The sequence below is a fragment of the Schistocerca piceifrons genome, chromosome 4 (genome assembly GCF_021461385.2).
Source record: "Schistocerca piceifrons isolate TAMUIC-IGC-003096 chromosome 4, iqSchPice1.1, whole genome shotgun sequence".
In the NCBI taxonomy this organism is placed as follows: Eukaryota; Metazoa; Arthropoda; class Insecta; order Orthoptera; family Acrididae; genus Schistocerca; species Schistocerca piceifrons.
This window is the reverse complement of record NC_060141.1, coordinates 335,030,180-335,102,268: the sequence shown is the minus strand read 5'-3', so window position 1 is coordinate 335,102,268 and position 72,089 is coordinate 335,030,180.

The window sequence follows — 72,089 nt, the reverse complement described above, 5'->3', positions numbered from 1 at the left end:
TTTCCCAAGATGAGTTATTTGGCTACCGAATGTAACATACTTTTTTTAATTTTTATAATTACAAGAATAGCCCCAGGAATGGGTTAAAATGCAGGGTGGACGGATTTAAACAAAAAGATCTGCTGATGACATTTATTGACGCAAGTAGTTTGGGTGATAACGCTTGTTTTCTGCCTTAATACACCTCTCTGTGAAATTTGTATCTAGACTAGTCCTTGTACGCTAAGGCCGACGGCAAAAACAGGAAATTGGCGGAACATGAGTATATTAAAATATGTATTATGAGAGGGCCGCTAGGTATGTGAGCTTCTGTTGTTGTTGTTATGGTCTTCAGTGCCAAACCTAGTTTGATGCAGCTCTCCATGCCACTCTGTCCTGTGGAAGCCTCTTCATCACCGAGTAACTACAGCAACCTACAGCCTTCTGAACCAGCTTAGTGTATTCATCTCTTGGTCTCCCTATACGGTTTTTACCCTCCACGACACCCTCCAGTACAATGGTGATCCCTTGATGTCCCAGAACGTGTCCTACCAACTGATCTCTTCTTCTCGTAAAGTTGTGCCACAGATTACTCTTCAACCCAATTACATTCAGTACCTCCTCATTAGTTACGTGATCTATCCATCTAATCTTCAGCTTCCTTCTGTAGCACCACATTTCAAAAGTTTCTATTCTCTTCTTGTCTAAACTGCTTTCACTTCCATACGTTGCTACACTCTACACAAATACATTCAGAAAGGACTTCCTGACACTTAAATCTATACTCGATGTTAACAAATTTCTCTTCTTGAGAAACGCTTTCCTTGCCATAGGTAGTCTACGTTTTATATCCTCTCTACTTCGACCATCGTCACTTATTTTGCTCCTTTAAGTGTATCATTTTCTAATCTAATTCCCTCAGCATCAGCTGATTTAATTCCACTACATTTCATTATAGTCGTTTTGCTTTTGTTGATGTTCATCTTACACCCCCCTTTCAAGACACTGTCCATTCCGTTCGACTGTTTCTCCTACTCCTTTGCTGTCTCTGACAGAATTACAGTGTCATCGGCTAACCTCAAGGTTTTCATGTCTTCTCCCTGAATTTTAATTCCTACCCCAATTTTTTTTTTTATTTCCTTTACTGCTTGTTCAGAGTAGATTGAATAACGTCGATGATAGGCTACAACGATGTCTCACTCCCCTGTCAACCATTGCTTCCCTTTTGTGCCCCTCAACTGCCGTTTGGTCTGTACAATTTGAAAATAGCCTTTCGCTCCCGTATTTTAATAAACACATTCGAATACACCCATTGTAATTTATGTGGTGTCTGTTCTTCCTGACATGCCCAACAGTACAAAAGCCACACGGAATCCGCAGCTGTGACACATATCATGTAAATTGAAGGTGGCGAGGGTAGTAAGGAAAGTAGAGGTTAGGCACTAATGATATCAGCTCGATCGGGACTTTATGCGGAGTCAGCGGCGACGAGTGAAAATGTGTGACGGACCGGTACTCGAATGCGGGATCTCCTGCTAACTAGGCAATTGCGTTAACCACTGCGCCACTCAGACACGGTGTTTGTTGCAAATTCGAACTAAATCGGTACGCTGTCTGGCTGATCCACAGCCAGACCCACTCCGATACAATGACATTATTACCTCCTCCCCTTTCCTTTCCCTTCTCCTTCCTCCACCCTCAGTTTACATGATATCGAGCACAGCTGCTGATAACACGTCGTTTCTGTTCTTTCAGACATGTCCAGAAGAACAGACACCACGTATTCATGTAACCGATTCGTCTCAATGAGCAAAGAATCCCCAATCTTCAGTGCGGATGCACATTTACCTTCGACCTCCAGCGGAAGTCCAAAATTAGCCAGCTTGCATGATATGGAAGTGAGTATTGACACGTGGATGGGAGTGTGTGTCAGTCAGGGATCCTGCTGAGATAGTCCACGCCATTGCGATAAGCAGTGTCCGGGTTCGAGTCCCGGTCTGGTACACGTTTTTACTCTTCGTCTCTGATTCTGCATAAGGTTCCGATGCAGCTGACATCATGAGTTGCTTCCCCTTACTTTCCTTTCTGCCCCCTCCACCTTCAATTTACGTATCATTTTAGATAAGCATTAGAACAGCTCTGCAAACATCAGTACATCTAATTCGTTTTGGTGCAGACACATACGGCTAATAGTAAGTCTGCCTACAAACATCTCACAACTGTAAGAAAAACACAAACGTGTTTTAAATTTTGTGAGCAACAACGAGTTCGCCGCGCTGGATTAGCCTAGCGGTCTAGGGCACTGCAGTCATGGACTGTGTAGCTAGTCCCGGCGGAGGTGCGAGTCCTTCCTCGAGCATGGGTGTGTGTATTTGTCCTTAGGATACTTTAGGTTAAGTAGTGTGTAAGCCCAGGGACTGATGACCTAATCAGTTAAGTCCCATAATATTTCACACACATTTGAACACAAAAACGAATTCCAACACTGTTACTAATTACCGAGAGAGCATGAAAGGTGGCTACACTGAGCCACTGCGCCAGAGATTGCGCCAAAGAGTATTATTAAGCCGCCTCCACAGTGCTTGTTGAGAGCTCGTAGAAATCAGTGCCTGTTAAGAACTCGTAGCAGACAGTGCTTGTTGAGAGTTCGTAGTAGGCAGTACATGGGCAGAGCTCGTAGTAGTCAGTGCCTGATAAGAACTCGTAGAAGTCAGTGCGTGGGCAGAGCTCGTAGAAGACAGTTCGTGTTGAGATGTGCGAGTGGGCAAGGCTTGTCGAGAGGTTGTAGTAAGGAGTGTTTGTTCCATGTTTTATCCAGTTATTTGATGGGAGAGATAGCAGATGTTATTCTAATGAAGATATTGTAATGTTCAGAGTGCATTTCGTCAATATATATGAAGGTAAAAACCACTATGTTCTTTTATTATTTGTGTGTCTGAAATAATGCGTCATTACAGGTTCAGTCAACAAAGCATCTGGCTTGTGTTCTTGTATTAGAGTGAATTCTGGTTTTCTTGCGTAATTACAGTTTTTCTAATTTTCTTTTATCACATCAGTATAATTGGTATTTAAAAATTCTTGTCTTGTTGGAGAAGAACCGTGCCAGATGTGTACGTTGAGTCACACTCCCACATACAGAACAGTTACTCTTGTGCTTATTGGTTTTGTAGGTTTTCTAGTTGCTGGGGACTTAATTAATTAACTGTGTTTACGAAAATTTTCTTTCATTGTTTGTTGCAGTCAGATTGCGTAATAATTCTAGTCAGGGCCAACCGTTTACGAGACTTGCGTAATCGGACTTACAGCTACTAAAAACTAAAAAATATTTTCAATCATATTTAATTAATCCCCCATGCACGTGGCGACCCTGCCAGGATCGTCCCTTGGATTCTTCTGATTGTAAAAATAATAGATGGTAGTATTGTTGTAGTAATTTGTAGTTAGTAATTGTAGTCTATTTTGCATGTGTAGATTTGGTAATTGTCATTCTTCTAATGGTATTTTTTTTCTCAGAATTTGATTTGTTGTCTTGTTTACGCGTTTGACAATCTAGTGCAATTATTTCAATTGTTCGTTAATCGTGTTTGAAGAAAAAATTTCGTGTGAATGGTATTGTTAGAGATAAAGAGTCATTGTGTGTAATTTTCGTACAGTGACGAATTTTTTATGTTTTGTAAATGATTACGCGGTCAATGAAACAGGCAAAAATGATGAATAGTCAGAATAACGAAATTGTTGACATGGCGAACTCGCCAACACAGGACAACAGTATGATGAATAATGGTGTTGTAAACAATTTAATAAGCAGGGAAAATAGTCCGGAAGCAGTTCAAAATTTTTCTCAATCGAAAAATTCTCAGATTGCGTGGTTAACGACAGAAGAAATGGAGCAGTTAATGAGTGCAATATTAAATTTGGGATCTGAATTAAGAGCAGTGATAAGAGGGTTTGGCTCACAAATAGGAACAAGTAAAACCGAGATGGAAACAATGGAAACACAGTTAGGCTCACGAACAGGGACATGTTTTAAAAACATGAAAGATGAATCAAAGAAAGAAATTAGAGAAGAAGTACAACCGATTTTGAATGCTCACAATAATAGTTTAATTTCAACAGAAATCAGACAAGAGGAACAGGACAGAGAACGGGAAGAAAAAGATCGCGTGATAGTACAAAAATTTTCAGAGTTAAATTTACAACGTGCACACGATAAGAAAGAAATATTTGAAAGAATCGAGGAATCCGTACCGAATGACAGAATAAATAATCTAACACAACAATATGAACAGTTAACTACCAAATGTGCCAATACTGAAACCCGAGTCGCGACACTTATGGAAGACGTAAATAAACAGAAAGAAGAAATAGGTGATTTAGCGGAAAGAGTTGAGGAGATATCAGATAAATTGACAAATCTTAGTTTACATGGGGACAGAGATTCGGATGATACAGCTCCATTACTATTCGCAGAAACCGAAGAGTACCAGAACATAAACAAGCATGTTGAAAATCAGGGAAAATTTAATGAACGCGTGAAAAGGGAAGTTGAGGCATTACGAAAGTAAGTCAAACAGATCGAAGGCGAAATTGTAGGAAAAGACAGCAAAAGAAATTTGGAATCACAGATATCAGAGGGGTTTGAAGAAAATAATTTGTTTCATTTACGTGAGGCAACAAGAGAGCGCCAGGCGCGCGAACTTTACAATAATCGACATTCGGACTGGGACAGACGCGGTAGGTCTTTGTCGCCACGAGGCGAAAACTTTGACTATAAACACCTTTTGAATGTTCGGAAATTTAAGATCTTCCGCAACTCTAAGAATGACATACATCCATGTGCATGGTTAGATCAATTTATGTACGCACTTCCGCCAGATGTGCCACAAAGACACAAACTTGAAATTATGTGCAGCTATTAATGTCCTCAGGGGATTCACTACTCTAAGTGAATATGTGCCGTAGCGAGCATAGGGCCCCGAGCTGTAGTGGTGCTATTTCTCTTTTAGTTTTCTGCACCGCTGCCTACTCTTTTACTATTCTTTGCATCTGTCAAACCAACTCTTCGACTATCAATCTATCTAGTGAGTAAGTAAACAATAACCGGATATGACTGTTTTACCCAAAAGTGACTTTGGAATTTACCGTTTGGACTTACTGTATCTTCAGCAGCATTCATTCGTAGCTTAAATGAAATTTTACCTGTTTATCTTCGTGACAACATTACTTCATATGTTGACGATATTCTTATTGCTAAACGTCTTGGAGTGAGCACAACAAAATTTGGATTCATTATTACGTATTTTTGCAAGAGTTGGCATTACAGTGAACTTAGAAAAATCTGAATTTGGTCGTTCTCAGGTGAAATTTCTCGGTCACATTATTTCTACAGAGGGTATTCTTCTTGATCCAGAAAAATTAGACGCTATTCGTAACTATGCTGTTCCTACCACGAAACGTGATGTTCGTAGCTTCCTTGGTGTCTGTAATTTTCTTAGACGCTTTGTTAGATTGGACGATTTGGCCACACGTCGTTTATGTGAACTATCTGGAAAGAAATCTAATTGGTGTTGGGATGAGGAAGCTCAGTCAGAATTTGAACAGCTTCGTGATGCTTTAGTTGCTGCTCCACTTCTTTCACATCCGGATTTATCTAAAGAATTTTGTTTGGCGACGGACTCATCATACAAGGGCCTAGGTGCACACTTATTTCAAGAGATAGAAGAAGACGGCGTTGTAGTACAGAAAACTATTGCATTTGGAAGTCGTCTTCTTTCTAAATCAGAAAAGAATTATTCGATTACGGAACTTGAAGCTTTGGCTGTTGTTTGGGCTTTCACAAAATTTCGCACATTTTTGTTTATCAGACATACTAAGGTTTACACCGATCATCGAGCTCTGGAATTTCTTATGTCGACGAAATTAACTCATGGCAGATTGTCACGATGGGCGTTGTACCTACAGGAATTTGATTTTAGTATTGTTTACATACAGGGTTCCTCAAATATTGTTGCTGATGCTTTATCACGTGCACCTGTGGGTTTGAAACAAAGTGCTGAAGAGGATTGCATAGAAAACAATTATTGTTTGATGTATATTCAAGGTGTTGCGTTTGAGAACTTTATTTCGTCTTCGCTCCAGGACATCGCTAAGGAGCAAAATAAGGATCCAATCTGGAAGGACATTAAGGAGAAGTGGAGGAGAAAGGAAAGCGTAGCGATTAGACAGCATTATTTTGTTCGCAATGACATTCTTTTTAAACGAAAATCGGTCGACAACTCCGTTTGGTTAGTTTGTATTCCTGATGAGTGAGTCAATAAATTGATTTGGTATACGCATTTCAGTTATGCACACTTTGGGCCCAGAAAATGCTTTCACAAATTACGAGAAAATTGTTATTTCAGTAATATGGAAAAACGTATTCGATCTGTTCTGGCCAAATACAAATTATGTCAAAAGGCTAAGCCGCCAACAGTTTCTCACAGACCACCGTTGTTTCCTATCATTCCAGCGAAATTAAAGGAGATAGCTGCAGTCGATTTGTTCGGTCCAGTGGTTCGTTCTACTAATGGTTTTGCGTACATTTTCGTAGCAGTGGAGTTGACATCAAAATATGTGTGTTTTACACCTTTACGCAAAGCAACAGCTCATTCAGTATCTAATGCTTTCATCAAACATTTTCTTAAAGAAGTTGGTCATGCTGATAAGGTTATATCAGATAATGGATCACAGTTTCGTTCTAAAATTTGGCTTCGTACTCTACAGCGTCGTAAAATTAAACCAATTTTCATTTCACTTTTTCACCCTCAATCTAACGCTTCAGAGAGATGGATGAAGGAAATCAATAAATTGTGTCGACTTTATTGTCATCAGAATCACAGGACTTGGGATCAGTATCTTCATATTTTTCAAAACATTCTGAATGAACTCCCTAATGATTCAACTTCTTTACCGCCTTTACTGACATTAAAAAACAGAGCACCGACAAATCGCATATCTGAAATCGTTCCTTTTCTGCCTTCACGGAAACTGCGGCATTCTGAAGTTGTCAACCTGGTTCAAATGGTTCAAATGGCTCTGAGCACTATGGGACTCAACTGCTGTGGTCATAAGTCCCCTAGAACTTAGAACTACTTAAACCTACCTAACCTAAGGACAGCACACAACACCCAGCCATCACGAGGCAGAAAAAATCCCTGACCCCGCCGGGAATCGAACCCGGGAACCCGGGCGTGGGAAGCGAGAACGCTACCGCACGACCACGAGATGCGGGCTGTCAACCTGGCTCTACGAAATATTGCATATGCGGCTGCTAGAAGAGAGAAATCAGGTAAGCGTCCTGGTCGTTCAAAAATCTTGTCAGTTGGTCAAAAAGTGTTAATTAAGTCTCATCGTTTATCTCACAAAGGAAAAGGCTTGTGTCGCAAATTTTTTCTGCTTTATAACGGTCCATATAGAATTCGTAAAATTATTCATGTTAACACTGTTGAAGTAGAAACTCTTAAATCACGACGCTCTAAAGGAACACATCATATATCTAACGTAAAAATTTTTGTGGAATGACATACTTTTGAAAAATTTTTATGAAATGACATACTTTTGAAAAACTAACAGCTACATGTAAACATGCGGAGAGTACAAGGATACCGCGCTGTGTTTTGGCGGCGGCACATACTCAACGCAACAGTCAAGTCTGCGCGCCGCACAAGGCAGTCGTTGACCGCGAACAATTGCTTCCTACGTCACGAGCCTACAGCTGATCGAGCGCTCAGTGCGAATGCACTGACAGCCGTAAACAAATACACAGTCTAAGTTCTCCGATTAAATTCAGTATAAAGCTATAATGACTTGATGAATTCTGTTATTAACATTCAGTATTTTTCAGGATACGGTTCTATAAAATATTTAAGACCTTCAGGAAAATTCTGTGCGTGTCCGACGTTAAGACGACCTGCTATCGAGAAATTTTCAGGAAGAATGTAATTTCGAAGAAGGAACTAATAAACTAAAAAAGGTAACTATTAATTGAGTTTATTTTTCAGGTAACATATTTCCACTTAGGTACGTACTTTAGACGTAATTTGCTGCTCGCGATTACGTGATTCATACTTTGTGCTAATTTCATGTTCTATGAATTTACGTGTGAAGCGACGTGCTTGCGTACGTTAACTGATTTTGACAATGATTATTAATGAACTGGGTTGTAACTTGTGTATATTATGCATCGCTTGGCTGCACTGTTTTTTCACTGATGTCATAGTTTTAAATTATGTGCCTGCTGTGCTTATTTATTTAAATTATAATTGTCACCTGATTTATTGTGCTGATGTGGTTAGGTATGTAAGTTATACTTTGTGATTTATCTGCTTGCGCCTTCATGTTTACTTATTAGGATGACATACGAACATTTATTTGCTTATGCTGATATGATGCTAATGACCTGTTTATTATGTTAGATAACACATGTTTACTGCTATGCGTATGGATTGCATATTTATACATTTCTGTTTGTTGTCATAACTACTCTTTAATTTAGTGTATAGAAATGCTGATATACTGTGTACAAACATAGAGTTTAGGTCACACTATTGTATTAATTATAGATTGTTTGCTTGGCAGAGCCTCGTTGTAAGAATTGTGCTGCATCCACTTGTTGACATTCTGTTCACTACTGGTATATTTACTCGCTATTGCTTGTTTTGCTTACGCTCAGTGCCTTATATTTTTAAGATAAGAAAATTAACTGCTATAATTCGACGAACGACATTAGTACAAGAAACTTCATAGAAGTCACACGAGCTGAGGTTTTATGGAAGCTGTATAAATTTATGCTAATAGGAAGGAAGCTAACGACATGACAAACCATTACTAGGTTTAGACCATTGACAGTTATTACACTGCATTTTTCGTGAGCAATTGAAATAGGAAGTGACACTTGACACAAGAAATACTCCACATGTTTGCTTCTGCCATAATTCTTGAAGTGGTGTACACACTGTGAAATATTGTGATCATTCACAATCCGTAATCGTACTTAATTACTGAGAGTTATTCGAACTAAGTCTGTTAGAGATCATGTATGCATTTCTTTGTTTATAATTCATAATCAGCAGAAGATTTGGGTCAGATGGATTACACAGAGGTTGTGTGTTGACAATGTGTCTTCAGATTGTATGGGATGATGAACTGAAGTTTGCACTATGATTTTATCTGTACTTGTTCGAGGAGACTGACTACAGGAAAGAGTTGTGTTGGAAGTGAGATGATATTGGCAATAAGGTTCATATTTATCGACGTATTGAAGAGGTATTATTGAGGTATTATTGAGATTATGTGATGCTGATGCTTATTGGAGTTTTGGTGTATAAGAGGTAAAGTAAGTGAGATGCATATTTTTTTTTGTTGGTCTTATGGAACAAGGAGGATGAAGATAGCAGACTAGAACACTAAAGTAGAAGGAAGATAGTCTATACACACACTTTGTTAAATCACTAAGCAGTATATACTTTTTTTTGAAGAGAGGAAGTATTTGCATATCTTGGCTCACTGACAGTTGCTCAACAACAGTACATTTGATCTGGCTTGGCAAACATTGGTCTTGACATGATGACTATGACGTTGACCTAACTATTATTGACTGTTATACATTGCTGCCATTACTACTTGATACACATGATGCACATCAGATTTTGACACAATTACATTTACACAGTTAACACCATTCAATTACGCAGTACTACTTAATGTGGATGAAAGATGAATGAGTGTGTTTTGTGTGTTTTCCTTTCCTAATCCTACCCACCTATCTCCTGAATATTATTGTATTTGTTTGTAGTGGCTTGCACTGACACCCATAAATATTATAGGTTTACTGATATTTGAGTATTTGTAATAGTTAATATGACAATTATCTGAAATCTTTTGTGTGTTTATTAGAATTTATATGTTTAGTGTAAAAGCATTTGTATGTGTATTGAAACTATTGTTCATGCCTGAACTGTCTGATTAGTGATGGTAAATATTATGAACTGTTACCTGCACTTTTCAACGTAATGTATGACACTTAGGAATGACTAATTTCTGCTGATGAACTGAGTGATCAGTGATAGTGAATATTATGGACTGTTACTTGTACTTTTTTTAAGTGATTGGTGCCACTAGGACATCTTTAGTTTCTGCTGATGAACAGTGTTATTAGTGATAGTGAATATCATGGACTGCTCTCTGGACCTGCTCATCATTGCTAGGTGCAATTGATGGACTACTTGTATGGAAATGAAGTCACTTCTTGCTGTCTGCACCTACTCAACATTGCTGGGTGCCTCTGATGGATTGCTTCTACTGAACTAATGTGACTTGTTGCTGGGTGTACCTGCTAAACTTTACTGGGTGCCACTGATGGACTGCTTCTACTGAAATGAAGTCACTTGTTGCTGTCTGCACCTGCTCAACATTGCTGGGTGCAACTGATGGACTGCTTCTACTGAAATGATTTCACTTGTTGGTGTCTGCACCTGCTCAACATTGCTGGGTGCAACTGATGGACTGCTTCTACTGAAATGATGTCACTTGTTGCTGTCTGCACCTGCTCAACATTGCTGGGTGCAACTGATGGATTGCTTCTACTGAAATGATGTCACTTGTTGGTGTCTGCACCTGCTCAACATTGCTGGGTGCAACTGATGAACTGTTTATACTGAAATGAAGTCACTTGTTGCTGTCTGCACCTACTCAGCATTGCTGGGTGCCACTAATGGAACTGCTTCTACTGAAATGAAGTCACTTGTTGCTGTCTGCACCTACTCAACATTGCTGGGTGCAACTGATGGACTGCTTCTACTGAAATGATGTCACTTGTTGGTGTCTGCACCTGCTCAACTTTACTAGGTGCAACTGATGGACTACTTGTATGGAAATGAAATCACTTCATGCTGTCTGCACCTGTCCCACAATGCTGGGTGCCACTGATGGACTGCTTCTACTAAAATGAAGTCACTTGTTGCTGTCTGCACCTGCTCAACATTGCTGGGTGCAACTGATGGACTGCTTCTACTGAAATGATGTCACTTGTTGGTGTCTGCACCTGCTCAACATTGCTGGGTGCAACTGATGGACTGCTTCTACTGAAATGATGTCACTTATTGGTGTCTGCACCTGCTCATCATTGCTAGGTGCAACTGATGGACTGCTTCTACTGAAATGATGTCACTTGTTGCTGTCTGCACCTACTCAGCATTGCTGGGTGCAACTGATGGACTGCTTCTACTGAAATGATGTCACTTCTTGGTGTCTGCACCGGCTCAACATTGCTGGGTGCAACTGATGAACTGTTTCTACTGAAATGAAGTCACTTGTTGTTGTCTGCACCTGCTCAACATTGCTGGGTGCAACTGATGGACTGTTTCTGCTGAAATGATGTTACTTGTTGGTGTTTGCACCTGTTGACCATTGCTGGGCTAGAATTATCAACTATTTGTTTTTGAATAATTAAAAGTATTTTATGTGAACATTTGTATAAACTGATTTTTTGTGTATTGTGTAAACTATTACGTAAAGCCACATTTATGAAAAGAATTTGTATTGCCTACTGTATTTTATATATTAGGTTATTGAAAGGTCAGTGCAAAGCCAAAATTTTAACTAATTATGTGATATTTAGGTATTAATATTATCTTTTATTTTTGTCTGTATTTTTCTGGACGAATTTGGTGGTATTTTCACCACCAATGCTGGCAAAAATACCATCAAATTCTGGCCTGTGGAGGAGGGGCATATGAAAGGTGGCTACACTGAGCCACTGCGCCAGAGATTGCGCCAAAGAGTATTATTAAGCCGCCTCCACAGTGCTTGTTGAGAGCTCGTAGAAGTCAGTGCCTGTTAAGAACTCGTAGCAGACAGTGCTTGTTGAGAGTTCGTAGTAGGCAGTGCGTGGGCAGAGCTCGTAGTAGTCAGTGCCTGATAAGAACTCGTAGAAGTCAGTGCGTGGGCAGAGCTCGTAGAAGACAGTTCGTGTTGAGATGTGCGAGTGGGCAAGGCTTGTCGAGAGGTTGTAGTAAGGAGTGTTTGTTCCATGTTTTATCCAGTTATTTGATGGGAGAGATAGCAGATGTTATTCTAATGAAGATATTGTAATGTTCAGAGTGCATTTCGTCAATATATATGAAGGTAAAAACCACTATGTTCTTTTATTATTTGTGTGTCTGAAATAATGCGTCATTACAGGTTCAGTCAACAAAGCATCTGGCTTGTGTTCTTGTATTAGAGTGAATTCTGGTTTTCTTGCGTAATTATAGTTTTTCTAATTTTCTTTTATCACGTCAGTAAAATTGGTATTTAAAAGTTCTTGTCTTGTTGGAGAAGAACCGTGCCAGATGTGTACGTTGAGTCACACTCCCACATACAGAACAGTTACTCTTGTGCTTATTGGTTTTGTAGGTTTTCTAGTTGCTGGGGACTTAATTAATTAACTGTGTTTACGAAAATTTTCTTTCATTGTTTGTTGCAGTCAGATTGCGTAATAATTCTAGTCAGGGCCAACCGTTTACGAGACTTGCGTAATCGGACTTACAGCTACTAAAAACTAAAAAATATTTTCAATCATATTTAATTAATCCCCCATGCAAGCATACCAGTCGGCCTTCTTCAGACTACCAAACTTACATGAGAAGTCAAGGAGACCAACTCTCCGTTAGAAGTACCGAGCCTGGTAGCGCAGTGGTAGTCCCATTGGGGAGGACGACGGTTCAAATTCGCGCATGGCCGTCCAGGTATAGATTTACCATGCTTTTCCTGCATCGGTCGAGGCAAATGCCGGGATGATTCCTTTGAAATGGCAAGGCCGAATTCCTTCACAATCTTTTCAACAATCTGAGCTTGTGCTCCGTAGCTAATGACCTCCATGTCGACCGGATGTTAATCTCTAACCTTTCTTCCTTTCTTCTGCGACAAGTGAACTTTGCTCTAGGGCGTGTGAGAGAGAATCATGTGTCAGCCGGCACGATCTGCAAGGTCAGTAATTCATAAGAAGTGCCAGCCACTAATAGGAGGCCGTTTCCTTCTCTCTTTTTACGATTCTTTTTAATACTTATTTATATTTAGTGCTCGGTCTCTTCTCTCTAACTTACGCTACCATTTCTCTCTTATAACCAATTACTTTAATTATTGCTGTATTTCTCTCATTCTCCTTCTTTTGCCGCGTAGTGGCCGCGCGGCTAGAGGCGCCATGTCACGGATTGCGCGGTCCCTCCCGCCGGAGGTTCGAGTCCTCCCTCGGGCTTGGGTGTGTGTGTCGTTCTTAGCATTAGGTAGTTTAAGTAGTGTGTAAATCTAGGGACTGATTACCTCAGCAGTTTGCTCCCTCGGAAAATCACACACATTTGAACATTTTTGTCTGTTCTGATTTTCTGAGACAGTATTTGGATCGCAGTTTTTGGTCTCTTCTAATCATCCCCTTCCCGTGTAGCCCCCTCAACCGTCCCACAGGGCGGGTAGGACTCCATACTGCTCCCAAAAACCTTCCTGCACCAGTATTCCCAGCTTATATGTGGTCGCTTTCGAAATTCTGCAGTGTCGTTGATCTGCAAGTGGCACCAAAGGTAATGGCTGATACAGCGCAACTGTCACAGATCTTTTCGTACCTGCACTTGTTCCTCTTGTGTCCACCAATACCAGCTGTCATGTTTGCGAAGGCTCTAAAGTACTCTTAGATCTTTATATTCTATTCTTGATTTTTTTTCAGGACCTCAAATTTTTATCTCATTTGACATTAAAAAAGGCTCTTTCTGTGTCTATGAAAGCAATGGAGCAACTTAGCTCCCTTTCCAGTCGCTCCTCTCAGCTAACTGCTTCTCTGGATCTCCTGTTGCTACGAAATTCAAACTGTTCTTCTGAGAATAGAGCTTCAAATTTCTTTTCTGTGGATTAAAACTATTGCGATTTTTATTTTAGATGCACGAACAACTGAACGTAGAGTTCTGTAGTTTTCATATTTTATGTCGTTTGTCTGCTTCGGAACGGGTACGATAATACTTTTCTCAAACCCCGTGGACGGCTTTCCCTGTTCATTTTAGTTTTTTCTGATTTAACACGTTCAGCTAGAATGTTGTCTATTCTAGGAGCTTTGCTGTATCTCACTTTCTTCAGCGGTAACTCAAACTCAGGTCACAGGTTCCAGAGTATTTGTCTCTACTTCTGTTTCTTGCTCAACAATACTATCAGGCAGTCCTCTCCTGTATAGTTTTCTATGCACCCTTTCCATGTACTTGTAATTTCATAATCATTATGCGACATATCGCCATTTTCATCCATAAATGTTCTGTTTCTTGTGTCCCCAAAGGAATATTTTACTGACTTATAAGCTTTGTCTATCTTTCCCTTTTCTCCATCCAGAGATCCTTACGGTTTTTTCTCTGGTTTGCCTTGCCTTTATACTGATTTCATTGATCAGACTGCTGTCTTGGAAGCAAAATAATGCTTGATGGACGACACAAGGAGGATATAAGAAGGAGACGGTAGATAACCGAAAAGAGATGATCCCTGGTAGTTGGCAACACTGCCGTTAGTTTTCAGCTACGAAGCGCAAACGACTTCTGGCGAAAACAATAGTCGAATATAGAGGTGCGGTAACACCGAAGCCTTGCCACAGAGACGTGCGTTAAATTGCATTAATTTGTTAGTTGAGGAATACGCACGAAGCAAGCTTGCCAAGCCTTCTGCAACTGTCAGGGATCATCTCTCGCTGACTCTCTTGTAACACAGGCCCCCCAAAAAATACTAGCATTAAACATGAACTCTCAATTTGTGGAAGAAAATTAGGTGAATATAAGTTTGTATAGTAGTGGGTCATAGTTCATAGTTTCTGAGGAAACTGAACTAGAAAATATTCGATGCTTTTGAGGTGGGATATCGAAAAAATGAAAACTAAGTAGTCTGGTCAGATAAGAAATAAGGAGATTCTACACAGAAGCGGAGAAGAAGGAAAAAGTGGGATCCATTGATACAAGGAAGGACAAGATGATAACGGAAGGTCTAGTCATAGGGGGAGCCGTAAGCATACAAAATTGTAGTGAAGACAGGGACTGGAATACACATAAGAAATAATTGAGAAAGACTGGTACAAGTACAAGTATGAGATAGAGACGGCTACAGAGAGGAAGTAGAGGTGGACATCAAACCGGTCAGAAGACTGATGAGCCAATCTCCCCCCCCCCTCCCCTCTGCCTCCCCCCAAAATAGATATTCTGTATTTTAAGCGTTGTAGCGTATTCATAAAAGTTTATCAAATTTATATAAACTGTGTGCGTGCTTTACTAATTACATAGCTGAATTACTCAACTATCGATAGCTCGACAATTCTGTGTGTTTGTTAAATATAGAGATTATTTTATTGGGACACACCACAGCTGAAGACCCCGAGCACACAAAATTATAAATTAATGTCTCTTCCATGTCAGTGCTGCTCGAGGTCAGCAGAACATGTACTGGCGACGGGATGGACTGGTTTATTGGAAGTATAAGAACCCTAAAACAAGATGGTTGGACGAGTGCTTGACCCCTGCTCTTTCTTGAAGGATTCCACTGTTGTAATTACTCTGCCACCTCATTCGATGTTAGAGTACGAAACACTGTCGCTCAATCTACGATCTATTGAGATCAGTCTGATTGTTAAATAAACTATTCTTCAACTTGTGAACTTCGATTGAATCTCATGGCTATAAGGGGCCCGCAGTCACTACGGAGTATCCAACAAATGGCTGAGCACAAGTAAATTCGTAATGGGTTTGCGGCCCATACTGGACAAGCAGTAATCAAGGGATCGCGCTGGAAGCCTCACAGACCTAAACAGTCATCAACGGAATGATACCATGGTGTACACACAGTATGCTATAGAACAGAAGAGACTGCCTCAGTATAAATACCTCCCACTTACTGACCAACAGTAGAGAACAAATGAACGAACGGCTCTAATAGCGAAACAAATGAGGTGATAAAGCAGAAGTATTTTGTACGTAGATTATCTGTGTCGAATAAAATTGTGGTTATCATTCTGTAAACATATAAGAGACAGTGTTACAAATAAACACATAACTTGACCTCTACTGAAATGACGTTTGTCAATATTGAAGAAGCCACTTGTGCTTCAACAATACACGAAAACGGATTTCAGATGAATTTGTGGGTGCTGCTACCATACTGTCGACAGCCCATCCCTTTCCCATCTGAAATTTTTGTTGTGTTTTTTTTTTTTTTAGATTCATTTAACTCCTTTCACAGTAATTATCTTCTCCAACGACATATGTGGCCTCTTGTGCACAATAATTGTAAGGATTATGTGTCCAGTATTCATGTTTCTGAAGTGTGACGGTTTTTCTACCATGTTAATCTGCCTGTATTAAAATAACTTGGTTTCTTACGCGAGCTGGTTGTATGAGTGATACGTTACTTCGCAGCTCCAAACTGTTTTCGGTACGGTGTGGTATTATTAAAATCGTTCAGTGGTAGCTAGAATTTAGAAGACGACAAGACGAGGGATATTGTCTTCATTAATTAACGCCCTCCTTGCTGTACTTTTCTGTTTATTATTTTCTTTGGCCGTGATGTAACTCGATAATTTTAGACACAATTTCTATGGAACTGCAGCGTTTGCTATGTTCTGATTGTGAAAAACAGTTTCAAACGTGTTTATTGAATGTTAACGTTTTTATCGTTTTCAGTCGGTAGAGCATCATCAAAGACCATTTGAAGCAACAGCTACATGGACTATACTGAATGGTGTCAGTCATGATCAGAGGTCTAGGTCTACCCTAAAGGACACTCACATCGCTTCTTTCTAATAACCGAAAATTATTATCACTTCGTGCATGTAATTTTAGCTCAGTACTCATATTCCAGCGACAACTGTCTTTCTATTACAAGTACCATTAAAATACAGAAGAAAGACACCAACACCACTGCTGCTTCCATCAACGTTCGTCTCCGCCTCTGCTTTAATTGTCTACAAGGGCTCTTAAGAAACTGTGTTACACGTGTTGTCTCACGCTAAGAGCGTTGCATACCAAGAGTAGCAAGTACCGTGTTTCCTGGAGACAGAGTTTTGTTGTGGTAGGTTAACAGGTGTATCACAGAATGGGAGTGAAACGGCGCGACAGCTGGTGACGTACTCCAAAATTTAAGTACAAGGAGCAGTACGATTCTTGCATCCAAAACTTCTAAATTGCAGACATATTCGGACGGTATATGGATCAAATGCAATATCACGTTCAGCTGTAGAGAAATGGTGCCCACAATGTGAGCAAGGACGCACAAAAGTGGATGATGGTGATCGGGAAGAAAGACCCTTGAAAATGATTACAGGCGGTAATGTCCAGGCAATTGAATAATTGTGCAGAGCTATGGCAGACTTTCCAACAAAAAGAAAGTCCACACAGCGGCTCTCGAATGGCTCCGTGACCAGGGAGCAGACGTGACGATTAATAGAACGTTCCACTCGTTGTTTACACTGATTTCGTGATTATGTTGAAAAATACTGTCATTTATTTGTATCGCTTTGAAATGTAGTGCAACTTTTAATGAACATTACTTGGGCTGCCCTAATAACGTGTAGCTTTTTTTATTAAGTCCTCTTGTACACTGCAATCTACACTCCTGGAAATGGAAAAAAGAACACATTGACACCGGTGTGTCAGACCCACCATACTTGCTCCGGACACTGCGAGAGGGCTGTACAAGCAATGATCACACGCACGGTACAGCGGACACACCAGGAACCGCGGTGTTGGCCGTCGAATGGCGCTAGCTGCGCAGCATTTGTGCACCGCCGCCGTCAGTGTCAGCCAGTTTGCCGTGGCATACGGAGCTCCATCGCAGTCTTTAACACTGGTAGCATGCCGCGACAGCGTGGACGTGAACCGTATGTGCAGTTGACGGACTTTGAGCGAGGGCGTATAGTGGGCATGCGGGAGGCCGGGTGGACGTACCACCGAATTGCTCAACACGTGGGGCGTGAGGTCTCCACAGTACATCGATGTTGTCGCCAGTGGTCGGCGGAAGGTGCACGTGCCCGTCGACCTGGGACCGGACCGCAGCGACGCACGGATGCACGCCAAGACCGTAGGATCCTACGCAGTGCCGTAGGGGACCGCACCGCCACTTCCCAGCAAATTAGGGACACTGTTGCTCCTGGGGTATCGGCGAGGACCATTCGCAACCGTCTCCATGAAGCTGGGCTACGGTCCCGCACACCGTTAGGCCGTCTTCCGCTCACGCCCCAACATCGTGCAGCCCGCCTCCAGTGGTGTCGCGACAGGCGTGAATGGAGGGACGAATGGAGACGTGTCGTCTTCAGCGATGAGAGTCGCTTCTGCCTTGGTGCCAATGATGGTCGTATGCGTGTTTGGCGCCGTGCAGGTGAGCGCCACAATCAGGACTGCATACGACCGAGGCACACAGGGCCAACACCCGGCATCATGGTGTGGGGAGCGATCTCCTACACTGGCCGTACACCACTGGTGATCGTCGAGGGGACACTGAATAGTGCACGGTACATCCAAACCGTCATCGAACCCATCGTTCTACCATTCCTAGACCGGCAAGGGAACTTGCTGTTCCAACAGGACAATGCACGTCCGCATGTATCCCGTGCCACCCAACGTGCTCTAGAAGGTGTAAGTCAACTACCCTGGCCAGCAAGATCTCCGGATCTGTCCCCCATTGAGCATGTTTGGGACTGGATAAAGCGTCGTCTCACGCGGTCTGCACGTCCAGCACGAACGCTGGTCCAACTGAGGCGCCAGGTGGAAATGGCATGGCAAGCCGTTCCACAGGACTATATCCAGCATCTCTACGATCGTCTCCATGGGAGAATAGCAGCCTGCATTGCTGCGAAAGGTGGATATACACTGTACTAGTGCCGACATTGTGCATGCTCTGTTGCCTGTGTCTATGTGCCTGTGGTTCTGTCAGTGTGATCATGTGATGTATCTGACCCCAGGAATGTGTCAATAAAGTTTCCCCTTCCTGGGACAATGAATTCACGGTGTTCTTATTTCAATTTCCAGGAGTGTAGATTCACTCATGTATTACGCATTTAAACCGATGTTGGACCCGACGGATTGATATCTGTACTGATTAATACAACATCCTCCCATAATAAGTATTCATACCTCACATCTATGGTCACAAAGTTTTTGTCATCAGACAACCGGTTTCGGTACATAATGACCATCTTCAGATCTGTTTTATAAAAACATATCCTAATATACTGAAGCCACAGCGGCATCGTCTAATGTTAAACACAAAATCAGCGCTAGCATCGTCAAATATTTATACATATTAGTAAATACAAGAGTCGTCTTCTCAGCAGCGCTACTGTTCTAAACAAACTCAGTGCTGCTGACAAGATGACTCTTGTTATTACTATTATGTACACATATTGGACGACGCTGGCGCTGATTTTGTGTTTAGAATCAGACGATGCCGCTATGGCTCCGCTATATTTGGACATGTTTTCATAAAACAGGTAGTCTGATGACAAAAAATTTGTTTACATAGCCGAAAAGTTAAGGAAATTTCTTCTATATTCGGGTCACTGTTCAATTCGCGAGCATATCACAGCTTGTGGAAGTATTCATTCGTTTAAGGAAATACTTCAATATACGTATCAACCTTTTGACGATTTTCGTAAAACTTATGACACATTTTAATAATGCTGACGTATAAAGTTTCTTGTTTAAGGTAGAACATCCACTTGGGTTTTGGTTCTTTTCCTCCACATGAGCACCTTCGTTGTGGCACTCTGTTTTAGTTACATACTACGGCTATTGTTTTCAGTGTTCCCTCTAACGCGTTGACTTTTTATATATACTAAGATATCCACTTATCTAGCTAGCATGTATGACATGTTGAACTTCTGCTTGTCATAAGAAATGGTTCAAATGGCTCTAAGCACTATCATCTGAGGTCACCAGTCCCCTGGAACGTAGAACTACTTAAACCTAACTAACCTAAAGACATTACACACATCCATGCCCGAGGTCGGATTCGAACCCGCGACCGTAGCGGTCGCACTGTTCCAGACAGAAGCGCCTAGAACCGCTCGGCCACACCAGCCGGCCTTGCCATAAGAATTTCTTGTAGCGCACGAGCGTTGTCATTCGAAATACTAGTCCTACCACAATGTCATACAGCCGGTGTAGATAAAGGGTCTACAACTTAGAATTTATTTTAAGCTTTCTGGTTATGACTCTTGCACTTACTTCAGGTAACGTTCCTCCGCGTGCTTTGAGTGTCTTTATCCATCGCATAGACGGATAAGAGACGGGAAAGTACGTTTTCTGACTATAATATTAATTCGAAAAGAATTTGTTTTGTCCCTTTCAATTTTATTTTTAGGTAGGATTTTGTGAACTAAATCTAGCGATTTGAATGTGTTACTGGTCAAATTCCAAACATTTCTCCATAATAATTAATATTTTTCTGCCTACGAATCAATTAAACTCACCAAAGTCAACATATTTCTTGTACTCTTCCTTGGTCTGGATGGTCACATATTTAAGTATGTTCTAAACCTAACCCTACCTTTCCGGAAACGTCTGAAGCAGTTATTAATTCGTATTGACTTGCATAATACAGTAAACTACAGAACATCCTATTACTGACTTAGGCTGAGCAAACCGTTCATCTAATTATCGTTGTAAATGGAAATTTATTCTGCAATCTACTAGCCAGTGAAACAGATAACAGTGCAATGATTTCCACAACATCAACGATAAAGTACCGTTTCGCATTATACAGACTGAAATCTACACCGACACAATACATTCACGTTGTATTTTCTAGTTACTGTTTCCTTTTATAATTCAGTAAATCACGTTTTGATTCTTCCACCTGTTGTTATTATTGTTGTTGTTATTACTGTTATTGCTGTTGTCGTCTTCGCCATAGTCGTCGTCGTCGTCCTCAGACCGAAGACTGGTTCGGCACAGCTCTTCGCCCTAGCCTATCCCTTAGTCTCTGCATAACTACTGCAACCCACATATATTCCAAACAGTTTACCATAATCAAGCCTTGATATTCTTCTTCAAGTTATACGCACAGACTTCCCTCCATAATTAAACTGACGGTTCCATAATGCCTCAGGATGCGTTCTAACAACCAGTACCTTCTTTTAGTCAAATTGCGCCATAAATTTTTGCTACCCTATATGATTCAGTATCAGTGCTTGAGCTATTCGATCTATCCATTTAATCTTCAGCAGTCTTCTCTAGCACCAGATTGCAAAAGTTTTCGTCCCCTTCTTATCTGAAGTGCTTATCGTCAGCTTTCGATTCCATTCGAGTATAAAATCTAGACACATGCAATCCGAAGAGAATCCGTAGCACTAAAGTATCAGGTTTCGACCCATGCTGAAACACCTCTCCATCTCGACAGTGCATAGGATGTTCGGATGTATGCTGTTCATGTGTTCCACGAATTGTTCCATAGCTTCTGCGCCGTGTGACCAGACCATAAATGTATCGTCAGCATAACAACAAAATAAGGATGGACAAAGGACTGACGAATTTAATGCAAGTTCCTCAAAGTTCATCATAAAAAAGTTGGCCAATGATGGAGATAACGGAGAGCTCATCGCCATACTGTCCGTCATTTCATAAAATTTACTACCATACAAGAGGATGGTAGTCGTCATCACATGCTGGAACAACTTTATAGATTCAGGAAGAAAAGTTACGCCACCATTTTCAAACTGTCCTCCACAGGTTGTATGGCAGTAAATTTTATGAAATTACACACAGCTCACAGTAAACGAACTTGGTACCAGCATGAGCACCAGGATGAATTTACAGACTCCCCTAGTCACCAACCTCCGCTGATTAAAACCCAACCCAATGGAGATTCTGTGGGACCACTTCGACCAGACTCTTTCCGCGTGCATACTCAGCCGAGAAACCTAGAGCAGGGGGCCACTACACTGAAGTCGGTATCGTTCCACATCTCTGTCGGTACCTTCCAGAACTTCACTGACTCTCTTCCTGCACGTTTCACAACGATCTGCGCTGCAAAAAGTTGTTATTCAGGCTTTTGACCGGTGGCAACATTAAAGTGAGTGGACAGTGCATTTAGCAGCAAAAGCTGACCAATGTACGACTGCCGCCAGAAAACTGCTGCAGCCCAGTCACCACTATGAGGTGCTTCAATTAATCATCCCATCACTATGCTACTGTGCCGTTCGTAATCTGGCACCCTGCCATGATGGGCAGCATAGTGGACAATGGCAAGTGTGACGAATTGGGGCGGCAGTGCACACATCATGCGTTATTGAGTTCGATGTTCCAGGGAAATTTGAACAACCGATACCAAGCACGAGCTTAGGATATTTCACATTCCGTATTTCAGCCAGATAAAACCCTCCAATTGCGGCGAGGGATGCACAGGTCTTCATTCACATTAAGGGCACCAGTATTATTGGTTTGGTTGGTCAGCTATTTTATCGCCACAGTCCTCCAAAAGCCATCGTGTATGCTTTCTTGACTCTCGTACATACTGCGAAAAGCAAGACTTCCCACGAACATTCCAGTTCCTGTTTGGTTCTGCACAGACCTTCCCTTGCTAAAGTGAGATTGCACCCCAAATATATTTCTCGAGGATCATGAATTGGTTTCCAATGGAAATCATTTCATTATTGTCTCGTGCCTTATTTGTGATATAAATTTAATTTCAATCAGAGGCTACCTGGTGTTAATACTTGGTGTATTATTCCACAGAGGCTATTGTTCTTACAGACAGACACTTGATACTGAATTTAAAAGTTACAAGGACAAGACACAATTTCATAACATAAATTGAGGTTAATACCTCTCTCTTCAATACCATTTAGACTCAGGATGCTTTTTCAAGAGCAATGTTCATAAATTAGCCTCGTATATGAACCATCTGCTCTGGGTTTAGACAATAAGGTCGACTAGGGCGCCATAAACATTGACTTCGGTATAAGCGCGCTTTCCAGTCTTCACAGCAATAAATATATCGCTGTCCAGGCTGTGAGTGCGGCAGTGAGAAAAATACGCAGCACAGCAAGAATTTACGATCAAGTTAACTGCGTGTTGCGTCACAGCGTCTTGTATTTCTCCCAGCTCTCTGCAGGCCAGCTACTGCAGAGAATTACGAAATGTGTAGGTGGCTAAGTGGAAGCAGAACCTTAATTTCTTGCGAAGGTTTCTTGTGTTATAATTTTATTTTGTTTCAATATGCTGTTTCATTCACAAGAACTTCTGGCCTACCAACAAATAGGTTAAATGTTAAATGTAATATTTAGTCTGTTTAAGCATTTTAAGATTGCCACAACAACTTACTAAGGGACACATCTTGTATAATGCAATTTTATACTTCTTCACAACAGATTTTAACTTGCTGTTAGTTCTTCCTTTTCATTCTGAGTCTCCCCAGAGTTCTTCTGCTGGGTCAAATATCTTTGAATCCAAATGCAGACCCTCTGTCGGGTTCTCGACTCTTATCCCTGGAAAAATGAACTGTGCTCTGCCCAGTCCAACATCAAATAAATAAGCATGATTTGCAAGGAACCAACACTCGTGATAATGAATTTAAGTGTTATTTATGACTTTTCTAAGCCTTACAGCGAGACAACGAAATAGATCTGTATTTCAGGTCCAAAAGGAAGCGTAAAATGTATTGTCAGCCTTTGATGGAAATCTTCAGATACAGTTTACCCCACTTCTGCGTTCCTGCTTACACAAAACGACATATTTTGATTCTCTAACACTTTCTGTTATTGCAGATACGACTAAAAGAAGATGACGCCTTCTAAGCAATGGTTTCACAGTCCTATTAACGCAGTAAAGCTCAAATATCTGAGTGAGCAACTATGATTTAGTTAACCGGCAGTTGCTTTCCTAACACAGATGCATGACTTTTTCTGTATGCCTTTAAGGCGAAATTGTGTTCATAAACTGTATTTCAGACGAAGCCCGTCAATGCTTAGGACACTAAAACGATATTCGTTAAACTCAAGAAAATTGAAACGTAGTGTCGGAAAAATCATGAGTATCTATGTATCATACGGTCACGATATTCTCTTCTTTGGTCATAACACGCAGAGTAAAGATTATTTATTTCCTTTGTTATTTCTTACGACCAACCATCTCTTTATTTTTTATCACTAAATGTAGGCGATTTCAAAGCCCTAAATACTTCATCAGACATTAAACGTGACATTCTACGTGTCACACATACGAGAACGTATCAGGTACGGCTACACGCCTACACGTAGTAGAATAACATCCTTGATCGCCCAGGACAACCAACCATAGTTCCATCGTAGCTCGGATATGAAGCTAGGGCCACACGAAATATGCAGCAGCTTATGCGTCAAAAGGTTTTTTTAACAAAAAAACTAAAAATTCTAGTATGAAATATGTTTGGAACTAATTCAACATATAATATAATGATACATACATGAAAAAGCTGAATTAATATTACAGGGCAGAGAACAAGCTTCGAAAATAAAAGAAACATTCAACAACTTCACAACTAGTTGTTGATACGGAAAATATACGCTAAAAAGACTAATAGTCAATATCGAACGTAAGAAACGCTAGAAGAGGCATAGAATTATAACCAGCAGTTTCTTCTTCACGTGTCAAATTTAACTTCCACACTGTATTGTCGTCCCGATTAACAGAACTTATTCTTCTGTTGCAAGGATATATTTTTTTGTATTAAAGGTAATTTTTGTAGTACTGAAGGAATAATTTTCCCCAGGGTCAATTTTCTTTGTTTAAATATTGTTTTAAATTATTTTCGACATTCATCAGATCGTAAATTCCTAAAATTTGATAACTAGTTGTTCATACAGCTATCTTCAGATCTGAAAGAACAAGCAAAAACAGATAATTGCTTTAGGCATTATGAAATTTTTAGATTGAATGTTATTTTCAATCTAAAGAATTTTATAAATTTGGTAATAATTTTTTGAAAAAAAATAGTTATTTTAAAGAATCTAAGAGATCACTTTCCTCCAATGTTGAATATGTCAGGCGTTACTGTTCGTTATGTTGTCCCTTTCGTTTCGTTCATTTTCCACGATATTGCTTTCCTGAGACGAGAGATAAATCATGATTCAAAATTAAGAAACTATACTGCTATCACTCGTCCAGCATTGCACGGAGATGCGTCGTTCAAAACGGGCATATATTACCAAAGGCTCTTGAGAACACATTTCCTTGTTGACAGCTCCGTCTCATGCGCTTGGGGACACCAAGCAGTATCATGCATTTTTAATAAGTTTCAGTTTCAGTTTAGTACTGTGACAGAATCACAGTTTTTTTCGTCTGAAAAAAAGACAAAATATAAGTGTCTTCTGTAGATGTAATTTATAGTAATTCCAATCTGCATTCGTAAACTGATGGTATTCTTCATTATGTGTTCCCCGTTAGCACAAGTATAAACTGTTACATCACTTTCAATAAACCAGAGTAACAAATAATATGTTCTCTATATATGCTGTACGCTCTAAGTAAACGTGATTAAATGTAGAAAACAACACAAAAATGTAACTTGGTAAAACATTGTTGAAACAATAATACCTAGCAATAAGGCCACTTGCACGTCGTGCAGTCGAGTGAAATAGCCTTCCAGTAGGCCTTTGAAGATCCGCATTGTGAATAGTTTATTTACGAAACTGAAGTTCTTCTGCAATGATTACCGGGTGGATATCAGGAAACACTCGCAGATGCATGAAATCCTCAAAATCGATCAAGCAAAGACGTGACAGATGAATGAGTAGAGCAGAGAATAGGTGGTGTTTGACGTACAGAGAAGAATCCTGACAATTTCATAACACGACACATGTCCACAATACATAGTGGTCTCTCCTCTAACGTGTACAGCTCGTAGATTTTCAGAAAATCTCCACAGACCTTGGCACATACTACTAATGACTCTCTGCAAGCGGAATTTCTATGTCGTTGTACTTAATTTGGAGGCTCTGAGTACCTGTAAAGTGTCACACAATTAAAAATTTCCCATTGTGTGTAGTTTTCTCTGAAACTACTACAACTGTGCGGTCTATGTAGTTGTACATAATTTAGAGGCTCTGAGTACCTGAAAATTGTCACACAATTAAAAATTTCCCATAATGTGTGGTTTTCTAAGAAAATACTACAACTTTGCGGTTGGAAACCTCTTTAGTATTAACACGGAAGCCAATAAAATCAGCATCTTTATGCACGAAGAGACGAAAAGTAACTGCAATGGCACTTGTTCCAACTGGAATTCTGTACCTCAGTATGATTCTTGGTGATCCTAAGCAAATATAGTTAATTCGTTGATCTTTTATTGAATATGTCTTAATGGCCATAGGGAAAGTGGACCTCTCCACTCGTTAAACCGTAATTCCAGTTCTAGTTCAAAGTCTCTAACTCAAGTTTCATCAGTAGTAAAAATTTAGTATAAGAGTGGTTCACCTACAACATCGACTGTTTCAGAACGCTGCGCTATCCAAACGTTTCTTCTTCGGTCCAACATTCACGCAGTGAGGGGATCGCTGAGCCAAATTTTAATTGCTCCAGAAAGAATTCGTCAGAATTAGTAATTTCAACATTTGTTGAACTCCCATGGTCTCAGAAAATTCTGGTTACGGAGCACCAAAATATTTTTTGAGAGCGTTTGTCACAAGTTTTATACTGCGCCTATCTCGTGAACTTCCCAGCCCTCTCATTCTTGGACCATCTTATATATCTAGATGACCTCCTAAAGACCGAATAGATCACTAATGAAACAAAGTAAAGTCTTATGGCATTGCTGATAATGTTTTCTTCCTCCACACAAAGTGGATCAATTCATCATGCTGTGTGAGAATTTGTTTTAAGTGTACCTATTTTGTAGGTTACTATAGTAGAGGTGTATATGCTGGGATGTTTTGTTTGCGTTGTATGGTGAAAAAAGAGAGAGAGTTAACCGCTGAAATCCGCTGATGGTACACAACCTAAGCCTCCGGAACAGCACCAATGGGAGCGCCGGAAATTAAGGTCCCTATCCGACGGGCAGATCACCATCAACAGTTACACATGACATCAATATATGAGACATTGCCAACAGGTTTTCAATTTAATGCAGGGCATTGCAGAAAAGTCTGTCTTTCTCTTTCTTGGCCAAATTGGTGGTGGTATAGTTTCTTCCAACAACAGAATTCGGAAAGGCTATCTCCAAGCTGGGGTGCGTTAGCGACCTCAGCTTCCGAAAAGTGTCTTTCAGTTAAAGCTTTGTGGATTTACGTGGCGTTTTAGACACGAACGAAGTATCTGTGACAGAATAGGCTACTCCCTTTTTTCCTTCGTCCTTCAACTACAAGTTACGTGAGTTCGAATACTGTTTCACTAAGCAATCTCCAGTGTTGCAAACTTGTGCATTATTTAGAAAATAGTTTCGGTAGAATGGATCAAGTTTTTACAGTAAATATTTACATGCTGCACATGGCAGGCTAGGAGTTGAAAAAAAAGAGGGAAAGCCCAATGCCGCAAAGTTTTGGAAACCAGTGTCATGGGCAATATGTTTCATTTTTAATTAATTTAATGAAATGTTGATCATTACAAGCAAAACAAAATGATTTCAATCGAGATTACACGAGGGATATTCTTTATTCAAGGCCCAATATGTCGCGAAATTGAAACCACTGTCTAGGCGCTCAGTCCGGAACCGCGCGACTGCTACGGTCGCACGTTCGAATCCTGCCTCGGGCATGGATGTGTGTGATGTCCTTAGGTTAGTTAGGTTTAAGTAGTTCTAAGTTCTAAGGGACTGATGACCACAGACGTTATGTCCCATAGTGCTCAGAGCCATTTGAACCATTTTTTTGAAACCACTGTGAAAATCTGATGAAACTTTGTGCAGATGTGTTGACCAGATCTCCCGACCGCACAGTGAGCCCATGAAGGTGCCTAGAGTAACAGAGTCGCCCACAAAGAGTGAAGTGCACGCTGTCACTCCATGTCTCCATGTAGAGGGGTTCTGCCCGATTTCTGCCCATATAACGTAACTTTCATGTGTTCAGCAAAGTTCTTCTTCATGAGAGTGCTCGGTCGGCACCCTGCAGCTGCAACAGGGAGAGTGTCTTGGATGAAAAAGTGCTTACTTGGCTCTCTCTGATTTTCAGGCAGGGCTGCATTTTGGCACTTACGACAAGCCGCAGACCGTCATAGAGAACTGATCAGAAACGCAGACTTCTGCCTTCTATGACGAGGTTATTGGAAAGTTGATACAATGCGGACACATGACTACCCATCCTAATGATAACGATCACAGCCAATCAGTTTAGGGTTGATCGAGGCTTCGACACCGCTAAGGGAATCTTTTTCAGAAGAACAAGGAGTTACTTGGATCACATTGCTTCAGACACTAAAATCCATTAGAACTGTATGATTAAAGCAAGTACAGATAAAAGTCAGACCAAACCTATGTCTAAGTTGGAGGGGCGATTATGTAGAGAAGTATCTGCAATCTGTAGCTAAATTTTACAAATAAACATTTTTGATTTTCACTGTGGTTTCCACTTCGTGACCGATCGGACATTGAAGAAAAAATAGCCCTCGTAATATGGAAGGTTTTTTTCTGGGCGCCATAGGTATCATTGCCGAAGAATAAATATGTAACGAAGAAAAACAAATAAAGAATGGTTGCGAATTTCAGGCACAGTGTCCATGTGTAATTAGTGAGTAATACATACTCAGATCATTATTAGAATGATTTTATTCGGAATTGCATTTGAGCAGAATAGTTTAGTTATTTCACAGAGCGATGAAGGAGAATTTTGCGGGACTGTAGCACTATCAAGAGTTGATTCTTCATCCACATGGTCTGCAATGTTAACGTCAAGCTGTAAAGATGTTGGCAGAGGGTGGGCGGTGGTGGGCATGTGATGCCATCTGTTCCAGCACTATGTATAGTCTTCCTTAAGCTACCAAAAGGAATCCTATTTTACCATCGTGTGTCTTCGTATATAATGTATATAATATTTACAAAGTACACTCGAGACTTTTCGGGGAGGTGGGTGGGGAGACGAGTTTCTGGAGAGGATCTTCTAAGATACATTTCCTCAGGTTTTTTATCTGTCTTCCCTATTGGTTAGTTATTTTTCGTTTTGTTTTGGAGTCGAACTTACTTTATCCCAGAGCTGTGCCAAGAAATTGGAGAGCTCGTGTGAGCCAGAACGCTTTGTCTTTAAGCAGTCAACCGCACTGTCGGTAATCAAGTATTGAAAGTATCAACTACCAGCTCCACACAATGCCTCGCAAACTAGTCTGGCAAAATTAACCCATTAAATCGTATGCAGCCTCGAAAGAGGTGACCTTTAGTTACCACTAATCAGCAAATGTTTTTGAAACATTGCTCATTGGGAATCACGCATAGGTGGTACTGCCGAAGCATGCATAGGATGTGGATGAATTTAAGATTCGAATTGGTCACATCTGTACACAGTTAAGACAACGTTGTCTTTCGATTTCAACCGTTACTCGTCGAATGCATCGATTGGTAGCTGGGCGAGTAATTATCGGATCACAAACCCATAAGTTCAGTGTTCGAGCCTCGTCACTTATAGCTAGTAGTAGGGAGATGGGAGTGGGCTGCCTCGGTGCAATTTTGATGCCAAATTGATATGAAAATTAATTAAACTGATCAATTAATCACCCATATCCCCACTCACTCCTGATCACCCAAGACCTGACCACGCCCAAGCCCACCCCCGGATGACGTCACGAGTTTTCTCAGCTGCACATGTTCCCAGCCCCGTCCTTCCCCTCCCTACCCCCTCCCACACCCCTCACCTACACTATTGGTGGGAATTTCGAATTTTGGCGGGAAATTAAAATTGGCGGTATCTTTTATGGGGCTCGAGCCATGGTCCTCCTGGGTGGAAAGCCCAAGTGTACCTCACCCCCTCCTCCACCTAACACAATTAAACCACCAGAGGCGCTTGGAATCGATGGGAAATTAAAAATGGCTGTGCCCTTTCTGGGACTTTAACCCTGATTCTACTGGATGGAAAACCCAAGTGCACACCATAACTCGTGGAAACTGTCCAGATGTGGGAGAGGAAAGTTAGGTTAGTGTACTTTATTTATGCAAAGATCGATCCTGATTACATAATCAATCACAAAGATTGGGCCAACTTAACACAACTACATGCATAGTGCTACACAAGGACAGCATAAAAACGCAATACAGCTCAAAAACTGATGATACCATACAATTGGTGTTATCCTGCTGGGAAAAAATTTCGCAATGCCACTCGAAACTAGCGACAGACACCTTCAGACTTTACCCTACACCTACAAACTGGCGGAAAAAAGGCAGGGGTGTAAGGTTCAGGCTTTATTCTCTTTGTTGGGAAATACTTTCAACTGAAAAGATGCTGGTGTTGGACAGAGAAGAGTTTAAAAGGTGTATTACCTGTAAACTTACAGTATCGATCGCTGTTTGACATCAGAGTTCGCTACAGATGCCTGCGCAAAAACCATCATGCAGCCCAGGTAATCATAGCCAATACATGCTCCCACAACTGATGGAACAAAATGCATCGCATTTCCAACTACACTTCGTAATTGACGTGAAAAAATCAGCACTCATAATGAATGGCTCATAATGCAGCACATGTACTGGGGGGTAAATCGTCATCCCAAAAGACTGCAGAGTGCAAAGGGGCTGGTAGTTGAACATGCATTCAACTCGATGTACAATCACAAACTGCAAAAAACCGAAGCCTTCTCACTTCTCTAGCACCTCCCCCTCACCCCTGTACAAGGCTGTGCCGAGTATCTCGCGCCTCCGCTATCACCCTCTAAGGCTGTTGCCCTCACCCGGCTTTCAACCATCTGGCCACCACCTTAAGGCGAAGCTCCTACGCCTGCACCTAGTCAACTAAACAAAGGGAGATAAAAAGACAGCCTCGCATTCGGGAGGACGACGGTTCAATCCCGCGTCCGGCCATCCTGATTTAGGTTTTCCGTGATTTCCCTAAATCGCTCCCGGCAAATGCCGGGATGATTCCTTTCAAAGGGCCCGGCCGACTTCCTTCCCCATCCTTCCCTAATCCGATGAGACCGATGACCTCGCTGTCTGGTCTCCTCCCCCTAAACAACCCAACCCAACCCTAAAAAGACAGCCGTCTGAATTGCAACTTGTTTTTCTAAAATATAGTGACAAAGCCCCCACACACCGCAGATGCACCCCCGCTGCCGCTCCCTTTGCGTCACTTGTGATACGTGGCATGCCCTCAGACAGCGGACCTACACAACTTAAAAGGGAAATTAAGTACCGGCCGGTGTGGCCGAGAGGTTCTAGGCACTATAGTCTGGAACCGCGCGGCCGCTAGGTCGCGGGTTCGAATCCTGCCACGGGCATGGATGTGTGTGATATCCTTAGGTTAGTTAGGTTTAAGTAGTTCTAAGTTCTAGGGGACTGATGACCTCAGAAGTTAAGTCCCATAGTACTCAGAGCCATTTTTGAAATTAAGTAGCATAACCCGACCCATCCGGAGAATGGTTCAGCTGGTCCACAAAACTCGGCTTTCCACTATATGGTCGCCATACTAAGGCTACACTCCTGTGCCAACACAGTAAGAGATAAAAGGGTGATTGCCTCACGAGCAACTTATTCATCTAAATTCTAAAATATAGCAACAGAGCCAACACACAAAGCCCCCCCCACACCCTCTTCCCCCTCCCAGACAGAGAGTGACTGAGTCCGGCGACCGCCACAGCAGACACGCTCCCTGACCTCTCGCATGCAACAGCCTGTCGTTTGGCAATGGAGAACAATTCTATTTGACGTCAATCCATCTATAATCAAGCATCCATTAAAAAAAAAGGAAAACACATTTGTGGCCACAATAAATGTCCTCTTTCCATGAAAATAGGTAAAGTTCTTTCTCTGATAGTTTTATGAGCAAAATCGGTATAGTGTTTACGTTCGACTGCAGTTGCATCTCATTATTTTGTGACGTGGAGCAAAGTGTAGTGCCACCGATCACAAACGGTCAGCAGAGACATATCCATCCTGTGTAAAATCAAGAAAAATTTAAAAATCGACTATTTTGATGCGAGAACTACCTATCATCGCAAAATGTCCAAGTTATTTAAAAACCATCATCAGAGTAAAGAAAAAGCGAGAATTTAAAATCCAAAGAAAAAATTTATATTAAGTAATTTCTTCCAGCTTGTTGAACAAATTACACGATGTGAGAGCGTCCATCGCATTCAGTGTCTGTAAATAAACTGTCATACACGTGTGTATTACAAGCATTTCAGACAATCTTTCAAACCATTGGCACATATGTCGGAAAAAAACACATTCATTTTACGTGTGACCACAAGAAGCTGTTTTGTACACGATCACAGGGCTCCTTTTACCAGTGCGATGTTATATCATACTAGCGTTTACGAAACAAATAGTGAGATCCTGTCTCGCCCTGTGTGGGTGGGAGACTGAAATTTAATTTCATTAAAATATATCGCTGCAACGAAAAAACGAAGAAACGCTTGTCAAGAATCATTCCGTGGTGCCCTAGCCATCTCTTCCACCAATCAGGCGGCACGTCATTGATATCAGTTTGATAAGCTAATTAATTAAATTGATTAGATTAACTTTGTATGGCGAGTAATTTTTTTTCAGCAGTTGGATTACACTCGCCAAGTAGGACAACGGGGATTGCATGGAGAGAACACAATGTTCTTTTTCGAGTAACACTATTGAGAAATGACATCTGAAGCTGACCACAGAGGGATTCTAGACACACAACATACATTTTGTGTAAGGACCACGATATTTAAAAACACAATCATAATGTCTATGTTACCAACAGCCTGCATAAAAAGCGGTCTTAATCTACAGGCACTCAAGGTCGCTGATAGTTTTACACTTTCAGGCAGAAATGCTGTCCGAAGTCCTGTCAGCAATTTGGAATCAATTCGATTCATTCAACCACATATTTGCGTTGGACCTTGTAGAGGCGCCTTTTAATGATTACAGCCACTGGTGAATCATATTCATGCCACTCTCGTATCTCGAAACGAGTCACCCTTTCTTTTGTTCGAACCTATCTGCTAATGATCCCATACACCAAGAACTCCAGCGCTGTTTTTAGACAGCCCCTCTGCATCTTGTAACTGCTCCTAAGTCTGTTCCCCGCCTTCCTGCTCCATCAACTGTGTATAATGTTTAAGTTCAGCGCCAAATGAAGCTTTGCCCTGCAGCACGAGGTGGTAGGAGGGATAGTATGAGCAGTTTCTTGTTGGGAAAATTAGGAAGACTACACATCATACGTGGCATGTAGATTTTTTTTTTTTCGATAGATCTCCAAACTACATACAGGTAGTCCGTAGGAGATCTGTGACTCTCAGGGTGAATTCATGTCTATCACCCAAACACATGTGGCGATCCTACTAAATATAAATGTATTGATTCATTGAAGCAGGTGGTTCGTCATCGAAGTCGGTTCCACAGACTGGTGTAAAGTTTCATCACCTGTACTGTAGGATGACCATATCCAACAGACTATCAATCACACGAGAGGATTCCTGCATTGCTCCTCCATAAGCAGTTTAATACATTGTTTCTTTCGGTTGTAACACTTCCAAACAGAGTACACCGTCATACACTTTCTTTTTCTATCATGACTTAGAGACCTGTGTCAGCTAATGCTAAACCAACATTAAGAAGCTTGAGTCCTCTGGCTCCCACAGAAAACTGAACATCGCATGGCATGAACTGTACGGCTAATACGCTACAGCCTCGTAAAAATAAAACACAGATGCGATGTTTCTCATTGACCAAATTCTGGAAGACATTAAACAGGCCTTGAAAGGTGAAACATTCTTATCGGAAGAGGATGTGCAGGAAGCAGTTTCGAACTGCAGGATACAATGTTTTAACAAATATGTGCTAGCCTTGGTGGCCGAGCAGTTCTAGGCTCTTCAGTCCGGAACCGTGCGACTACTACGGTCGCAGGATAGAATCCAGCCTTGGGCATGGATGTGTGTGATGTCCTTAGGTTAGTTAGGTTTAAGTAGTTCTAAGTTCTAGGGGACTGATGACCTCAGATGTTAAGTCCCATAGTGCTCAGAGTCATTTGAACCGTTTATTTTTTGAACCAAAATGTGTATCTTCAACTAGATGCGTCGGTTGGATGGTTGTCTCCGTGCTCACGGCGACTTTGCCCGATTGGCAAACCTGACTGTACAGCCTTCATAGCGAAAAGTTTAGGTCTTCTCTTACACTGGAATCCCCTAAAAATCGCTACCATAGGGATCTCGAATACAGGGTTACATTAATTACAGCTCAGAGAGAGGCGTTTCAGCAATTACTCTTCCAGCAGTCCATATGTGAATGGAACGGGCACAATGAGAAGTTAGAATTAAAGTACACTTATTCACAGAAGTCCAATGTGGGATGTAATTATCTTATGGCAACGAAACTTGGCGGATATGTTAACGCGTTAATGCGGAACCGATATTCACTAGAAATAAATCAGTTCTAATTTTGACCGTCAGAAGCAAATCTGGCGCTGTAAATGCAAGAAGGATGTATGGAAAATTTTCCTTATTTAATTGGTGAGGAGCAGGACGTGCACAGAAAAGGTCAAACAAGTACGTAAGACAATAATTTTCACTTTATTATTAACCACCGCTTCTACATTTTGTTCAATATGAGCACCAGAAACGTTACTACATCCGTAAAACAACGTGATCAACAGTTGCTTGCAACTTTTCCGGTGAAATCTGAGCAACTTATTGCCGTATACTGGCCCTGAGATCAGTAAAACGCGTTCTTTTCGGTATTCTCAGAAACAGAAACTACGTGGAATCAGATAACGTGATCTTACAGGCAACGCATTTGGAAAGTCTCTGGAGATAACACTTTCGTGGAAGATTGCATTAAGAGATCTATCACTACGTGAGCGGCAGGAGAAGTTGCCCTCTCTTGCACGAAAACATTGTTCTCTTCCAAAGCAGGAATCAATGGTATCAATGGTGTACATGGGGGTCTTGATAACATGCGTTCGTTACGGTACAGTTAACAGACCCTCTGTGTGTATTCTCATCAAAGAAGAAAGGGCCGATATCAAAGGTGCTCATGAATCCCTACCACACAGTCACATACAGCGAGTGCAATGGCTCTTTGTGCACAACAGGCGGTTTAACAGTACCATAAATTCGGCAATTCTGTCTGCTCACTGCACCCTGCAGTGTAAAATGTGCCTCATAACTCCGTAAAATATTGCCTAGCCAAATGTCAGTAGTTGGAGAAAGGTGGCAACGGTGCAGTTTTGTTATCAAGTTGATATGCAAATTAATTAAATTGATCAATTAATTGCCTTCACCCTCCCAGCCCCACTCTGTACCACCCCCAGATCAGGTCATGTTTTTTCCTCAGTCGCCACATGGATCCACCATATTGACGGGAATTTCAAATTGGGGGGAATTTCGAATTTTGGTGGCACTCATTGTCCCAGGGCTGTGCTGATGTCCCAACCCATACCCCACCCAGGAACTAGTGGGAAATTAAACATGGTGGTCTTTCCGTATGGAAGGACCAAGTGCACCTCCCCAACACATGGACACTGTTCAGATACGAGAGAGGAACGTTGGGATAGCGTACTTCATTTACTTTGGTTGGAAAACTGAACTAAAGATTGGACCTAATTATATAATTAATCATAAACATCGGTCCAAAATACACAACTATACGCATAGCGCTCACAGGAAGCACCTGAAAGCGCGTAATGGGGCCCCTTAGGGATATGGCAGCAAGAGAGGGGAAGAAAACCAATGTGCACTCCGTGTGCATACCGGGGGGAGTCATTCCAGATGTGGAAAGGGTCCTTCCGGATGCCATGAAGGGTACAGGGTGCACCCATCTGCAGGTGGTCGCTCATGTCGGCACCAATGATGTGTGTCGCTACGGATCGGAGGAAATCCTCTCTGGCTTCCGGCGGCTATCTGATTTGGTAAAGACTGCCAGTCACGCTAGCGGGATGATAGCAGAGCTCACCATCTGCAGCATCGTCGACAGGACTGACGGCGGACCTTTGGTACAGAGCCGAGTCGAGGGTCTGTCTCAGAGGCTGAGACGGTTCTGCGACCGTGTGGGCTGCAGATTCCTCGACTTGCGCCATAGGGTGGTGGGGTTTCGGGTTCCGCTGGATAGGTCAGGAGTCCACTACACACAGCAAGCGGCTACACGGGTAGCAGGGGTTGTGTGGCGTGGACTGGGCGGTTTTTTTAGGTTAGATGACCTGGGGCAAGTACAGAAAGGGCAGCAGCCTCAAAGAGTGCGGGGCAAAGTCAGGACATGCGGGGGCCAAGCAGCAATCGGTGTTGTAATTGTAAACTGTCGAAGCTGCATTGGTAAAGTACCGGAACTTCAAGCGCTGATAGAAAGCACCGAAGCTGAAATCGTTATAGGTACAGAAAGCTGGTTGAAGCCAGAGATAAATTCTGCCGAAATTTTTACAAAGGCACAGACGGTGTTTAGAAAGGATAGATTGCATGCAACTGGTGGTGGCGTGTTTGTCGCTGTTAGTAGTAGTTTATCTCGTAGTGAAGTAGAAGTGGATAGTTCCTGTGAATTATTATGGGTGGGGGTTACACTCAGCAACCGAGCTAGGTTAATAGTTGGCTCCTTCTACCGACCTCCCGACTCAGCAGCATTAGTGGCAGAACAACTGAGAGAAAATTTGGAATACATTTCACATAAATTTTCTCAGCATGTTATAGTCCTAGGTGGAGATTTCAATTTACCAGATATAGACTGGGACACTCAGATGTTTAGGACGGGTGGTAGCGACAGAGCATCGAGTGACATTATACTGAGTGCACTATCCGAAAATTACATCGAGCAATTAAACAGAGAACCGACTCGTGGAGATAACATCCTGGACCTACTGATAACAAACAGACCCGAACTTTTCGACTCTGTAAGTGCAGAACAGGGAATCAGTGATCACAAGGCCATTGCAGCATCCCTGAATATGGAAGTTAATAGGAATATAAAAAAGGGAGGAAGGTTTATCTGTTTAGCAAGAGTAATAGAAGGCAGATTTCAGACTACCTAACAGATCAAAACGAAAATTTCTGTTCCGACACTGACAATGTTGAGTGTTTATGGAAAAAGTTCAAGGCAATCGTAAAATGCGTTTTAGACAGGTACGTGCCGAGTAAAACTGTGAGGGACGGGAAAAACCCACCGTGGTTCAACAAGAAAGTTAGGAAACTACTGCGAAAGCAATGAGAGCTTCACTCCAAGTGTAAACGCAGCCAAAACCTCTCAGACAAACAGAAGCTAAACGATGTCAAAGTTAGCGTAAGGAGGGCTATGCCTGAAGCGTTCAGTGAATTCTAAAGTAAAATTCTATGTACCGACTTGACAGAAAATCCTAGGAAGTTCTGGTCTTACGTTAAATCAGTAAGTGGCGCGAAACAGCATATCCAGACACTCCGGGATGATGATGGCATTGAAACAGAGGATGACACGCGTAAAGCTGAAATACTAAACACCTTTTTCCAAAGCTGTTTCACAGAGGAAGACCGCACTGCAGTTCCTTCTCTAAATCCTCGCACAAACTAAAAAATGGCTGACATCGAAATAAGTGTCCAAGGAATAGAAAAGCAACTGGAATCACTCAACAGAGGAAAGTCCACTGGACCTGACGGGATACCAATTCGATTCTACACAGAGTACGCGAAAGAACTTGCCCCCCTTCTAACAGCCGTGTAGCGCAAGTCTCTAGAGGAACGGAAGGTTCCAAATGATTGGGAAAGAGCACAGGTAGTCCCAGTCTTCAAGAAGGGTCGTGGAGCAGATGCGCAAAACTATAGACCTATATCTCTGACGTCGATCTGTTGTAGAATTTTAGAACATGTTTTTTGCTCGCGTATCATGTCGTTTTTGGAAACCCAGAACTACTATGTAGGAATCAACATGGATTCCGGAAACAGCGATCGAGTGAGACCCCACTCTCTTTATTTGTTCATGAGACCCAGAAAATATTAGATACAGGCTCCCAAGTAGATGCTATTTTCCTTGACATCCGGAAGGCGTTCGATACAGTTCCGCACTGTCGCCTGATAAACAAAGTAAGAGCCTACGGAATATCAGACCAGCTCTGTGGCCGGATTGAAGAGTTTTTAGCAAACAGAACACAGCTTGTTGTTATCAATGGGGAGACGTCTACAGACGTTAAAGTAACCTCTGGCGTGCCACAGGGGAGTGTTATAGGACCATTGCTTTTCACAATATATATAAATGACCTAGTAGATAGTATCGGAAGTTCCATTCGGCTTTTCGCGGATGATGCTGTAGTATACAGAGAAGTTGCAGCATTAGAAAATTGTAGCGAAATGCAGGAAGATCTGCAGCGGATAGTCACTTGGTGCAGGGAGTGGCAACTGACCCTTAACATAGACAAATGTAATGTATTGCGAATACATAGAAAGAAGGATCCTTTATTGTATGAATATATGATAGCGGAACAAACACTGGTAGCAGTTACTTCTATAAAATATCTGGGAGTTTGCGTGCGGAACAGTTTGAAGTGGAATGATCATATAAAATTAATTGTTGGTAAGGCGGGTGCAGGTTGAGATTCATTGGGAGAGTCCTTAGAAAATGTAGTCCATCAACAAAGGAAGTGGCTTACAAAACACTCGTTCGACTTATACTTGAGTATTGCTCATCAGTGTGGGATCCGTACCAGATCGGGTTGACGGAGGAGATAGAGAAGATCCAAAGAAGAGCGGCGCGTTTAGTCAGAGGGTTATTTGGTAAGCGTGATAGCGTTACGGAGATGTTTAGCAAACTCAAGTGGCAGACTCTGCAAGAGAGGCGCTCTGCATCGCGGTGTAGCTTGCTCGCCAGGTTTCGAGAGGATGTGTTTCTGGATGAGGACCGAATATATTGCTACCCCCTACTTATACCTCCCGAGGAGATCACGAATGCAAAATTAGAGAGATTCGAGCGCGTACGGAGGCTTTCAGACAGTCGTTCTTCCCGCGAACCATACGCGACTGGAACAGAAAAGGGAAGTAATGACCGTGGCACGTAAAGTGCCCTCCGCCACATACCGTTGGGTGGCTTGCGGAGTAAAAAATGTAGATGCAGATGTAGAATGCAGCTCAAAAATTGATGATGCCATAAAACTGGTGTTATCCTGCTGGGAAAAAATTTCACAATACCAGTCGAAACTAGTGGCAACCAAATTCAAACTCTACCCTTCGCCTACAACTCAGCAGGAAACAAGCTGGAGTGGAAGGTACTATCTTTATTTCTTGGTTGGAGTTGGGTTCAATCGATGAGATGCTGGTGTTGGACAGAGAGGAGTTTAATGAGTGTGTTATCTGTAAGCATACAGCTGAGGGCTGTGTCTATCACCGTTTGACGTCAGAATTCTCTACGGGCGCCTCCCTCTGCATTGCTCGACAATCACCCTGCAGCCTAGGTAATACAAATTCAGGAAATCCAACACATGCTACCACAACCAATGGAAAATGCTTCACTCGTCTAACTACAAGTCGAAATCGTCGTGAAAAACACCAGCACCTGTAGTCAATGGGTCATAACGCAACACATGCACTGGGGAAAATCATCATCTCAAAAGATTGCACCAGGAGAGAGGGGCAGCAGTTGAATGTGCGTTCTCCTTAATGTGCAGTCACAAAGTACTAGACTTAAAAACACTTTTATCGTCCCTCATCCCTCGCTCTCCCTCCCTGCCCTTACAATAGGTGGAGATATAGGCTTTTCGAAATGGCCAGCTGCTACCACTCCCACACACCGCGTATGCTGCCTGCAGCCATCCACCATATATGGTGGCAGAGTCTCCAGTCCATTGCATACCTGGTGATCACGTGGCTGCGCGATCCAGGAAGCTGGTCTGTGCTAATGATGCTTGCATACACAAAAGGTCACAACACCCCCTGAACAAAGCAAGATAAATGACAGCCACTCCAAGTGCAATTTGTTCGTCTGAAATATAGCCATGCCACACAGGCCTTCTAGGCGCTTCAGTCTGGAACCGTGTGACCGCTACGGTCGCAGGTTCGAATCCTGCCTCGGGCATGGATGTGTGTGATGTCTTTAGCTTAGTTAGGTTTAAGTAGTTCTAAGTTCTAGGGGACTGATGACCACAGATGTTAAGTCCCATAGTGCTCAGAGCCATTTGAACCATTTGAACCACACTGGCCCCCAATCAGCTGTACTCCAAGGCCGGACCACAGCCACCTCAGGTGACCACATACACCGGGTCCGCCTCCCATCCACAAAAAACCTACAGCACTGCTGCTGATTACAGGTGACCAAACTGCTGAAATCAGAATGATTGCTTTCACTTTGAGTGACAAAATTGCACAGTTTGAGAGCTTTCCTCACGTTCAAATCAGTGTCTGTAAATAAATTGTCATGCACTTGTGTGTCACAAACGTTTCATGCATATGAAGTAACATTACTGAATATAGCCTTTCATTCCATTTTGCTCACATGTCGGAAAAAATACAATCATTTCCTTTTGACAACAAGAAGCTATAATACTGAGGACATTGTTGTTTTGTGCACTATGAGACGTCCAGTTCTACCAATGCAATGCTATATTGCACTAGAGTTTACAAAATAAATCATACGAGCATGTCCTCTAAGAGAATCTCTTAACATCACCTAGTAGAGAAGCCTATAATACTTGTACATCGAAAACAAATTCCACATGTGTGATAACATCTGCCTTTTTTGCTCCATAATTCACCTCTAGAGACTTGTGTGTAAAGTTTCTGTCATCCAGCAGACAATCATTCGCATTACCAGCATTCTAGTTTCGTAAGCAATTTGATCATCACAGAACAGTCTGTTTCATGCAATCTACTCACATGTTGGGAGCAACCTATCATTTCTAGGCTCCATAAAAAGCTATATTTTAAGTGGTGTCTACTTTATAATTAGAGGTTATAAAATATTAAATAACACAGGACGTGCAGTAGCACTTATTTTTAAATATGTGGTCGTGACATCAATAGTAAGCACAGTAACGATTCAACAACTTTGGGTACAGTCGACTTCTATTACTTTATTAAGAAAAACTAGTGTAATTTGAGAGCATTCTGCATGCTCAAATTACAAATTGTCATGCTTTAGGGCATTACATTCGTTCCAAATTATGAAATACCAATACACATAATCATTTATAGTCATTAGTACACTACTGGCCATTAAAATTGCTACACCACGAAGATGACGTGCTACATACGTAAAATCTAACCGACTGGAAGAAGATGATGTGATATGCAAATGATTAACTTTTCAGAGCATTCACTCAACGTTGGCGCCGGTGGCCACACCTACAACGTGCTGACATTGTAGTGGGACGAAATTAAGCGTCACCCATCCACCAAAGTCAGCCCAGTTTGCAGGTGACTATAAGTTTAATTTAGTTTTGTTTATGTGTTTTCTTATTATTTGTAATAAGATGTGAATTATCTAAAAGTTTTGTATTTTTTTTATGTGTTTCATGTACGGAGAGATCGGCGCAACGAACGGGGACAGCATCTTCGTTGCCGCGACCAGAGAGGAAATTGCTGGCCGCTATACGTCGCGGGTCGACAGCCAAGGAGCAACAGAAGATCCTGGAACCGAGTTGTTGCGTCGTGTTTCTAAAAATTAAAAATGAATTTTTATACTCTTTTTGTACAACAATGACAAAAAAATAGAGCTTAATCTTATTGAGAAGTTAGTCACTGTCTGTCAACGCTCAAGTTCACATCTGTATGTGTAGGAAGCTAATAAAATAGTGTATGCTATTAAAATTGAAACACGTGTCTTGAAGATTTATTTATGAAGAGTTATGTGAACGGATTAATAATATATTTTGACAAGATTATTGATTCCGACAGCGTTGGCCGAAACTTTGAGTCTAAAAAAAAAAGTTTATTTAATGTGTGATTCTGATATCGATTAGATCAAGATAACGTGTGTCGATATAATTTTCTGAGGAGAAACAAACGAAATTTAAATTGGGAAAAAGTTACGAAAACCAATTGGCCCAAGTGATGTAATTTTCTGCACACGACTCAACTGATGTTTTACAGTTTCGTTCAAGAACCATTCTATGACAATTTAAAAAGAATATGAATCATTTTTGAAGTGGGTTGTAACTGACGTGGGTGACGAAGTCTGCACATGGTCATACATATATCAAACGAAAACCGAAATACGTCGTTACACCGCACCGTGGCGACCTTAGAAACAGGACTTGTGTGCAACTAAGGCACACAGGTACGAAACGAAACATCAAGAGTCCTTCCGAAGTCAACGCGAGTTTTCGTGGAGCCTTCACCAGCCAGCGGCGACTTCGCGGGTGTGGGCATCTGACGGAGTGCAGCCAAGCAGTACGGTCACGCAGTTGTTCCACGAGAAGGCGCGTCTGTTGGGCAGCAGCTGAACGCTGCAAACCCCGACAACCTTTTTTCTCCCTAAACTAATAGGCCCAGTACGTCAGCTGCGGGGCGTTCCTCCGGCTGATATTAGAGGTGTTGCTGAGGGCTTCGCCTGTCTACGGCGGTGCCGGGCGTGGTTGCAGCCAGCGACGTTTCCGGTGTTCGACTCAGCGTCCTGCCGGTTGCGGAAACGGGGTCGCAGCATCTCAGCGGCTGCATCGACGGCTGTTACATCTGCAGCCCATAGCAGCACACTGATCATCGAGAACTACAAATTACAATATTAAGTGTCCGGTGAGTTTGTTTCAAGTTGGAAGTGGAGTGTTGTACATAGGAAGTGTGCTTTTACAGGATTGTTGATTACAAGTCTGCGTGTGTAAATAGTTAATATTTTACAATAATGTCGGGAAGTGAAATGTCAGACGAAGAGCAATCTATGTCCGATAGGAGCATGAGATCCCTTTTTAGGGCGATCGCTAAATTAAAACAATCTAACGGGGATTTCCTAGCTGAATTAAAACAGTCTAACGAGGAATCTACTGCTAGATTAAAAGAGGAACTAAAACAGGAATTAAAACAGTCTAACGAAGAATCTACTGCTAGATTAAAACAGTCTAACGAAGAATCTATGGCTAGATTAAAACAGTCTAACGAAGAATCTATGGCTAGATTAAAACAGTCTAACGAAGAATCTATGGCTAGATTAAAACAGTCTAACGAGGAATCTACTGCTAGATTGAAACAGGAACTAAAACAGGAATTAAAACAGTCTAACGAGGAATCTACTGCTAGACTTAAAGGGGAGCTAACAAAATCAACAGACAGGTTGCAGGAATATCTTAATGAAACCAGTCGAGAATTAAGTGATAAAATAGAGTCTTCTAAAGTTGAAATGCAGGAAAAATTAGTGGGACTTAGTAATAAGATTGCTGATAATTGTAAAAGGTTAGAAGAACATATCCAGGAATCGCGCGAGGAAAAAGCTCGCATGCGACACGATATTACTGACTTATCCGAGAGACTAGATAGTGTCAATATCTTAGTTGTAAATGAAATCCAGAAAAATAACGATATGTTACGAGATGAATTTTCTATGCAAACAGAAACTGTTCGCAGAGAATTATTGAAATCTATTAAAGAGGTCTCTACCAAACCTGTAGAGATTTCTTCAATAGATAATGTAGAATTAGAAACATTAACTCATCAAGTAGAAAAGGACCATACCGAAATCGAAAACATGAAATTTTTAATTACTGAGATATGCAGTAATCTTGAGACTGCCAAAGATAATAATATTGACGAAGGTACAGAGCGTTCACATCGTGAACACAGTGAAGAATCGATATTAGCTAATCGCGTATCCAATACAGAAATGCGGATACAGGAAATTACGAAACGGTTATCGGAATTAGATAATAACGAGAACATTTCAGGTAGCAGAGGTAATAACATAATCAGAGACAACAGTCGCATCGAATTTGCTAGCACGGATGGCAACAATATGAATAAGGCAGTCACGGCAAGCCAATCCGATGCAACTCCGTCTCTGCCAGCTAAACAGAATCCGACTATTTCTCTCGCAGAATGTCTGGATGACATAACAACAAATTCAAATGTAGCAAGTCGATTTCCTGTATTCAAACCAGGAGGCGAACTGCACCCTATAATCTTTATAAAAGCTTTTGAAACATCATTATCTCCTAAATGGAGTAATGAAAAACGCATTCAATTTGTAATAGGACATTTAGAAGCAGAAGCTGCGGAATGGGCAGTACTGCATAGAAATGAATTCAGGGATTGGGATGATTTTGTTAAGCAGTTTAAACAAAATTATTGGTCAAGAGGAAAACAACAACACTTAACTTTAGAGTTGTTAGACCCTCCTCCATATTCTAAACGGTGGGGAGGTTATAGGAATTATTTTGAATGGCATTTAAACCGTGCTAAATTAATTGAAGAACCAATTATTGAAAGTCATTTAATACGAGTCCTAATTGGTAGGTTACCGTATTACATAAAGGAAAGAAAAATGTTATTCTACGAATTATACAAAACCTTAATAATGGGGACGAAACAGTTAACACTCGGGGTGTGTGGTTATATTTTAACGACTTGTTGTATTGGAAAGCACAGAGGGAACACCAGAGATGGAAAATCTGCATTCCAAAAACCGTTGTGGACGAGTTAATTACTTATATTCATGAAGGTTACGGGCATTTTGGAATTCATAAATGTATTAAACATCTAATGAAGTATTATTATTTCAAAAATATGTCACGTATTGTGAGAAGTATTATTAGGGCTTGTGAAACCTGTCAAAAGGTTAAAGTTAATAACAAATCCAAGCGTTATAAATTATATGCTGTAATTCCTCGAGGTTTGTGGGATCTACTGTCATTAGATTTTTTCGGCCCTCTGCCTCGGAGTTCAGGAGGATTAACATATGTGTTTGTTGTAATGGAATGTTGGTCCAAACATGTGAAACTGTATACTTTGAAACGAGCGAATACAGCAAGCGTTATACGCTGCCTCACCCGAAATTACTTTGTTAACTGGGGCATTCCTAAACGACTTATGTCTGACAACGGTAGTGCCTTTATTAGTCAAAGATTTCAAGATATGATAAGACAATATGGAATCAAACATATCTTAATTTCGAAATATCACCCTCAAAGTAATTTAGTAGAAAGAGTCATGAAAGAATTAGGACGATTATGTAGAACTTATTGTGCACATAAACATACTCGGTGGGCCAAACTAATGCCTGAATTCGAAAAGATATTAAATGAATTGCCTCACCTAACGACGGGATTATCACCTATAGAAATTTTAGGCAAACGAATTATAGGTGAGCCTTTACTAGCTGCTTTACCTTGGCCACCAGTAAATGAGATCCAACAATGTATCCCAGACGAAAAAGTTTGCGAACAGATTGTAAAAAATGCCGAACGGAGAATTAAAAGTTATAATCAACAGGCTATAGAACCCTCATTTCAGGTAGGAGATCTTGTGTTAGTACGATCTCATCCTAAAAGTTCTAAGATCGATAAGGAATGTAGAAAATTCTTCTTTATCTTTGAAGGTCCATATGTTGTACATAAGATTGTACATCCCAAAGCATTACTTCTTATGGAGCCTTCATCAGGTGTAATTAAAGGATTATATAGTGTTGATCAGATGAAACCCTTCATTCCGAAATAAGTTAATATTTAGTAGATATTACACACGGAAGAGCGTTCATAGTTTATTCATGTGAAGTTTTCGTGAGAGTTACGTGTTATTTTAAATAAATGACAGAAAGCTTAAACATGTGTTCTACAATAATCTACTGGTACTTCAAAAAGAGAAAGATAACCAAAAGGGGGATTTATATGGAGGAAACTTTGCTCTTAGGTCAAAAGGAATTTTGCATATTTTAAATTTACTCGGATAGTAGGAACCAAAGGGGATGGTTAATAGTTTTAGGGACCATGGGCGTCCAGAGCTATATGGCTTACGAGAACATAGCAGAGTGCCTTTAATAGAGGTTTGCAATAGTGTTAATATAGAACACACCAAACGGGGCTCTCTCGCTTGTTTCTCCTAAATAAATGGCCATTACCCAACAAGGTGTCCGAAGGTAAAGAAAGCCGTGCCGAGATTCTAAAGAGAGTTTTGCTTGATTTCTTCTTGACCTCAGGCATAAATAAGGCATTAGGGAAGAGAATGACGTAAAGTAAATAGTACTATTAGATATTGTGAGAAACTTATTAGTAATATACATTCTTGAAAAGAATAACTCTAGTAAATAAATGAAACTATAACTAATCTATCACAATTTGAATGCTCTGTCCTAATGTACAACGTTAAAGAACGTACTAAATTAGTATTTATTAGCAACTATTAACTGAAGAGGAGCAATCTCCCTATATTCGGTTACGAATTACCATAATAGCACAATTAAGAGGAAATGATAAACAGTCACAACAATATCGTATTAAAAGGATTAAATCTATCTAATAGCAAAGACTCTAGGTTACGTAAAATGTGAGGAAAATGTATTAACAGTTAAATATTGTATATTGAACAGTTTTAATTCCGGTTAAAACCTGACAAACTGAGCTTGTGGGTGGGGTATGTAGTGGGACGAAATTAAGCGTCACCCATCCACCAAAGTCAGCCCAGTTTGCAGGTGACTATAAGTTTAATTTAGTTTTGTTTATGTGTTTTCTTATTATTTGTAATAAGATGTGAATTATCTAAAAGTTTTGTATTTTTTTTATGTGTTTCATGTACGGAGAGATCGGCGCAACGAACGGGGACAGCATCTTCGTTGCCGCGACCAGAGAGGAAATTGCTGGCCGCTATACGTCGCGGGTCGACAGCCAAGGAGCAACAGAAGATCCTGGAACCGAGTTGTTGCGTCGTGTTTCTAAAAATTAAAAATGAATTTTTATACTCTTTTTGTACAACAATGACAAAAAAATAGAGCTTAATCTTATTGAGAAGTTAGTCACTGTCTGTCAACGCTCAAGTTCACATCTGTATGTGTAGGAAGCTAATAAAATAGTGTATGCTATTAAAATTGAAACACGTGTCTTGAAGATTTATTTATGAAGAGTTATGTGAACGGATTAATAATATATTTTGACAAGATTATTGATTCAGACAGCGTTGGCCGAAACTTTGAGTCTAAAAAAAAAAGTTTATTTAATGTGTGATTCTGATATCGATTAGATCAAGATAACGTGTGTCGATATAATTTTCTGAGGAGAAACAAACGAAATTTAAATTGGGAAAAAGTTACGAAAACCAATTGGCCCAAGTGATGTAATTTTCTGCACACGACTCAACTGATGTTTTACAGTTTCGTTCAAGAACCATTCTATGACAATTTAAAAAGAATATGAATCATTTTTGAAGTGGGTTGTAACTGACGTGGGTGACGAAGTCTGCACATGGTCATACATATATCAAACGAAAACCGAAATACGTCGTTACACCGCAACATGAGGAATGTTTCCAACCGATTTCTCATACACAAACAGCAGTTGACCAGCGTTGTCTGGTGAAACGTTGTTGCGATGCCTCGTGTAAGGAGGAGAAATGCGTACCATCACGTTTTCGACTTTGATAGGTCGGATTGTAGCCTATCGCGATTGCGGTTTTTTCGTATCGCGACATTGCTGCTCGCGTTGGTCGACATCCAATGACTGTTAGCAGAATATGCAATCGGTGGGTTCAGGAGGGTAATGCGGAACACCGTGCTGGATCCCAACGGCCTCGTATCACTAGCAGTCGAAATGACAGGCATCTTATGCGCATGGCTGTAACGGATCGTGCTGCCACGTCTCGATCCCTGAGTCAAAAGATGGGGACGTTTGAAAGACCATAACCATCTGCACGAACAGTTCGACGACGTTTGCAGCAGCAGGGACTATCAGCTCGGAGACCATGGCTGCGGTTACCCTTGATGCTGTATCACAGATAGGAGCGCCTGCGATGGTGTACTCAATGACGAACGTGGGTGCACGAATGGCAAAACGTCATTTTTTCGAATGTATCCAGGTTCTGTTTACAACATCATGATGATCTCATCCTTGTTTGGCGACATCGCGGTGAACGCAAATTGGAAGCGTGTATTCGTTATCGTCATACTGGCGTATCACCTGGCGTGATGGCATGGGGTGCCATTGGTTACACGTCTCGGTCACCTCTTGTTCACATTGACGTTACATTTCAGATGTGTTACGACCCGTGGCTCTACCCTTCATTCGATCACTGCGAAACACTACATTTCAGCAGGATAACGTACGACCGCATGTTGTACGTCCTATAAGGGCCCTTCTCGATACAGAAAATGTTCGACTGCTGCCCTGGCCAGCACGTTCTCCAGATCTCTCACCAATTGAAAACGTCTGGTCAATGGTGGCCGAGCAACTGGCTCGTCACAATACGCCAGTCACTACTCTTGATGAACTGTGGTATCGAGTTGAAGCTGCATGGGAAGCTGTACCTGTACACGCCATCCAAGCTCTGTTTGACTCAATGCCCAGGCGTATCACGATCGTTATTACGGCCAGAGGTGGTTGTTCTGGGTACTGACTTCTCAGGATATGTGCACCCAAATTGCGTGAAAATGTAATCACATGTCAGTTCTAGTATAATATATTTGTCCAATGAATACCCTTTAATCATCTGCGTTTCTTCTTGGTGTAACAATTTCAATGGCCAGTAGTGTATGTCTGAGAGCACTCCTCATAGTTATTTTGTAACATTCAGAATAGGTAAAAAACTATAAAGAATCTGCATCCAAACTTTAATTAGCCACACCAGTCTTTGCAATAGACTCTACTATAAGATATTACCACATCTCTCCCTCTTCTGATACATCAAAAAAAAAAAAAAAAAAAAAAAAAAGAAACGGTTTGTATGTTGAGATCGAGCATATTACATATATGTCTATGGATCCTATCCAGCAGGTAGCCCGTGATTGAAACTGCTTCCACAAACCTGTGCACAGCTTTGTCGCTTGTGCTGGAGGAAGACCATATCCAACAGACTATAAATCACAAGAGAGGGTTCCTTTATTGCCGTTTAATACATGGTTCTCAGCAGTAATACATCGAAACAGTGTGTGACTACAGCTTTGTACACTGTTATACATTTTTTTTTTCTACCATGACTCTGAGGTCTGTATCAGATGCTAAACCAACATTAATATGCTTTGATCTTAACATTTCACGACGTAAATTATGCTGCTCCCAAAACACACAAGATGGTAGAAATAAAATACAGATGCAATATTTCTCATTAACAATATTCTGGAAGACATTGCAACACATGAAACTGAAAGAGTTAGTGGTATTGCATAGTGTTTCCAAATAGCTATCGGAATTTGATGACTTATACAGTTAATCTCATCTTCCACAGTGACGGGGTAGCGAATGTCTCAGTGTTCTGTTTCGAAGAGCATCGTTTCCTCATTTTTCAGTCATGTACGTGATTACTGTTGCAGTGTTCAATATCACCAGAAGGTGCTGTTCACTACATGCACTGTGTAGTAGAAACAAAAAAGATACTTTTATCTTATTGGTGACAAAAAAAATGTGGAGGGCATCACAGTATATAGAAATAGGACAAGTCTGCAGCACTGAGGAACACTTCCAAACAATTGTCTGAATGTGATGAAATCAACATTTAATCCCATGCTCCAAAGTGACAAGTAGCAGATGTCTAGCGTTCCACCAAGCCTCTCTACTTCTCAAACAAGTGGTGTCAGTCATCATTATGTGATAATCAACAGCATACAAGTGGATGGATGGGATGGGAAAGAGAACTTTGATATGGGGCTATGTACTGTAATAGGCATCACACTTGATAGCGCCATCAATTTTAGCAACTTTACCAGTCGTTTTGTAATGTCAACCCCAGCCAATGACACAGCAGAATGCTTCCCAGTTTCTGTATCATCGCTAAATCGCACCTCCACTAATTTGCAAGTATCATTACTAGATTGCGAAAGCAGATAAACCACTGTGCAGTATATCCATTTGGTCAAATACACCGAAGTATAGCAGACAGTGTTCTACACTGATGCAGTTAGGTTACCTCCATATTTCTAGCACATCGATCATAGTGCAGAATTTATGAACAAGTCTGGCCATATTTCCCTGTGTGGATGGAAGTCGAAGAGTATTCTCGCATTCATAGTATTAAATCAAAGACTGACTGATACCTCTGCATTGTCCTTGACCAATCCTCCCTGCAACACGGTCGCCAGTTTAATCTGTGACTGACCAGAAGTATGAGGGTCCTACACCCACTACATTCCACGTCTTGTGAAGGAACAGAGCGAGCTGTGTCCATAATTGCTTTTCAGCAAAGACTGTTCCGCACCAATCTTATCCATAGCACTGCAAGTGCACAAGATCTATCCAGATTCGGGCATCTCGAGGAGGGTATCACCCGTTGTTGGTGTAATGTAGACATGAGAGTGTAGCAGTGATGTAAGAGATGGTTAAGAAGAAATGTGTGGTTTATACATGATGGAGCTCCAGACAGATGAAGTTTGAAACATTTGATGTAAATAAATTGTGCTGTCAATTCTGGGGTGTTATTCCTGTGTCTGAAGTCAGTACAGAGAATAAACCAGTATGAGAGAAATTATCAAAGAACATAAACAAACACTGCCATGGCTACACAGTTCTGTGCCTAAAAATGCTATATTGTTAAAACCGGGCGGTTTCCAAGGTATTACTCGTGCAGACTGCAACGCTCTTAATAGTATAATGCAGGATATATTCGTCCAACATCAGACATACAATCACCATTCAGGTTTCCTGACCTAATTAGTGACAAACTTTAAAATGATGAAACTACATCCTTCCACACCATTCGAGTATCCTAGGAAGTGACTGAGCTGTTCCGCAGTGCAAGGGATGGTCAGTGTATATATGCCATTCAAGCTGCTTATAAACCAACCAGAACGGAGTCGGGAGACTGCTGTTTTGTCTCTTTAAAAATTAATGGATTTTATACATCTTTTTAAGTCAGAAAGGTATGTACCCTCAAACATACTTCCCATGTCAGTCGTGCTTGTTATTATTATTTTTATTATTATTATTATTAGTAGTAGTAGTAGTAGTAGTAGTAGCAGTAGTAGTAGTAGTAGTAGTAGTGGTTTTGATGGATACAGGTGTGCCTTACTTGGAAATAGAGCGAGGAAAAAATTACATGAATTTTTTCAATAGTTGATACATTGAGTTACCACCGACACCATGCTGCACGAAGATGCACACGAAAAAGCAGTAACGTCTTACGAGGGAGTAAGCACCAAAATAAGAAGCCAAAGGAGATGTAACAGTATTACTGGAGTTTACAATAGCATCACCATAGCTCTGATAGCGTTCCTCTTGCACACATAAGTCCTGGTATGATCTTTGGTAGTTTTGCTCGTGTGTAGGATAACACAACAATTTCGTCCCAACACCATGTCTCTGCAGTACAGCCTCCTCACACTATTGAAACTGATATATGTGGCATCATTCAACTCTCCTACAAGACACTCTAAGATATGGCTTAAGTCTCATAAACACATTGATTCTTCTCCTTAATACTTAAGCAATAACATTGCTTGTGAGAACCAACCATAATTCGGTAACATCTATATTCGACTGCATGTGTGAGAACGCAGTTCTGGATTAGCATACATATTTTTCCCCTGCTTTAATACAGTGCCTCAGTGTAATGCTTATATCACCTTTGTTGATGTCTGTGTTACGAATACCCAAGTAATTTGAAGTGGGAAGGGGGTTAAAACTCAGTCTAGACAGAACATAATTTTTATGCTTTTCTCGGTCTTGAGTTTCTGAGTACCCCCAACTCACCTCAGTTCCCCACATTTTATTGTACTTTTTCTCTAATTTCATGTCTTCTCAGTCAATGTTCGTAATATTTCAGGTTTTCGCGTTTTACATATTTCAACGTATATCCCTCAATTTTATAATATTAGAGAAGGAAAATTGCTAGTCACCATATAGCGGAGATGCTGAGTCGTAGATTTGTCTATCTGTGACTCAGCATCTCCGCTATATGGTGAGTAGCAACTTTCCCTCTCTAAAATTGTTACATTCCATTCTGGATTTTCCATTGTTTGTTTTTGCCTCAGTTTTACGTATTTGTCGTAATTATACCAGGTTTTCCTCGATTTTTAGCGATTTTACGTCTTTCTTTCGTATTTTTTCGATAGTTTTGCGTCCATATATGGTCATATTGCTGTCATAGTTATGCATTGTTTGCTTGTATACATGGATATTTGCGTATCCTACACACCAGCCTACTAAAAGAAATCTTAAGATTTCTCCTCTCCCAGACAATAAACATGCATGCATTTTGCATAGGGGGATAATGAAAAGTGTAGTAACACTCACCTCTCACCTAGAGGAGACTCCACAATTGGTGAAGATTGGAAACTCGAAGTCTGGGAACAATACCGCGTACTGCTACGACACATCAGAGAACTTGTCGGCAGACTCATGTAGCAATGCACTTGATGGAAATCTCAAAGTCTGGCACAACTGTGCATGTTCATTTGATTTCCACTCTACCATGGAGGGATCAGCAAGAGGGAGTTGGCATGTGCACAGAGTTGGTTCCTGCTGCTGTTCTGATATTTTTTCCCGTAAGTATATGCTCTTATTGCTTACCAGATGAGCTTCATTGATTTTTTTGGTTGTTTTGTTTGTACATCTTCCAACTCTGATGCATCCCCATAAACCTGTCAGGACATTCACAAACTGTAGATTCAAGGTATTTTTTATGCTAGTAATACGTTATTCGTTAGTTGATAGTGTGTCGACTGCACTTATCATCCTGGAACGTGAGAGTTTCCCTTCCCTATAACTGCAGAGCGCACATCCCCCACAGCATAATTTATAGACAAACAATTAGCAAGCTATGCATTCCAACTGCAACTGTCTGCTGCTGACAGCTCTACATACTTGAAAATAGAGTATTCATGCATATTTCCAATCACTAAGCCTCGATTTCAACCACTTGTACGTATTACTGTTACAGTCCTGAAAATAGTGAAAAACTCTTCTCAAAACGACTCTGTAGGGGATGTAAGCATATTTAAATTCATCTTGCTAAAGAGCCTTGCTATTCCTATTATATATCCTTTTATACTCTTAAAGAACCACAATGACGGTTTATGATCATCCAGATTCCGCAATTTTGTGTGCTAGATGTCTTTTGGGACGAGGGAAACAGTCCTTTATGAGTATTATTCTTCTCTACAAGATAGATCAGCACATTGGTCAAATGGTATAGTATAGTACTGTACTCGAATGCACCTAGTCACTAACAACCATGTTTTCTACAAATGCAGTGTATTTGCTGTATGTTTTGTCTGTCTATGTCTTTGCATGTGTCATGAATGGCTCCAATAGGCCCAACCCGGTCCTCTTGCTGTTGGTCCGTTTTCAAACCCTATCCCAGATGTTCTGCATTGCGAATCAGCATCTAGACACCATTCTGGATGTAATGTGTGGTGGATCCACCTTCGAACCCTGTCCTGAATGTAGCACATTGTGGACTAACATCTAGGCTCCATTGCGGATTTAACGCAGTGTGGATTCACATTCTAGCACTAACTCAGGCCTACCCAGGGTTGTGGTATCGACGTGCTGTCTAAGAAGATCACATGACATCACCCGAGGTTGGGGGTGGTGGTAGGCGAATTAATTGATCAATTTAATTAATTTATATATCAACTTCATATCAAAATTGCGCTCGTGCTGCCATTATCCCACTACTCATGTCATCAGTATCGATTCCTGTCACAAACTGAAGAACGCCGGCAGGAGTGGCCGAGCGGTTCTAGGCGCTACAATCTGGAACCGCGAGACCGCTACGGTCGCAGGTTTGAGTCCTGCCTCGGGCTTTGATGTATGTGATGTCCGTAGGTTGATTAGGTTTAAGTAGTTCTAAGTTCTAGGGGACTGATGACCTCAGAAGTTAAGTCCCATAGTGCTCAGAGACATTTTTGAACAAACTGAAGATAATATTGAGAATAATGCCGAGGATCTCGATATTTCAGTTACACCTCTATTTGTATCTTGTACAGGTACCAGTGTAATACAGAGTGCTAAATTTTTCATAGTATTGATCATGGGATGGACAATTCTCGTGACACTGCAGGAGTACTTGCACTACTAGAGGTGTCCGCTGCATGGCCAATTATAACAATAGCAATCTCGTTAATAACTTCCACCGGAATAGGAGCCTTCCCCTACTTACTCCTTTTATCGAATTTCATTATCATCTTCTTTAAACCATTTAATGAGATCGGACATTTCATCAGATCTTTCAGTGGGTTGTACTCTACCAGGACAGCAGTGTAATTGGTACTGTTAACATGAAACAGTTTCACAATGAGCGCACAGCATCTCTTCTCGATAGTAATTCTGTTCACTTGTCTTATGATTGTCAAATGACAGCGTGGATGTCATACCGTGGTGATGATGATGGGGTTTGGTTTGTGGGGCGCTCAACTGCGCGGTCGTAAGCGCCTGTACAGAGTCCCAGTTTTTACACAGGCCAATTTTTACACAATCCAATTCAGCCAAAGTCACAAATGATGATGAAATGATGAAAACAATACGAACACTCTATCTCCAGGCAGAGAAAATCCTTAACCCGGCCGGCAATCGAACTCGGGACCCCGTGATCAAGAAGGTAGCAACGCTAGCCACTAGACCACGAGCTGTGGTGGATGTCTTACCGTCATACAGACAGTGTACGGCGCCAGATCCGCACCTGGTCATCCCCCAGGCTGTGGCTAGCCATGTCTCCACAATATCCTTTCTTTCAGGAGTGCTAGTTCTGCAGTTTCGCAGGAGACGAGATACTGGCAGAGGTAAGGCTGTGAGGACGGGGCGTGAGTCGTGCTTGGGTAGCTCAGTTGGTAGAGCACTTGGCCGCGAAAGGCAGTTGATCACGAGTTCGAGTCTCGGTCCGGCACACAGTTTTAATCTGCCAGGAAGTTTCAAAACTGGAAAGATTTCCTTTTTCTAGCGTAAATCGGTTCCAAATTAACGCATTAGCATATCTACCAAGTTTCGCTGCCATACAATAATTTCAGCCCACGCTGGACCTCTGTTAGCAGCTGCAGGTTTATCATAGCCATCTGGTACTTCACAGTGGCTTGCAGAGTACTAATGTTGATGTTACCGATCTACTGCGGTCATTAAGAGAACCAGGAGGAGCTGTGCTTATCCCTGAGGCAAACAGGCCGCCCAGCCAGTGAGCCCCCTGCCAGAAGGGAGGGCACAGTGCGAGTGTCGCCGGCACTTGTCTGCGGGTGTCGTCCATCACGCCGCGCCTCCATATTTCAGCCGGAGTCATATGGTCGCCTAACTCGCTGCTCTGCGCTGCCGGCCTCTCCTCTGCCACTGTCCGTCCGTCGCGGCTCGTCGCCCAAACCCGTGAAAAATTGCTCCATCCAATTTCAGGCCCCGGGCACTAGCTCTTTCCTCGTTTCTTTCTTTCTCTGTCCGTCGCTTCTCTCTCTTCCTCTTCCCCTCTCCCTGTTCCTCTCTCTCTCTCTCTCTCTCTCTCTCTCTCTCTCTCTCGTTGGCGCCCGGCGCCTCTGCGGACAGGCGGCGCTGCTGCGGGGAATTTATGAATGTCGACGCGATTTGCACGTGAAATATGGAGAGCGGCGCGGAGCGGCGGCCGCGCTGCTGCCTGGCTAAGTGTTTCACGGTCCGACGCCGACGCCGACGCCTGCTCGCCCGCTTGCACACGCCTGTCCCCAGTGGCGCACCGCCGCCTGCCACAGGAATGACCTGCACCACCGCACAGTGGGCAGCGTCAATTTGCAAGTACAAGTTTCCGTTTCGAGAGTGAGAGCTAGCAGCAATTACACTCGCAGTAGAAAAGAAACATTACCCGCTCAACGAACGCATATTTCGCTCAAGTAATTGGTTTCCCTCAACAGAAATCTTACATAATCTTTTATTATTTGAAGTACGTAGGCTTCCGTGGCCGGTGATGTGATGATAAACACCCTTCTGCGAGTTGGAGCCGGTCACTGTATAAAATACGAGGTTTGCCCAGAAAGCAATGCACCGCATTTTTTCAGTAATTCTTTATTGGACATAATGAGAATACCACACACGAAAGAATAGTGTTTTATCCATTGCATGGGGGCTTAATTAAAAAGAATAAGATGTAATAATTTTAGTAGCTGTGTGACCGGTTACGAAGTTTCGTAACCGGTTAGCCCTGACAAGTATTAGCACGCAATCCGACCACATAAAATGAAAATAAAGGATGACAAGAATTTCCATTAACAAAATTGATTAATTAAGTCCTCTGCAACTATAAAAGCTACGAAACAACAAAGCACAAGTGTAACTGTTCTGTATGTGGCAGTGTGACTCAACATATGTGTATCTGGCTCGGTTCTTTCTCAAAACGACAAAATATTTTAAACACCATTTACAATGAACTAATTGATAAACCAGAAATACTATAATTGCACATAGAAACCAGAATTACAAGTCTAATAGATGAACACGAGCCAGATGCTTTGTTGACTGTACCTGTGACCTAGAGGCATTGTCATTAAAGAAAACTGTAATACCTTTTTACCTCATTATATATTGACGAAAATTTTCCATTACACCAACATCATAAATCAAAAGCCCTTCTCCTTTCTCAAACACACTGTGATAATTGCAACATCTTCCATCTATACATTACACCAACCGAACAGCATCTACTCTCTCGCCCAACAGAACAACAACTGCACACGACATCCTCTGAACTACTACTGCTCCAGTGGAGGCGGCGGAATAATAATCTTTGGCGCAGTCTCTGGCGCTGTGACTCAGTGTAGCCACCTTTCATGTGCCCCCCCCCCCCCACGGGCTAGAATTTGGTGGTATTTTTGCCAGCATTGGTGGTGAAAATACCACCAAATTCGTCCAAAAAACACAGACAAAAATAAAGGATGATATTGATAAGTAAATATCACGTAACTAAATAAATTTTGGCTTTGCACTGACACCTCAATTACCTAATATATAAAAATACAGTTGGGAATAGAAATGCTTGCATACATGTGATTTTACATAATAGTTTAGACAAGTATCATTTCTCAGAGTAGTTAAACAGTTCAATCAATGGCACCAGTAATGACGAATAGGTGCAGATAAGAGTCTCATAACATTTCATAAACAGTAAATACACAATAAATCAGTTTACACAGATATTCACATAAATTCTTTTCAGTAGTTCAATAAACAAGTAGCACTCCTCAGAGTAGTTGACAGTTCCAACAGTGGCACCAAGCAATGGTCAACAGGTGCAAATAGCAGTTCCATAACATTTCATCACCAGCATTTGAACAGCTCCCACAGTGGCACCCAGCAATGACGAGCAGGTGCAGACAGCAACAAGTGACATCTCATCAGTGGTTGAGCAGTTCCAACAGTGGCACCCATCAGTGTTGAACAGGTGTAGACAGCAACAAGTGACATCATTTCAGTAGCAGCAGTTCCAACAGTGGCACCCAGTAATGGCGAGCAGGTGCAGGCAGGAATGAGTGTCATCACATCAATAGTAGCAGTTCCAACAGTGGCACCCAGTAATGGCGAGAAGGTGCAGACATCAACAAGTGACATTTCAGCAGTGGTTGAGCAGTTCCAACAGTGGCACCCAGTAATGTTGAACAAGTGCAGATAACAGTCCCTAATATTTCACCAGCATATTCACCAGCAATAATTAAACAGTTCATCACATTTCGTCAGCAGAAATTAAACATTTCCAAGTGGCACCCATCAATGATAATAGGTGTAAGCACGAACAACAGTTTGAATGCACACACAATTGCTTTTACAAAATTATTATCAATGCTCTAACACTAAACATACAAATTATAATAAACACACAAATGATATCAGATAATTGTCATATTAACTATTACAAATACACAAATATCAGTAAACCTATAATATTCATGGGTATCAGTGCAAGCCACAACAAATAAGTAAAATATTATATAGGAGGTAGGTCCGTACCAATTATTTGGGATTAGGAAAGGAAAACACACAAAGCACACTCACTCATCTTTCAACCACGTATTAAGTACTATTGTGTAATTGAATAGTGTTAACTGCATAAATGCAATTCTGTCAAAATTTGATGTTCAACATGTGTATCAATTAGTAGTGGCAGCAGTGTATAATAGTCAATAATAGTTAATCAACGTCATAGTCATCGTGTCAAGACCAATGTTTGCCAAGCAACATCAAAATGTACGGTTGCTGAACAACTGTCAGTTTGCCAAGATACGCAAATACCTCCTTTCTCCAGAAAAAGTATATACTGCTTACTGATTTAACAAAGTGTGTGTGTAGACAATCTTCCTTCCACTGGAGTGTCCTAGTCTGCCATCTTCATCCTTCTTGTTCCACATAAACCAAAAAAAAAAAAAAAAACAATGCTCCTCACTTACTTTACCTCTTATCCACCAAAACTCCAATAATCATCAGCATCACATAATCTCAGTACTTCAATAATACCTCTTCAATTCGTCGATACATATAAACCTTATCACCAACACCATTTACCTTACCTCTTATCCACCAAAACTCCAATAATCAACAACATCACACAATCTCAGTACTTCAATAATACCTCTTCAATACGTCGATACATATAAACCTTATCACCAACATTATTTCACTTCCATAACAACTCTTTCCGCTAGTCAGTCTCCTCGAACAAGTACAGATAAAATCCTATTGCAAACTTCAATTCATCATCTCATACAATCCGAAGACACAGTGTCCACACACAACCTCTGTGTAATCCACCTGAGCCAAATCTTCTATTCATTATGAATTATAAAATACATTTTGGTTACCTTGTCCATCATAAAATAAAATAAATGCATACATGACCTCTAACAGCCTTCAATTTGAATAACTTTCAGTTGGTATGCGCGAGTACACATTATTAATGATCACATAAGAATTTGAATGAATAAATCATAATATTTCACAGTGTGTACACCACTTCAAGAATCATGGCAAAACAGAAGCAAACACGTGGAGTATTTCTTTGTGTCGAGTGTCACTTGCTATTTCAATTGCTCACGAAGAATGCAGTGTAATAACTGTCATGGTCTAAAGCTAGTGTTGGTATTTCATGTCGTCAGCTTCCTTTCTATTATAATGAATTTATACAGCTTCCATAGAACCTACAGTTCATGTGACTTCAATGAAGTTTCTTGTACCCATGTAGTTCGTAGAATTATAGCAGTTCATTTTCTTATCTTAAAATGTAAGGCACTGAGCGTAAGCAAATCATGCAATAGCGAGTAAATATACCAGTAGAGAACGGAATGTCAACAAATGGATGCAACACAATCCCTACAACGAGGCTCTGCCAAGCGAACACTCTGTAATTAATACCATAGTGTAACCTAAACTCTATGTTCATAGACAGTATATAAGTATTTCTCTATACTAAATCAAATAGTTGGTTCAAATGGCTCTGAGCACTATGGGACTTAACTTCTAAGGTCATCAGTCCCCTAGTACTTAGAGCTAATTAAATCTAACTAACGTAAGGACATCACACACATCCACGCCCGAGGCAAGATTCGAACCTGCGACCATAGCGGTCACGTGGTTCCAGACTTTGGCGCCTTTAACCGCTTGGCCACCCCGGCCGGCAAATTAAAGAGTAGTTATGACAACAAAACAGAAATGTGTAAATATGCAATCCATACGCAAAGGTCATTAGCATCATATCAGCATAAGCAAATAAATGTTCATATGTATTCTCAATAAGTAAACATGAAGGCGCAAGCAGATGAATCACAAAGTATAACTTACATACATCACCATATCAGCACAACTAACCAGTTGACAAATATAATTTAAATAAATAGGCACAGCAGGCACATAATAAAAAATATGACATCAGTGAAAAAGCGTAGCAGCCAAGCCATGCATCATATACACAAGTAACAACCCTCTTCATTAATAAAATATTGTCAAAATCAGCAAATGTGCGCAAGCATGTCGCTTCACAAGTAAATTCATAGAGCATAAAATATAACACAAAATATTAATCACGTAATCGCGAGCAGCAAATTACGTGTAAAGTACATAACTAAGTAGAAATATGTTACCTGAAAAATAAACTCAATTAATAGTTACCTTTTTAGTTTATTACTTTCTTCTTCGAAATTACATTCTTCCTGAATTTTTCTCGATAGCAAGTCCTCTTAATGTCGGACACGCAGAGAATTTACCTGAGTTCTTAAATATTCTATACAACTCTATCCTGGAAAAACTGAACGTTAATAACATAAGTTATCAAATCACTATAGCTTTATACTGAATTTAATCGGAGAAATTAGACTGTGCATTTGTCTACGGCTGTCAGTGCATTCGCACTGAGCGCTCGAACTGTAGGTAAGCGTGACGTAGGAAGTAATTGTTTGCGGTCAACCTTGTGCGGCGCGCGGACTGACTGTCGCTTTGTGTATGTGCTGCCGCTAGAACACGGCGCGGTATCCCTGTATTCTCTGCGTGTTTACGTGTAACTGTTAACTTCTCAAAAGTATGTCAAAAAATGGTTCAAATGGCTCTGAGCACTATGCGACTCAACTTCTGAGGTCATCAGTCGCCTAGAACTTAGAACTAATTAAACCTAACTAACCTAAGGACATCACACACATCCATGCCCGAGGCAGGATTCGAACCTGCGACCGTAGCGGTCACGCGGTTCCAGACTGAAGCGCCTTTAACCGCACGGCCACACCGGCCGGCAAAAGTATGTCATCCCACAAAAATTTTAACGTTCGATATGTGATGTATTCCCTTAGAGCGCCGTGATTTAAGAGTTCTACTTCGACAGTGTTATCATGAATAATTTTGCGAACTCTATATGGACCGTTATAAAGCAGAAAAAATTTGCGACACAAGACTTTTCCTTTGTGAGACAAACCGTGAAACTTAATTAACACCTTTTGACCAACTGACAAGGTTTTTAAACGACCAGGACGTTTAGCTGATTTCTCTCTTCTAGCAGCTGCAGATGCAATATTTTGCAGAGCCAGGTTCATAACTTCAGAATGCCGCAGTTTCCGTGTAGGCGGAAAAGGAACGATTTCAGAAATGCGATTTGTCGGTGCTTTGTTTTTTAATATCAATATAGGCGGTAAAGAAGCTGAATCATTAGGGAGTTCATTCAGAATGTTTTGAAAAATATGAAGATACTGATCCCACGTTCTGTGATTATGATGACAATAAAGACTACACAATTTATTGATTTCCTTCATCCATCTCTCTGAAGCGTTAGATTGAGGATGAAAAAGTGAAATGAAAATTGATTTATTCTTACGACGCCGTAGAGTACGAAGCCAAATTTTAGAGCGAAACTGTGATCCATTATCTGATATAACTTTATCAACATGACCCACTTCTTTAAGAAAATGTTTCATGAAAGCATTAGATACTGATCGAGCTGTTGCTTTGCGTAAAGGTGTAAAACACACATATTTTGATGTCAGTTCCACTGCTACCAAAATGTATGCAAAACCATTAGTAGAACGAACCACTGGATCGAACAAATCGACTGCAGCCATCTCCTTTAACTTCACTGGAATGACAGGAAACAACGGTGCTCTGTGAAAAATAGTTGGCGGCTTAGTCTTTTGACATAATTTGCATTTGGCAAGAACAAATCGAATACGTTTTTCCATATTACTGAATTAGCAATTTTCTCGTAATTTATGAAAACACTTTCTGGGACCAAAGTGTACATACCTGAAATGTGTATACCATATCAATTGATTAACCCACTCATCAGGAATGCAAACTAACCAGACAGAGTTGTCACCCGATTTTCGTTTAAAAAGAATATCATTGAGAACTAAATAATACTGTCTAATAGCTACGCTTTCCTTTCTCCTCCACTTCTTCTTAATGTCCTTCCAGATTGGATCCTTGTTTTGCTCCTTGGCGATGTCCTGGAGCGAAGACGAAATAAAATTTTTCAAACGCAACACCATGAATGTACATCAAACAATAATTGTTTTTTTTTTTTTTGCAGTCCTCCTCAGCACTTTGTTTCAAACACATAGGTGCACGTGATAAAACATCAGCAATAATATTAGAAGGACCCTGGATGTAAACAATACTGAAATCAAATTCCTGTGCCCATCGTGATAATCTTCCATGTGTTAATTTTGTTGACATAAGAAATTCCAGAGCTCGATGATCGGTGTAAACCTTAGTATGTCTGCCATACAAAAAGATGCGAAATTTTGTGAAAGCCCAAAAACAACAGCCAAAGCTTCAAGTTCCGTAATCGAATAATCTTTTCTGATTTAGAGAGAGCACGACTTCCAAATGCAATAGTTTTCTGTACTGCAACGCTGTTTTCTTCTATCTCTTGCAGTAAATGTGCACCTAGGCCTTTGTATGATGAGTCCGTCGCGAAACAAAAATCTTTAGATAAATCCGGATGTGAAAGAAGTGGGGCAGCAACTAAAGCATCACGAAGTTGTTCAAATTCTAATTGACCTTCCTCATCCCAAAACCAATTAGAATTCTTTCCAGAAAGTTCACATAAACGAGGTGTGGCGAAATTGTCGAATCTAACAAAGCGTCTAAGAAAATTACAGACACCAAGGAAACTACGAACATCACGTTTTGTGTTAGGAACAGCATAATTACGAATAGCGTCTAGTTTCTTTGGATCAGGAAGAATACCTTCTGTAGAAATAATATGACCAAGAAATTTCACCTGAGAACGACCAAACTCAGAATTTTCCAAGTTCACTGTAATGCCAACTCTTACAAAAATACGTAATAATGAATCCAAAATTCTGTTATGCTCACTCCAAGAACGTTTAGCAATAAGAATATCGTCAACTAATGAAGTAATATTGTTACGAAGATAAACAGGTAAAATTTCATTTAAACCAAGAATGAATGCTGCTGAAGATACAGTAAGTCCAAACGGTAATTTCTGAAATTGATAACAGTTACCAAAGGCTAAAAAGGCAGTGTATTTTCTACAATCATGGTGGAGTTCTATTTGCCAAAAACTTGCGAGCATATCAATTGTGGATAAAACTTTAATTCCATGGAAATTTTGAAGAAGTTCATCTAGATTTTGTGGACAGTCAGTTTCAGGAATGATGATATTATTCATCTGTCTGGAATCCAGAACCAAGCGAATTGACCCATGCTTTTTAAGAACGACATGTAAATGGCTGGTATAAGGACTGACTGCTGGCTCAATAATGCCATGATCTAACATGTATTGAAGTTCTCTCTTAATCTTGTCTCTATAAGCCAAAGGAATAGCGTACGTTTTTCCCCGAAATGGTGTGTGTTCTTTTACTTTAAATAAATATTGTAAGCCTTGTATAGTTCCTGTGTGATGACTGTAGCATGTGAAGTCAAAATTTGGTGCAATTCTTCTCTTGCAACGTCATCTGTCACTTCAGCTTTGTTAACCTTTTCATTAATTAATTCTTCACTATTAATTATATCATCCATCGCGTCTCTGTATCTATTGTCGTTGTCATGAATGAACACATTGTCGTCATGATACTCAGCGAAAACATCAGAAGTAAGAAACCTTAACCAATTTGTGTCTGATTCAGATTTCCTTACACACTCGAAAAATTTCAAACATCTCGGCATTCCGGCAACAGTCAAGTTCACACTTCCTTCCTTAAAGTTCAGAATTGCCTTATATGTGTTAAGAAACTCCATATCTGATATAATTTGTGTACTGAGTAATGAAACAATAATAAAATTAGCAGAATATTTATATCCTTGACACATGAAATTTAAGTTGGTCTGTTGTTTGACTTCCACACTTTTTCCAGAAATAGCTCCTCGAATTGTAGTTTTAGAAACAGGTAACACAAGACAAGCAATAATTCTTACACATATACGAAAAACTGATTCACTAATAACATTCAATGGGCTCCCAGAATCTAAAACCGCAGTGAAGTTATTCTTACTCACGCATATTTCAATAACAGGATGTAAAAATCCGTCTACATTATTTTCCGTTTCGTCTAGCAAAATATATCTCATGTCTTCCAAGCGTACGTAGTGTAAAGTCGTAGTATCATTACTTTCTGAACCGTCTATATTGCTGCCAGAAGCCGAAGCTACAAGTCATAGTCGATTGTTTGCGTCACGTCTTTGATTATTCGCGTCATTTCGCGGATCAATTTTTACGATTTGCACTTGTGTCTCTGAATTTCTGTCACGTGGAGGATGCCAGTTAGGTCCCTATTGTCTGTTACATGTAAATTCTTGGTTGTGTCTTTTACTAAAATTTCTATTTGCCTGGCTATGTGCATAGCTACTTCTTGTGTAATTTCGACTGTCACTTCTGAAAGTATTGTTAGGTCTACTACCCTGGTTATTTCTGTAGCAAGAAATTCTATTACTGTATGAATAATTTCTGCCTTGATGATACCGATTACTGTTTCCGTATGATTGATCATTCTGGTAAGAATTTCTGTTATTATACTTGTCTGTGTAATTTCTGTTAGAACGTCAGTTATTGTCCTGTCTGTTTCGTCTGTCATTTTCAAAATTACCGCTATAACGTCCGTTCCGATCATTATCCCTTTTCCCTGAAAATCTATTGTGATTACCGTTACTGAAAAAATTACTAGAAGTTCCATCGTCGTTGTCATACTCAAGTTCTTGTAGAAAAGTCTTAAAAGTTCAATGTCGTCTTTACATCTTCCGGCTAAAGCAATGCGTCTTATCAATTGTGGCAGCTTAGTTAAACAAATGCGAATTAATTCAGTCGGGCTATAAGGGTTGGAAAGGAATTGATTCTTTCGAATCATGTCTTCAAAGTATTCTGCCGGCGTGCGGAACTCAGACTGTTTAAAATTACGCTGCATAATAAGACTATGTTTGATTCCGTCTTGCGTGTTTTCGGACCAATATGCCGATAGAAATGAATGATAAAAATCATTTAAATTATTACAATCTCTAAAAAGTGCGCGCATGCGCGTCGCCGGTTCGTTTTCTGAATTGCGAAAGATCTTAAATTTCCGAACAGTTAAAAAGTGTTTATAGTCAAAGTTTTCGCATCGTGGCGACAAAGACCTACCGCTTCTGTCCCAGTCCGAATGTCGATTATTGTAAAGTTCGCGCGCCTGGCGCTCTCTTGTTGCATCTCGAAAATGAAATAAATTACTTTCTTCAAAACCCGCTGCTATCGATGATTCTAAATTTCTTCTACTGTCTTTTCCTACGATTACGCTTTCAATTTGTTTAACTTGGTTTCGCAACGCCTCAAATTCCATTTTAAAGCGTTCATTAAATTTTCCCTGATTTTCAACATGTTTATTTGTATTCTGGTACTCTTCTGTTTCTGCAAATGGCAATGGAGCTGTATCATCTGAATCTCTGTCCCCATTTAAACTAAGACTTGTCAATTTATCTGAAATCTCCACAACTCTTTTCGATAAGTCACCTATTTGTTCTTTCTGTTTATTTACGTCTTCCGTAAGTGTCGCGGCTAGGGGTTTCAGTATTGACACGTTTAGTAGTTAACTGTTCATATTGTTGTGTTAGGTTATTTATTCTGTCATTTGGTACGGATTCCTCGATTATTTCAAATATTTCTTCCTTATCGTGTGCACGTTGAAAATTTAACTCTGAAAATTTTTGTACTATCACGTGATCTCTTTCTTCCTGTTCTCTATCCTGTTCCTTTTGTCTAATTTCTATTGAAGTTAATTTAATATTGTGAGCATTCAAAATCGGTTGTACTTCTTCTCTAATTTCTTTCTTTAATCCATCTTTCATGTTTTTAAAACATATCGCTATCCGTGAGTCTAACCGTGTTGCCAATGTTCCCATCTCTGTTTTTAATTCAGATCGTAACTGTGATCCCAAATTTAATATTGCACTCATCAACTGCTCCATATTAACTTGTTCGAAATTCTTTTCGCCCCTAACATTTCCCCTAAAACTAACTTCCTTCGGCATAGCCATAAAGCTATCTGTGTTCGATACTATTTCAGAATCTTCTATCGTTAATCTCGTATTCTGAAAATTTTCCGATTGTGAAAAAATTTGAATTGGTTCCGGACTATTTTCCCGGCTTATTAAATTGTTTTCTACTCCATTATTCATCATACTGTTCTCCTGTGTTGGCGAGTTCGCATGTTAACAATTTCGTTATTCTGACTCTCCATCATTCTAGCCTTTTTCATCGATCGCGTAATCATTTACAAAACATACAGAACTCGTCACTATACGAAAATTATACACAATATAACACTTTATCACCAACAATACCATTCACACGAAATGTTGCCCGACAAACACGATTAACGAACAATTAAAACCTTCACAATTGTACAAAATTGTCAAACCCGTATACGACACATCAGAAATTAAATTCTACAAAAATACCATTAGAAGAATGACAAGGCAACTAAAAATGTTCAATTACAAAATCTACACATGCAAAATAGACTACAATCACTAAACTATAAATTACTACAACAATACTACTGTCTACTATTTTTACTATCAAAAGAATTCCAAGGGACGATACTGGCAGGGTCGCCCCGTGCATGGGGCTTAATTAAAAAGAATAAGACGCAGTAATTTTAGTAGCTGTGTGACCGGTTACGAAGTCTCGTAACCGGTTGGCCCTGACAAGTATTAGCACGCAATCTGACTGCATAAAATAAAAATAAAGAATGATAAGAATTTCCATTAACACAATTGATTAATTAAGTCCCCTGCATCTATAAAAGCTACGAAACAACAAAGCACAAGTGTAACAGTTCTGTGTGTAGTAGTGTGACTCAATGTACATGTATCTGGCTCGGTTCTTTCTCAAAACGACAAAATATTTTAAACACCAATTACAATGAACTAATTGAAAAACCAGAAATACTATAATTGAACATAGAAACCAGAATTACAAGTCTAATACATGAACACGTGTCAGATGCTTTTTTGACTGTACCTGTGACCAAAAGGCATTGTCACTAAAGAAAAGTGTAATACCTTTTTACCTCATTATTATGCTGACGAAAATTTTCCATTACACTAGCACCTAAAATCAAAAGCCGATCTCCTTTCTCAAATACACTGTGATAATTGCAACATCTTTCATCTATACATTACACCAACCGAACAGCATCTACTCTCTCGCCCAACAGAACAACAACTGCACTCGACATCCTCTGAGGTACGAGGTGCATTCAAGTTCTAAGGCCTCCGATTTTTTTCTCCGGACTGGAAAGAGATGGAAACATGCGCATTGTTTTAAAATGAGGCCGCGTTAATTGTCAATACATCCCAGAGATGGCAGCACCGTACGGCAAATGGAATTTTACAGCCATCGGCGAGAATGAGTACTGTTTTAAATACTTAAAACGGCGACGTTTTCCTTACTTGAAAAGCGTGCAATCATTCGTTTTCTGAATTTGCGTGGTGTGAAACCAATTGAAATTCATCGACAGTTGAAGGAAACATGTGGTGATGGAGTTATGGATGTGTCGAAAGTGCGCTCGTGGGTGCGACAGTTTAATGAAGGCAGAACATCGTGTGACAACAAACGAAACAACCTTGGGCTCGCATAAGCCGGTCTGACGACATGATCGAGAAAGTGGAGAGAATTGTTTTGGGGGATCGCCGAATGACAGTTGAACAGATCGCCACCGGAGTTGGCATTTCTGTGGGTTCTGTGCACACAATCCTGCATGACGACCTGAAAATGCGAAAAGTGTCATCCAGGTGGGTGCCACGAATGCTGACAGACGACCACATGACTGCCCGTGTGGCATGTTGCCAAGCAATGTTGACGCACAACGACAGCATGAGTGGGACTTTCTTTTCGTCGGTTGTGACAATGGATGACACGTGGATGCCATTTTTCATTTCAGAAACAAAGCGCCAGTCAGCTCAATGGAAGCACACAGATTCAACGCCACCAAAAAAATTTCGGGTAACCGCCAGTGCTGAAAAAATGATGGTGTCCATGTTCTGGGACAGCGAGGGAGTAATCCTTACCCATTGCGTTCCAAAGGGCACTACGGTAACAGGTGCACGCTACGAAAATGTTTTGAAGAACAAATTCCCTCCTGCACTGCAACAAAAACGTCCGGGAGGGGCTGCGCGTGTGCTGTTTCACCAAGACAACGCACCCGCACATCGAGGTAACGTTACACAACAGTTTCTTCGTGATAACAACTTTGAAGTGATTCCTGATGCTCCCTACTCACCTGACCTGGCTCCTAGTGACTTTTGGCTTTTTCCAACAATGAAAGACACTCTCTGTGGCCGCACATTCACCAGCCGTGCTGCTATTGCCTCAGCGATTTTCCAGTGGTCAAATAAGACTCCTAAAGAAGCCTTCGCCGCTGTCATGGAATCATGGCATCAGCGTTGTGAAAAATGTGTGCGTCTGCAGGGCGATTACGTCGAGAAGTAAGGCCAGTTTCACCGATTTTGGGTGAGTAGTTAATTAGAAAAAAAATCCGAGGCCTTAGAACTTGAATGCACCTCGTACTACTGCTCCAGTAGAGGCGGCGGAATAATAATCTTTGGCGCAATCTCTGGCGCTGTGACTCAGTGTAGCCACCTTTCACCATACACTCTATTTTTCCACGTTATCTCCATCCCGTTCTATGGCCTTCCTCCCATGCGAAACAAGGGTATTTATGTCCCATCGTTACCAGTCCTTGTCCTGGTAGCGGAGCCAGTGCTTCACTGTGTGAATCACCTCCTCGCCGCCCGCAAAATGTTTTCCATGAATGGCATCCCTTAATGGCCCAAACAAGAGGAAATCCGAGGGGGCTAGGTCAGGGCTGGGGTGGATGGAGTATCGCTGTCCAACCCTGGTTTGCGATGTGTTCAGCAGTCCTCAGACTTGTGTGAGGCCAAGCGTTATCATGTTGCAGCAAAACATCTCCAGGGTTGCTGTGGCGCTGAAATCGTCGGAAGCGCGTCTTGGGTTTTGTTAATGTGTTTACATATGCTTCTGAATTAATGGTACCGCCTCTTGACCTCACATCAATAACAATCGCACCTTCACAGTCCCAGAACACGGTGATCATGGCCTCATCGGCGGAAGCCGTTCCTTTGAATTTTTTCTTCTGTGGGGAATTTCTGGCTCAAAATGGTGAACCTAGGTTTAATCATCTGCCACAATCCGGGACACGATGGCCTCCACCTCATCTTCAAAGCGTTGCAACAGTTCAAGACAAATGTTTCTTTTTCTGTGCGATTTGTGATCCACCGTTAGGCACTGCGGGACCCATCTTGCACACACTTTTGAATATCCAAGAGTGCGGATAACTCCATCCACATTTCCTTCGATGATTGACACAAATTTGGACATTTATGGTAAGGTCTTATGGGACCAAACTGCTGAGGTCATCGGTCCCTAAGCTTACGCACCACTTAATCTGACCTAAACTAACTTACGCTAAGAACAACACACACATCCATGCCCGAGAGAAGACTCGAACCTCCGAAGGAATTGGGGGGGGGGGGGGGGCGTGACAATTCCCCTATTCGCCAATAAGATCGCGCGGCGCTGATTGATAGATGCAGCGCCAACTGCCGAGTCGTAATGTGTCTGTCCTCGTATCTGTTGGAAGTGACGGAAATTTGGTACGCTCACTCAGGAGACTTCAAGTAATACATACGTAACGTTTCGCATTCGTAGCATTGTTTTCGGCTGAGTTTCTGGGCAATCATTGTAATCTAAAACCAACATTTCTACTGTATTACAACTGCCATCCTCAGGGCAAGACTGAGTTTAGTGGAGGAAAGTTGGCTTTGTTTTTGCAGACGGTAGTTATCAATGCGTCATATTTATGAAATTATATTGGTCCTGAAGCATAGCTAGTCACGACGAAATCTGTTCGTGGGCTATCCGGCCTGTCAGTGATTGGTGACAGACTGAAAGTCAGCGCTTGGCTTCTGGTGGGCACGCTTTCTTCCTGGCTTGCGCGGAAATGTACTGACAGTCCCGCTGTAGCTATTCGTTTAGGTTGTCGCACCTGTGCATATTGAGGGTTCTGCCCCGAGACCGCTAGGGTACCGTTGGACGGGGACACCCGGCAGGCAAGATGCCCGTTGTTTGTAACCATTCTCTCCGTTTATGTTGTCTGGCTGCTTAATAATTTCAGTCGTCTCTAGAATTCTGCGTTGGTGCATCCACGACTCTTTCACCAGCATACGGGCTTCCTGGAACAAGTAGGCTATCTACAGTCATGCTTGTGTTCCACTGTCGCTGGTTTATTATGCTGTGCTAATCACACAGAGCCTTCATGCTCTGCTACTCGTGTGCTAACTTGTCTCCCTACCTCCACTATGAAGGTAGCTCCGCACTCACAACGTAATTCATACAGTGTTTAGTTTGTTGCCTGGGTCCTTGGTGGAACCTATCAGGTTGCGGATCCTGTGACTGCTACGGAAAATCTTTCTGACACCTCGTCGGAGGATGATCTTGCCTATCCGCTAACTGACGTCCGTCACATGTAGTAAGTGCTCTAGCGGAAGCTTCTTGTCCTTGCCCTCATTTCTTGTATTACTGTGGTAGGTCTTGGTCGCCTTTCTCGTAATGTTGTTGTCATAATCGTTGCGAAACGTATGGCGTAGCTCCCTCAGTTCTTCTTTGATATTGTTCTTGTCAGTTATGAAGTAGGCTGGGGCAGTCAACCTGTGCAGAACACCTTTCCTCCACCAAACCCAGTCTTGCCCTGAGTAAGGCTGTCATAGTGTAAGGTGGCTATAATTTCGCACGTTACAAGCACTCATCCACATACTTGGCCGTGATTTACAACTGCAACTAAAGTGCGCGTCATATATGTTGGCACCCGAGTTTAGGTTTGTTCTGCGCATCTGACGTCACAAAACACAGTCAGCCAATGAACAGAGAACGACGTTGCCAGATCTCGACTGCAGAGCAGAGCACGGACGAGTGTCTTCAGTTTTAGAAACGTTCAGTCATAAATAAAGTAACAGAACAAAAGCAATGTCTTGATAGCAGATTTTCTTTTATAGAAAGTTTGGAAAAAGCATTCTTTATACCAACTGCTTCATATTCTATTAATTAATTAAACCAAACAAGCAATAAGTCTTCTGATTCAGGCGATAGCAAGGAAAGGTGTTTGTATCAATCTCACTAACCGCTTTTTCGCAATAAAGAACAGCGGTAATTGTTTATTTCCTATTGTACTTCGACAGAGTGTGAGTAATTCATAATCATACCAACAGTGTTTGTCAGTATTTTGCGTAACCTGTTAGATACCTCGTGGTGTTTTAATGTGTGAGGAGTTGCGGTAGCGTAACGGTTGAGGCGTTGGGTTAGTAAGCGAAAGGTGTAGAGTTCAAACCTTGTGTGGTGCTTATTATTTTCTTAATTTAAAAACAATATCGAAGTGTCTTACTTGACGAATTTTATTCGTTTGAATGCAATTTTTTGAAATTTCTACTGCTTTGTCTCTTCATTAACCCTTTCGCTGCTGCAGACACGTGCTCCCCGCATTCCGCGCTGTGCGCGATTTTGTCATCACTGCACTGCTCGCCTGTGCAGACACATGGTGTTCTCACTGCTTTGACACACTTTTCATTCGATTTCACATAAACTATTTGGCCCAAAAATTAGATTTTTACACATCTTCTTGACTGATACCTTCCCCCCATAAATGACTTAATTTTGTTTCGATGTTCAACCCAGTTATTGTGCAGCATGAAATATAGTAAACCATTGCACGAAATTTTGAAGAGTTTGCAGAGGTAAATGTCCATAGAGTATACTTTCCGTATGGTCGATTTTCGTTGCCACGATGTTGAGAATGAAATGTGGACAAGATACCTAAATTTCATATTAAATTTACTGTGTAACAATATCTCATTTAATTTAAGTACCACATAGGTGTCGTATGTAATATTGAGAAATATTCCATCTTTCGCGACTGCAACAAAAGTGTGTCTGCACAGGCGAGCAGTGCAGTGACAAAATCGCGCACAGCGCGGAATGCGGGGAGCACGTCTCTGTAGCAGCGAACGGCTTAATGCGGCCGTGGTGGCATTA